At 37.6% G+C, this 72,089-nt stretch overlaps 3 protein-coding genes across 3 annotated transcripts; all 3 read left to right on the forward strand.

Moving 5' to 3' along the window:
- The first annotated feature begins 16,558 nt into the window (after positions 1-16,558).
- Positions 16,559-17,216, forward strand: LOC110875909. The gene is made up of 2 exons (XM_022124103.1): positions 16,559-17,020; positions 17,184-17,216. Exons 1-2 carry the CDS (start codon positions 16,559-16,561, stop codon positions 17,214-17,216), a joined length of 495 nt encoding a protein of 164 aa, XP_021979795.1.
- A 23,836-nt stretch (positions 17,217-41,052) lies between these two features.
- Positions 41,053-41,457, forward strand: LOC110875908. Its single transcript, XM_022124102.1, has one exon. The coding sequence runs from the start codon at positions 41,053-41,055 to the stop codon at positions 41,455-41,457; it is 405 nt and encodes a 134-aa protein (XP_021979794.1).
- A 7,387-nt stretch (positions 41,458-48,844) lies between these two features.
- Positions 48,845-49,777, forward strand: LOC110875907. Its single transcript, XM_022124100.1, has one exon. The coding sequence runs from the start codon at positions 48,845-48,847 to the stop codon at positions 49,775-49,777; it is 933 nt and encodes a 310-aa protein (XP_021979792.1).
- Positions 49,778-72,089: the final 22,312 nt, after the last annotated feature.

Consider the following 72,089-nt stretch of genomic DNA (forward strand, 5'->3'; position numbering starts at 1 on the left):
TTAAAAACAATGCTTTAAATGATTCTGTTCAATCCACTGTTGAAATCATTTCCACAAACAAGGATGGCCAAGAGGTTAAAATAACTAACAAACTTGGTAACAAGATCACTCTGGAAAGATCTGTGGGGTCCTCAACTTTTGAGGAAATTGAGAAATACAAATTTAAACCCACATGGTCCGATGAGTGTGACATCCTTGAAAATTTCAAACCAATGGACTTCACAACCACTGATGGTGTAAAAGCTCCTAAAGCAAAGGTCATTCCTCTTAAAGACATGCCAACAGTGGTTCAAAACTCTATTGCTAACGAGTCTGAGAAGAAGAAAAGGTTAAAAACCTGTTTTGTGATTTCTGTGAAAAGAAGAATCATCTAACAAAAGACTGTTTTCATCTAAAAGCATATGATATCAACAAAACAAGTGTCATTGCACCTGCTGAGAGCTGCACCATCTGTGGTAAATCAAACCACAAAACTCAGGAGTGTGTGTATCTCAAATCCTTTATTGTAAAAAGGAATGAGTACACTGCAAAAACATCCTTGAGTTCATCAACATCATCTGTCAAATTCACCAAAAATCAACCACTGTTTGTGCCAGTTCAAACAGCTGTTACAAAACAGCTAAACCAAACCTCTGTCAAAAGAGATGTTCAGGTGACTAATGCACCCCCTGCTAACCAATACCGAAGAGGTAAGGGTCAACCACCATACCAAAGGATTCCACATGTTTATGAGGTGTACAAAAAACCCTCCAAACCAAGAGTGAACAGGTATCCTTTTTGTTATCAGAAGGTGATTGGCAAGGCCCCCAACAGTGGTTAGAGAAAAACATTCCCAAAAATGTTCAAACCCCTGACCTAACCACTGTCCATCCACTTGAACTTAACACAGACACTGTTGAGACCCCATCCAAAGCCTTATTGGCTTTGGAGACCCTAATGAACTAATCCTTTTACTTCATGTGCAGGGAGCTTCTACATGCTTAGATAGTCTTTGGTATGTAGATAGTGGAGGCTCTAGGCACATGACTGGATGTAAAGCCCTACTCAAAGATTTCAAAATTCATCGAGGGGGTGATATATCCTTTGGCAATAATAGTAAAGGGAAGGCTCTGGGGTCTGGTACAATTCAATCTGGTAAAGTTAAGTTTGAAAATGTCAATCTAATAGACAATCTAAAATTCAACCTCCTGAGTGTCTCTCAAATGAGTGATAAGGGCTATGGCTCATTCTTCACAAAGGATTGTGGTAGGATTGTTGGACCAGAAATGGTTAAAAAGATTGAAAAAATAATAAAAAATGGAAAAACCCAACTTGTTGCTCAAAGAAGTGGAAATGTTTATGTAGTTGACATGTCAAAAGAGAGACCCGGGACTGATGCCTGTCTGTTCTCTGCTGCCTCTAACCAAGAGACAGAATTATGGCACAGGAGATTGGGGCACACAAATCTCAAGACAATCACTGTTATATCCAAACAGGGGTTAGTAAGAGGTTTACCTCAAAAACTGTTCATCTGTCCTGAGCATGGTGTTTCCTGCCTAAATGGAAAGCAACATAAAAGCTCATACAAATCAATTGAAGAGTCCAAAACAACCAAATGTTTGCAAATGCTTCATATGGATTTGTTTGGCCCAGTTAAAGTCATGAGTCTTAGGAAGAAAATATATTGTCTGGTTATTGTTGATGACTTTTCTAGGTTTACATGGACTTATTTCTTGCATTCCAGAGATGAGACTGCAGGCATCCTGCAAGACTTTGTTACATAGGTTGAAAAGCAGTTTGATCTTCCAGTGAAAATCTTTAGGAATGACAATGGCACAAAGTTCAGAAATAAGGAGTTAGATGATTTTTGTATGTCAAAAGGAATTTTAAGGCAGTACAGTATTCCAAGAACACCAGAGCAAAATGGGGTTGTTGAAAGAAAGAACAGGACTTTGATTGAGGCTGCCAGAACCATGCTTGCTGATTCAGGTTTGCCATTAACTTTCTGGGCAGAGGCAGTAAACACTGCTTGCTATGTCCAGAACAGAGTTTTAATCAACCCTAGACATCAAAAGACTCCTTATGAACTGATGTATGAAATAAAGCCATTGATTTCATATTTCAAAGTTTTTGGCTGCCCATGCTTTATTTTAAACTTAAAAGATTCTATCTCAAAGTTTGTAGCTAAAATTGATTGTGGTTATCACCTGGGATACTCAACCACTGCTAAGGCCTACAAAGTGTTTAACACAAGGACTAAGACAGTGGAAGAGACTTTGAATGTAAAGTTCAATTAACTTTCATCAATGAAAATCCCCGCAAACCCTGCAGAATTGTTTGATCTTGATAAATTCACTTTTGAAAATACTGCTGTCAAGACTAACAGTGCAGGTCCATCAGAAAATTCTCCATCAGACTTTGGATATGAGATCATCATTCCACAACAAAAGTCTGCATCAAATGGTAGAGCAGCGGATGTTCAAAACAGCTGTCAAATTTCAACCACTGCTACCTCAACAGTTGTTGACCAAAGTAGCCCATTAATCCCTGCTTCCACATCATCGAACACTGTTGATAAAAGTCCCCAAACAGTGGATAAAAGTCAGCATGTGTCCACACCACTTCCTCCTATTCCACCTCCATTTGAAGCCACTGCTGGACCATCAAAGTCACCAGTAGTGGTTAGCTCATATGATTCACATCTGCAGCCCTCACCATTAAATGCCATTGTTCCATACCAAGGAGATCTTATCTTCTTGAAATCTCATCCAACTGACCAAATCATTGGCAACATCAATGAAGGGGTGCTCACAAGAAGTCAATCCCAAAACATATTCCTCTATGGTAAGATTCAAGAAGAGGTTTATGTTTGTCAACCTCCAGGCTTTGAGGATCCATTCAATCCAAATCATGTCTACAAGCTAAATAAAGCTTTGTATGCCCTAAAACAAGCACCAAGGGTCTGGTATGAAACTCTTTCCACCTTTCTATTTTCCATTGGTTCCACAAGAGGTAAAATAGATAAAACATTGTTTTTAAAATGGAGAGGGAAAGATTTGATGATTGTCCAGATTTATGTGGATGACATCATTTTTGGAAGCACATGTAATAAAATGTGTGAAGAGTTTAGGCAACTCATGACAGCTGAGTTTGAGATGAGTGCAATGGGTGAACTCCAGTGTTTTCTTGGTCACCAAGTAAGACAACTGCAAAATGGCACTTTCATCCATCAAGGCAAATATGCCAAAGAACTTTTAAAGAAATTTGAAATGGATGATTGCAAACCATGCAGTACACCCATTGCAACAAATAAAATAGTCATGTCTGATGAAAAGGATGGTTTGGTTGATCAAACTTTATATAGAAGCATGATTGGGTCTTTATTGTACCTAACTGCATCTAGACCAGACATCATGTTTGCAACATGTGTTTGTGCAACATCCCAATCAGCCCCTAGAAAGTCAAACCTTATTGCTGTAAAAAGGATATTCAGATACCTAAAAGGTGCTCCCATACTTGGTATCTGGTATCTAGCTGATGGAAATATCAAACTTTCAGGTTTCTCAGATAGTGACTTTGCTGGATGTGACAAGACAAGGAAGTCCACTTCAGGTGGGTGCCAATTCCTAGGAAATTGCTTAGTGTCTTGGCAAAGCAAAAAGCAAGCAGTTGTTTCCACATCCACTACTGAGGCAGAATATATAGCTACTGCAAGCTGTACAACCCAACTGCTTTGGCTTCAAAATCAGTTGCTGGATTTTGGTATCACTGCCCTAAAGACACCACTCATGTTGGATAGCCAGGCAGCAGAAAATATCATCAAAAATCCAGTTTCCCATTCAACCACCAAGCACATTGATATCAGACATCACTTTGTGAGGGATTGCTATGAAAAAGGTTTGATTTCTCTGCACCATGTTCCAACTAAAGATCAGCTGGCAGATGTGCTAACCAAAGCATTAGACACATCCACCTTTGAAAGCTTGATCTCTAGGATTGGCATACTAAACATGGAATAATAGGCAAAATCCTGTTTTTCTATGAATAAAAGCATTAAAATGTTTTCAGAAAATCAAAAATTCATCCTTAAAAATAGCTAAAAATGAATTTTTCATTAAATCCTTAAAAGTCTGCCATAACCACTGTTTTGCTAAAACATCTGTTCTATTTATTGTTGTCCACTACTGAAAGTCAACCCTTGTTCTCTCATTTCCTTGGTAATCACTGTTGTTCAAAATCAGTGTTTTCAACCACTGATAAGCTATCCACTGATAGTTAAAATCACCCACTGTTTTCATTGTACCGTTACAACCACTGATATTACTCCATCAGTGGTTTCATAAAACAACTGTCTTCCATTACTCATCAGGGGTTGGCACGTGGACAGTACATAGTGGTCAGATCTTTTTGTAACCGCTGCCACGTCAGCATTCACTTTTTCCTGTATAAAAACCTGAGCAAAACCCCCAAACAGGGTTTTTACTGTCGAATCGAATTCATAAAAATTCCTTTCTCAAAGCAGTTATCATCCATTTCTCTTGAATCATTCATCATTCTTCTTCTTCTCCAAAATGACAAAATCAAAGTCTTCATCATCTGAATAACCCACTGAACAAGCCATTGACATTCCATACAAAGCTCCCCACAATTACTTGGGTCTACTCACAAAACCCACAAACACTAAAACCTTCGATTCCATCATAGACGCACTTTCGTCTACAAAGTACAAAACTTTGTTGACTGGTGATGCTCCGATTTACCTGAAAACCCAGCGAGAATTTTGGAAAAATGCCACACTTGAATCTCAAGGAGAGACAGTCATAGCCATCAATTCCTCAATACTGGGTAAAAAGGTCAAAATCACACCGCAATCCATTTCAAAAGTATTTGAACTCAATGATCAGCAAGGTAAAACTTCTTTTCCCAAAATTGAGTATCAAACTGATTTTATTGAGAGGGGGTATGCTGAGGAAATGAAAAAGGATACCTTACGAAAAGGTAACTTTCCTCCTGCACCAAGATTTTTATTCCATACCCTCTTGATGTGTGTTTCAAATAAAACAACTGCCTTTAATTAAATACCATTAAAGATCCAATACCTGGGATATGCTATTTTACATAATGAAATTTTAACTACTCCCAGGAGATCTTTGATGATTTAGTCAAAAATGTCACCAGCAAATCATTTTTATTATTTCCAAGGTTCCTAAGTTTCTACTTTCAAAAGAAAGTTGGAAAGGATGATGCTCATGTACTCATCCAAGGTGACTCTTTTCAAATAAATGGCTTAACACCTGAAACTTTTACACGATTATCAAAGCCTTCTAAAACAAAAGCAGAGGCTCCTGAGCAGAATTTAGCAGCTACCACTGCTCCTCAGGCACCTGCTGCTGAGCCCACTGCTCTAGGTGATCACAGCAGCAAAACAACTGCTGTGAAACCCACACCTAAAACCACCAGAAAACCAAGACAGAAGAAAACTCAAAAGCCCCCTAAACCTACAAAAAAGGCAACTCTGGAAGATGAGATCCTAGAGCAACTGCCAGTGACAACACAAAAGTCACAAGAAACCACTGCTGCTACTTCCTCACAGCAGATGGTAGAAAGATCTCAACCCATGCCTCAAACTCCTCCTGCTACTTCTAAAAAAGAATAGGTTGTAAGAACAGGGACACCACAATATGATGCTTTGGAATCACTTGCTTCCATCATCCACAGCCCACAGCCCGGGGTAAATTCTCTTTCTACACCCATACTCACAGCCACAATTCCCCCACAAAAAATAATATTGTTGGATGCTCTTGATTTGAATCAGGCACAAATCAGTCCTTCTCAATCACCTTTCAATGAGAACATACCTCTACAAGTGACTGGATCTGATATTCCAATCATTGCTAACCCACCAACAACACCTGAGGAGGTTACACCCCCTGAGTTACAAGTAACTCTTGGTGGTAGTTCAAGTGAAGCGGCCACTACAAGTGCTGAACCCACTGGTTTGCATTTGGATAGTGGTTACATCAATAGGACTTCCTTGAAGGCAATTTCTACTCTGGGAACCCTTGTGTATCTAGTATTCACTGGGTCACTAAAAAGTGTTTCTCAATTTGAAGGAAGAAGTCCCCAGTTCCAAGACAAAGGGGCATCAGTGGATGATTTTTGGAGTACACTCCCTGAATCAACCACTGTTACAACCACTACAAGTGGGAAATCAGATGATCCCATTAAATTGGGTAATGGTTTCATGTACCAAGAATTGACGGTCAGAGTTGACAAACTGGATACTTCTGTTGCAGAAATCAAAGAAATGCTGCAACAGTTGTTGAAAGTTCAAAAGGTACCACCTACTGCTGCACCAACTACAACAGTTGCTCCATCATCTGCTCCTACTACAGATGAGCTGTGTAGTTTGTTTCAACCACTGCTCCATCATCAAAGAGAATTAGCTGATCAGCAACATGAGATTCAGGTTCAAAAGATCAGAAATCTCATGGAGTCAAGGTTTAAAGATACTCAGGCAGATATCAAGGCAATCAAGGCCCATATACTGAACACCACTGGCACTGCTCCTCCCTCTGTTATCTTTGTGGATAACCCACCACCAGATAATGCCAAAAAGGGGGAGAAATTAAAGCAGACGAAAAAGATGGGATATGAAGATGGCCTGTATATTGAACCACAAAAAGATTGTATGCTTGCAGACATCCCTCTGCCAGATGGGTCCAAAAAGATTGATGTTACCACAAATGCCCTTGCTGAGGCAAAAGCAAGTGTAAAAAGGGATAGGGAGGCTAAGGATAAAGCTAGGTGGGAACAGGAGAAAAGAGCTTTTATGGAGCTGAATGAGCAGGGTATTTCTGAGCCAAAGGATGATAAAAATCCTGAGCCAAAAAGAAAGAATCCCACTAGAACAGTGAGGGAACCCAAACACACACCATCCAGACCTACAAAGCAAACCTCCAAACCTACCAAAAATCCCACACATCAATCTTCCACCCAAACAGCTGCTGCAACACCTGCTGTATCAACAACTGTTAGTACTTCAGTGGTTACAGCAGTTGTTAACCCAACAAACACCACTTCAAATACAACAACTGCTCCCATTTCAACCACTGCCCTACCAAAAATACCATCACCACCAAAAACAATCTCACCACCATCACCTCCTGCCAAAAAGCAGAAGACAGCTGATGACATCATCAGTTGTAATGACAACAGAGGTTGAAACACCAGTTGCTTCAACAGCTGTTAGTCAGCCACTTCCCACTTCAATCACCACCACTCAAATCACCACTTCACAACCATCCAAAACACCACTAGCCTCTCCTAAACCCAAAAGGAGAAGGATGATACTCAATGATGACCCTTCACCACCACAAACATCTTCACAACCTTTGTCACTTGTTACTATACCAAACCATGTTCCTCTCTCTTCAGCCCAGGTTCAAAAACCAATCACTGCCATTGTTTCAGCATCTGTTCAGTATCCTTTAGAGCTCATAGCAGTCAGAGAAGAGATCAAATCTTTTTATTCTGAAGATGATCCTGCTAAAAGAAACCTACCATCTGTCCAAGGATATCCAAGGCCAAATAATATTGAAGAATATTTGAAAATAAAGGCTCAACAGGCAGAGGATATTTCCAAAAGAAACTCACAAGGAAAATCTAACAAGGAAATTCAAAGACATTATCAATTCCTGCTTACTCAAGTCAGTGCCTTGGAAAGGTTTTCAAAGAATCTCTGTTAGGAACTATCAGAAAGAGCAGATGAATCCTTGAGAAAAGACTATCTTGATAACATAATGGCCTACAAGAAATACAAAGGAGAAAAATACATGTACAAAGAATGGACCATTAAAGAGCTTGAAAGTGAAGCAGCCAGGATTCAAGATATGATCAAAAACAAGGTTAAACATACTCCTCCAGATTGGGCAAAATACAAGAAGAATGTACCTGATAAGGTGCTAGAGCTGAAGAGGATGAAAGAGGAACTTATCACTGCTGATTTTGGGTCAAGAAATTAGGTGATAAGGTGGAAAGAAGATAAAGTCAGGGCAAGTTATCAAAGGCTGGAAAAACTAAGGAAGAAAAATCCTAACATTCCACAAAAGCCTGTTTACCCTGAAACAGTGTTTCCAGAAAAGCCACAAAAGCAACAATTCAAAAGATCCACTACTCCACCTGCTGCCTTCATTTACCAAAGAAGGAAACAATAGTAGATGGATAAAGAAACAGCAGCAAATAAAGAAGCAGGGGATTTTGTTGTGAAAGAAGGGCTTAAGCGGATGATTGAAGAAAGACTTGAGTCTGCACAAACTTCAAACACTGCTCAGCCATTTATTACAAGGCCACCATCTCCAAACTCCTCATCCAATAAAAATCTCCCAAGAAACCCACTGGACTCAAAATTACTAAAGTGGAAAACTGACAAACATACCCATGTATTGACACTGATCAAGTCCAGTGGAGAAGTGAAGAAAATATCAAGGGAACAAGCACTAGGCCTGAGTGTTGAAGATCTGCAAGATCTCCTTGATCTTACACTTTGCAGGGATGAAGATGATATAGATGCCTTAGACTTTGAGTTACAACTCAAAGGGCAAATAAGGGAACTGTTGATGAGGCAATAAAGATCTACAATAATGAAGGGTTTTGGCATTATCTGTTTCAGGGGAGATTGTTGGGATTGAACCCTATCAGAGGAACAGATAATTAAAGCCAAAACTAGATCAGAGCAGTGGATCTACAACAAGCAGTGGATGTATACAAGTCTCTCCCCTTGAAAGTGATTCTAACAACTGATGACCTCCATCCACTGATCTGTTACAACAACTGTTGACTTACAACTGCTAATCAAGTCAAAGACTGATGAAGACTAAAGCCCTGATTGATCAATCTACTGCTATGGGTCAAGCACTGCTGAAGATATCAAGTACTGTTGGAGTCACAACAATGGAAGGATAAAGTAGTAGTTTAGTCTTTCTTATGTAATGTATTGTAATCAGTAGTTAGCATAGCAGTGTTTGTATTAGATTAGTAGTTAGAGTTTGTTAGGAAGTTAGATGTCACTATCATGGTGACGTCAGCAAAGATGCCACAGTGGTTTGGGCGTGCCTATTAATAGAACAGTACCCTGTACTGTTCTATTAGCTCTTCATCACTTTTCTTCCTGTACGAACAAACACTGTGAGCTCAGGCCGAGGGGGAGTTTGTTACATGCATGCATTGTAATCGTAGCTTGAAATAAATTCAATCATTCGGTTCTATGTGAAAATGTGTGTGAAAAGCAATTCTCCTGTTTGATTATGTGCAAAGTTTATTTCCATCTTAATTCCGCTGCATTTACTTGTTCATCTTCTTAATTGTTAAACGAGAACACAATAAAAAAGAAACTCAGATCCTGACAAAAACACAAGGGAGTAAACAGAACCACATAACAAGTTAAGACATAACAAGTTAAACATAATAAATCAAGCATAGCAAGTTAGACATAACAAGGGCCACACTGGCCATCAAACATAAAACATTGTCCAAAGCCTTCAAGGCTTTAACCACCAACGGACCTAAAAGGTTCCCTTAAAATACAAAGATTTTCAAACATACAACCCATAATATTATTTGACATGCTAAGAAATCTACGAATTAAAGCTTCTTCTTCACTTGGCAGCAACAGAGATGGTACACTTTGCTGCATCATCCTTCATCAAACCTTCACCATCTTGAGTCTTCTTAGACTTCTTCTTCTTCCTCCCTGCTGCACCCGCTGCCTCAAAGGCTTCAAGGCTTGAACCCTTTGAGCCCTCGCCACTTTTAGAACACGTTTCCTCGCTATCTCTGGAACAAGGACGTTTCTTCGAGAGGGACTTCAGCACTTCACTACAAACAGCCTCATTGAGGCCTCGAGGTTTTAGCTCCTGCAAGACAGAGAGAGGTTTCCCAAAGCATTCAGAGACCTCACCCACATAAGGCTAGGTCAAATGTTCCATCTTTAGGACAGAATCCTTAAAAACTTCGAATGCTTTAGGCTGATAGAGGGAAGACTTATCTTTGGGAATCCCAGCTTCACAAGCTTCATAACCGGCAGTATAGCCTTGATGCCTCCCATGAACGAGGAGTATGGTGTAAATTACACATCACCTAAAGCCCTGTTGAACTCGGATGAGTGAAGAAGATAAGTGACCACTTGTTGAAAACCATGTTCAATAAGCCATTTGTTGTCTTTGGTCACTTGGGCTAAAGAAGCCTCCAACTCTTCCTTCTCCTTTGAAGAAGCTTTAACCTGTCTCTTCAACTCGTTCACTTCAACCTCATGCCTTTGGGTGAGCTCATGAACCTTCACAACCCAAGCCGTTTCCTTTTCACCAAACCCCTTATTTTCCTTCTTTAAGGCAGCCATGCTAGCCTTCATAGCATCTCTCTTCTTCGAAAAGGCCTCATATTCTTGCATTCTTTTTTGAAAACGGGAAATCCCCTTAGGAAGTAAGACAAAGAGGTTACAGGCACCCAAGATCATCTTACCAATCATTTGGTCATCGTCCATTGATGAGCAGGAATCCCGGACAAAATGAGTAAGTACGTCTTCACAAACAGACGGTTATTTGAAGCTATCAACAACGGTAACCTTCCAACCAGACACATAAATTTCCCCTGGGTCAACATTAGAAGAACCCTCAATAGCTTTGCCTGAAGGCTTCAACCCTCCAACCTTTTTGCCTACCGCCTTATTATCTTTACCCACCACCAGCGGTAACTCTCTTTTCTTCCCCTCAACTGGAACTTCTACATCTTCCGGAACCTCCACATCATCACTAAAATCAATAGTTTCGGAACTAGGAGGCTGACCAGCACCCTTACGACGAGTGGAGCGACGATTGGAAGCCTTTGAAACTGCAACCTAGACAAATCCCTTAACATTGGGAACATTCACATAAGCTAAACCTTCAAATCAATGCTCGGCACCACGAACAACAGCATCCTCACCTTTTGTGGCTGCAGCATCGGTAAACACAACATCGGACGTGTCATCGCTCTTGATGAAATCCAACGCAGACATGACTACCATCCAAACACAAAACCAAACATAAGCAAAGATATAGAAAAAATAATAAAGAAATCAACAAAATAAATGCATACCCTGACCATCCCTCTTGAGTACAGGATCTCGGTCTGGTTTATCCCGTAACTTGCTAATGGCCATTAAGACCAACAAGGGTTCAGGAAAAGGGTGAAGCCTAGAAGGGCATGCCCTGATTGATTTCAAAAACCAACAATCTAACTTGGATTCAGATGGTTCCAGTTCATTAAGAACGACATCTGGATGCCTCAAAACCATCTTGAACGGAACAATCGACTCAGAAACCCAAAAAAACCGGTATTCCCAACAACCTAGTGTAGTCACCATAGATGAAATTAAACATGTGTCAACCTGAGACGTCTCCAAAGTAAACCAATCACCGTTTTTAGCCAAACGAAAGAAACAGAGAAAGGATAACAAAGACGGATCATACCCCGTAGCCCGACAAACGATCTCAAAGTGTAAAGCCCTAGCAAGGCCTTGGGGTTGTAGTTAACCGAAAGAAACACGGTAGTACTCTGAAACATTAAGAACAAAAACAGAAAACGGGTGATGAAGGTTTGAAAATTCAAAATGCCGGCAATATAAAGCAATAGAACCAGCCGGGTATTGGTCGATAGATTTTCTAAACCTGGAGCCTCGGGATTAAACTTCGAATCGATTCCCCATTATAAACAAAATGCTCAACTTCTTCTTGGGTAAGACGAGAATAACTGATGGATTGATCCTTTCGGGCACCCATGAGCGATGATTGATGGAAAAAAGAAAAAGATAAAAAAGGACTAACCTGATGGAAGAAAATGTTTCATGAAACATTAAGGTGTTTGAGAAAAATGAGTAAAGTTTGTTTGTCTTAATAAAGGGGTAAATAAATAGGGACTGACGGTTAACATAATTACATAGAGGGCTAAAAAACCGTCACGTTAGTCAAATCAACTGTCTTTTCAAATTCAAAATCCAGTTTTTTCGTCGCCCAAAATATGAAGCCTTGACCCTTCCAAGCCTTGAAGCCTTTTAGCTACTAAAAATGTTGTGCAAAAGTCAGAAGCCTTTGAGCTTACACCACCTCTAACTTGGGGGGCTGATGACGTGGGTAGCTCAAGCTTAATAAACTGGCTGAAAGTGCAATATAGCTTAAAGGGTTGAAAGGTAAAAGGGTTCGGAAGTCGACCAGCTATAGTGAACAACAAAAAACATGAAACAGTGTCAAGTCACATCACACTTTACATGTGATCTCTCCCACTCAGCCGCAAAAGAGCAAGTGGGAAGTGACACTCTTTTACCCGCAGTTCCGAAGACTTCAACCTACCAAAAAGGGCAAGCCCCTAGAACTTGTCCATTCAGGTTTCCTTTCATGGCTAATTCCTTCCCTATAAATAACAACACTTGTCCATTCAATCAGCCATTCCAGAAATCTCACTCTCTCTCTAGAACTTGTGCTTCACTTGTTCTATTCTTCACTCACCCCAACACTATCACATTGCATGCAAACATTCTGGGTTGAATCTCCTTCAATCCAGAATTTAAAGCAATCCATAGTAAAGTGATCCGGCCTTACGTATTGCACACGTGGGGGACCCCGCAACCTGCGTTAAGCAAACCGAGACTCTTAAACCCTTTTGCCTAACCAGTCTAACCACTATCCTTGATCTTATATTTGTTGTAGCAACAATAGCCGATCTTTATTACGTTATTTGGATCTATTGTATAAGTTTAATTATATTAAAACCATAATTTGTTTATATATAAACAATAGTTTATGTATACTTTGAATATGAAAAACTAAAAGATACGAGCGACAATTAAAACACAAACTAAATCGAATACAAAATACATATCCAAAGACATGTATTTTAGCATAGAAACAAAAAAGTAAAATTTGCAAAGGAAAGAAGATACGCGGCAGTGAACTAGTGTATCCTCTGTATTTATGGGTTATGTATTTTTCTAAAATATATTTATAAAAAAAATAATACACCAGAAAAACAAACCACTTTGATGAGTTTATTCATAAAAATATATACCGGTCAGTAATTTTGTCCATTTTCAAAAGCAAAAAACAAACAATGCGAGTACAATTATTCTGATTTGACATTGCTTCACTTATTTATAGAGGCCAGGGACCGTCCTTTTAACTCCTGTGATTCATTTCCCAGATTTTCGAATTATTGAGTGTTTCTTTCATGCTTGAAAGTGAGTTTAAGATTTTCTTATTTCCTATTTATCTAGTTAAAAACTACAGTATTATTTAAGTACATATAATATAACGTTAAATATATATCACTAAAAGAATTAGAATCAAATACAAAGGCTTCTAAAAAAATCTAATGCAACTTGCTCCAAGTCAAAGCGACTCATAGCTCGACAATTTAGTTCATTTTCTCAAATTTTACAATCATTTATGTTTGTTATTGAAGTCTTAAACAAGTTAACATTAATTTTTTCATTATATATGATAACGAGTAATTTTCAACAAGTCAACAAATGAGTTACTTGAGTGCAATCAACTTGCGAACCAAATCCGCTCGTGAGCCAAATTAATTCATGTCAAAAACAAATAAAACAAATCAACTTAAAATCCACTGTTATGAAATATGACATCGGTTCGGTTCAATTATTGTGGTTGGTAGTTGTCTGAGTAGCCAAAACCAAAAACCAAAAACGAAACACGGATTAATCAAATCGTCAGTCATGGATGCAAGTTTATCTTGGTTTTGGTGATGAGGTCAGCCCAAATTAAAAAAAAAAAAAAAACTTTTATTTAAATATTGAGTGTAGAGAGTAGGTGATAGAGTGAAAATTTAAAAAAGTAGAAATGAGGTTTTTAAAGATTTGTAAAGATATAATGTGTCAAATAAATAACCTGACAGTTAAGGACACCCGTAACATTAGAGATAGTCTTTTCCTTAGGCCGGTGGGTGTGGCATGGCGCCACCCCGCCACATCATCGTTGATAGCGCCCCCGGGGCGCCACCATCTACACCGCACGAGTTAAAGGGGGCGTCATGGGTTGTTCGCCAGCACGTTAACGAGGGAGAATTGAGCTGATCGAGGGGTGTTTGGTCAAAGGGGGCGCTAGTGGGGCTTTATCCCACACCATCATTGTTAAAGGGGGCGTCATTTTCTACTCAAAATCTACGTGACGCTTACGTGACGTGATAAAGACCCTAGAGGCTTTAAACCACACCCACCAGCCTTACTATTATTTTGCCTAAAAGATTAATATTACAAATTGTGTATCTTGTCGGTATTCAACCGAGAAAAGTGATAATTGAAAATCAGGTAACCCCTCACTCCTGTATTATATATAACCCTCCATTTTAGTAACCGTTAAACTCCACCACCTCCATTACATTCTTCACACACTTCAATTGCTTGTGCATCAATGGCTGCTCTTACCACAACCGTAGATGCCCCAGCCGGTCCGCTTTCCGCTTGCCCAGATGATAACCGGAGGCTGTCGAAAAAAGGAAGCATCTCCAGAAGCCATTCATCTTCCTCAACACCGTCGAAATCCACCCACCGTCGGAACACCTTCACTAGAAAATGCGCTCGCCTCGTCAAAGAACAGCGCGCTAGATTCTACATTATGCGACGGTGCGTTAGCATGCTCGTGTGTTGGCACGATTACGGTGATTCTTAAATCGCAGTCAGTGGCGGACCCAAGAATTATTTTACAAGGTGCGAACGAGAGGTTTAATAAAACTTTTAAGGGGTGCGATCGGGATTTTAACCTATAAAATACACTAAAAAACCTTTTTCAAGGGGTGCGCCCACCCAAGCTATCACCTAGGTCCGCCCCTGATTGTTGTCCGTAACTCTCTTTCCCTCTCCGAGACTCGCTCTCCAACATATTTTGGACTGCTGTGGCGCGGTCCGAGAAGGAAGAGAACTGCTTCAACAATCGTACTTAGTAAGATCTCACTTGAATAGCAGGGTATGGGAGAGAACTGCTATAATATGAACATAATTACGTATTGTAGATTTTTGGAGTGCAGTTTAGTTTTGATTTTTGGCACAATATAGGATCATTTAATGAAAATGAGCAAATTTTGATAATGACTAGACTGAATTTGTATGATTGGATTTGATGATTGTTATCTTTTCTTTCTGAAACTGATGATTGACATGAGATGGTTATTAACTCTAATGTTCTCCTCGAGATCTATCTTTTCCTATTTTTTTAGAGAGAGGAAGAGAGAGACTGTGTATGTATGTGTGAGAGAGAATATATTAAACTATTGCTGTAGCCCACTGTGGATCCAGTGTGTTTGGCTGACACGAGTTTTGTATTTAATTATATATCAGTCAAAATTTCAGTCTCTCCTTCACTTTGGATTAAGATTTGGAATATGTGACTGGAATGAAAGTCATTAGAGTTCTAGACTTAAAATTTGGGATTAGACCACCCAAAATTAGGGTTTCATATCACACTTCTAACTGGACATTCTATTCTATTCTCTTGAACACAAGACAAGTAATCTTTAAACCAGCTGTTTAGGTAAACGTTAAGCACTACTTCCTTTATTTTTAAGTTATTAAGTTATTTCGATTCGAGAAAATCTAGCAATCATACACATAACGGAACCAATGGAGTGGTGGTCCATTGGTAAAGGCAAAGCCTTTAAAAACACCTAGGTTGAGAAGGGAAATGTCTTGGGTTCAAGTCCTACAGACGATAGTGGATTAAAAAAATTAGACGTTAAAAAAAATACACAGAACGGAAACAAGGGCTTGATTCATGATTTTCTTAAATCACACTCGTCTTTTTGTTTTGTTTTTTTTACTTACAAGGATTTCACTCTACCACCCATTTTATTTCGTTAGGCACATGTCACCATCTGTTTTGATGGTTCCTTGATTTCATGTGTTGTTTATACGTTTATTAGATTATGGGGTATGGTTTTCACTTTCTCCTCTTCTCTCAGGTTCACTTCAGCGTCACGTCATCTTCCCCTTCCATCTCACCATCTACCCCAACTATAGGGTGTGGTTCCCCTTCCTCCTTCCATTTTTATATATTTTTTTAATTTAATTTATAAATAACTTCTTATTAGGTTTTTTTATTAAAATAAAAATAACTAAACATAATTTTAAATTAAATTAAACTTTAAAACATTAACATATATAACTAAAAACAAATTCAAGGGGTCTTTATAAAAATAAAACCAAATTTAAGGGGTTGGAAAGTTAAAAAAACAAACTTAGGGGTAAAACTTGCAACACACAAAAAAATATCCTTCTTCCTCTTTAGGCTGGAGGGTATGGGGCGCCACCCTTGCCATCTCAGCCTCCATGGCGCCTGGATAGTGGCGCCATCCCACACCATGGGTTTTACGGTGGGGCGCTATAGGGTGCTTGCCAACATGTTAACGTTTTGAAATTGGGACGATCGAGGTAGTTGGTCAACATATCCGTTGCCAATGTTCATTTAAAAAAAAAAAATTTATTCAAATATAAATACAACCTATTACAACTAAAACACACACCAATCATAACTAAAAAATGCCATCCGATTCTTCGAGCTCTTCATCCGACGGTGTTCTTAACGATATGGTTATCGCAATTACACAGGAGGCGATTAATTATTTGCGAGAAGAAGCCAAATCCTCTACATCACGTACCAGACAACCGGCTCTTGAACGAGATCGGTTAGGTGCTCATGAACGTCTAGTGCAAGATTATTTTTGTGAAAATCCGTTGTACGATGATATTCAGTTTAAGCGTAGGTTTCGTATGAGTTGTCGTCTTTTCATTAAAATTTCTAAAGATCTTGCGGGCGAATTCCCTTTTTTCACGCAAAGAGAAAGTGCTAGTCACAAAATTGGTTTCTCTGGAATACAAAAGTGTACAACAGCAATTAGGCAACTAGCGTACGGCACAGCGAGTGATGCGTGGGATGAATATTTAAGGATGTCGTTAAGAATGTGTCGTGATTCTCTGATTCTCTTGAAAATTTCTGTGAAGGTAATTTTTATTCTTTATTCTTATTGTTATTGTTATTATTTTTTAAATTTGCAATGTTATTATTTTTTAAATTTCCATTGTTATTATTTTTAATTTACATTGTTATTATTTTTTAAATTTCCAATGTTATTATTTTTAATTTACATTGTTATTATTTTATTAGGTGTTATCTCTCTGTACGGGAGACGATATTTGAGTGGACGACGTTGGTAAAAACTCTTTCGTGCCCAGGTGACGAAAAAAGATTGTATTTCAAGAAAAAACAAGAGTCAGCAAAAAAAGATATCGAGCGGGATTTCGGTGTGTTAAAAAAAATGGTCTATCATCGCCCAGCCGTCGAGGATACTTGAAAAAAGTAAAATGAGAAACATCATGTATACGTGCATCATTTTGCATAACATGATATTGGAGGACTCGGGTAGAGCGTTTTGTGGAGAAAGTTATAATGAAAGTAACCAACCGACGAACCCAATACTAACATACGCTGAAAAAGAAGCTATCTGATCGAATGTACGTGACAGGAACACACACCATAACCTTCGAGCTGATCTGACCGAGCACCTATGGTTTTATCGTGAACAAGGAGGAGACGATGAAGACGACGAGTGACTTTGTATTTTTTTTATTTTAATTATGACATTGTATGTTTTTTTATTTAAATTATGGCATTTTATTTATATTGTTTCAATTATGGCATTTTATTTTTATTATTTAAATTATGAGTTATAAATTAATAGGGAAATTGGCCTGTAATAATCTCACCTATACCTTATTGGCCATTAATAATCCCACCTCATAATATTCCCCCCACCAATCCCGCTTTTCACCTATTTTTCCTACAATGGTCCCTCGTTAAAAAAACTTAACAGAGTTAATCTTTCTTCCAAATTATAAACAGATTTTTTAGGGCTTTTGATCAGAACGATGATACGGGTCCATTGATGTAAAACTTACTTCGAAATGGTGCTCCAAGTGACTTGATTTTAGTTAATTGGAAATTTAAACACCTGAATTGAAGCGTCGTTTTCATTGTTTGGAGCACCGTTTCGAGGCAAGTTTAAAATCAATGGACTCGTATCGCCGTGCTAATCAAAAGCCTTAAGACATCTGTTTGTAATTTGGAAAAAAAGCTTAACTCCGTTAAGTTTTTTTAACGGGGGACCATTGTAGGAAAAATAGGTGAAAGGTGGGACTGGTGGGGGGAATATTCTGATGTGGGATTATTAATGGCCAATAAGGTTTAGGTGGGATTATTACAGGCCAATTTCCCTAAATTAATATATTAAAATTAAATAATTTTTAAATCTAAATAAAATTAATAATTAGGTAATGATGACGGGGCTTTATCACACACCCAGCAAGTTAAAGGAGGGCGTTATAAAGCCCCCTAGCTGACGTGGATCCTAGGTGACGCTGACATGTCCTGATAAGGGCTTTATCCCATACCCTATAGCCTTATAAATGAAGGTCAAGCTCATTGGTTGTTGTAAAGATGGTTCAATTTAACTCAATGTATATGATTTGTAGATACTCCTTGTATCAACTAGAGTGTACATAGTAACAGAAAGACCATATGGCTCTCTTGGAGAATATTAAGTGGTTATACTTCAAAGTTTATTTATACAAAGTACATATTTTTCTTGGACGTACCATATAATTACATTGAGTAATCAATGTGATTTCTTCAATTTTATAATTATATTTGTGTTTATGAGACAGTTTGAAGCTAAAAAGGAGAATTCATTATTCTAATACCTTACTCATTCACAAGCCATATGACTGTTTTGAATTAATTTGGAAACCTTAAACTATACTAGGACTGGACTCATAAGCATAGTGATTTAACATAGCAAATGTTAGTTGTTAAACCGTTAATCTATACATTATACAAATATATAATTATGTAACTAACAATTTTTCGACATTAATAGATGTATTCATCAATTCTTTGATTTGTTAGAACAACAACAATATAATTGTGAAGAAAAAAAACAAGTAGAAGCATTAAATTTAAAAATTATAAGGGGAGAGGGGTGGTCACTAGTGATAAAATTTCATCACTCACAATATCCAATCATGTTCCGTCATGTCAGCAACCATTTTTCCATCACTCACAACCTTTTTTAATGTGGGTGATCATCACTCCACCACCACACCCAACAATTTCCCCCCAACCAACAACTACCCTCACAAAACAAAAGAATAACGCGTGAAGAAAATAACGAAAATCGATTCCCGTGGTGCTATAACGCGTTATAGCAAGAGGTGGGGGTGGGACTTTGCATTGTTCCATGCGTTGAATATTGTATCACGCGTTATATATTGGACCGCCCCCTGTGGCCTAAGGATAATGAGACAATTAGGTTGAATATCGTTAATACAAAGTTTTTTAAATACGGCATGTTTAACAAAAGATTTATGACATTAGATGTACTTTTTATTGCTACAAAAATAACAGTGTGTTATGAAAATCATTAGCCGCTAGTTGGCGGTGAAGTACCGTCTAAGAATTAATCGGATTTGAATTTTTATGTGTAGTTTTTTAAATTTATACATAAATAATGTTAATTTATACTTTTTATATATAAATTTACAATTTTAGGGAACAAATATAAACTATTAAAGATGGAAGGGGTTAAATGTTAAAATACCCAAACTTAAATAAACATAATCACCCCGTCGTTCACATTTCACAATACGCGTTTTCCTCTCCTCCTCTCTTCTTTTATAAGACGCATCACGCATGGAATTTCATTTGATTTTGGTTTGAAATCATGAGTAGCATTCGATTTTGAGGTAAGAACTTGGTTTACTTGACCATTTTGGTTATTTTGGTTGAAACAAATAGAGTCGACTTATATCTAAGATAAAAAAAAACTGTGTTATCTTTCTAAAGGAAGAATATTATTTAAAAAAACACATCTAGCAAAGCGCTAGAGCAAATAAATTTAAAAATTACATGTACAATTTTATACTTTTAAAGCACTTGATTCGAGAAATTTTATAATTCCGGTTCCTACCATTGTGCCATATGAATGAAAAATGAACACTGTTATCAAATAGCGTTTGCTGTAACGATTCTTCATGACAACCAAGTCTTCTTTTTTGGATCTTCATAACATCCACCAAGTGACAAACATAAACAACCTAATCAGGCTTCTTTTTGTGGTTTTGAACATTTAATGCTTTTAGCTATTCCAGCATTTTGGACGGGCTATATGATGTCAGCAGTAGAAGGCCAGGCCACAACACAATAAGACTCCAAATCCCAGTTGCAACCTAACATGCCCCAAAACATGCTCATTAGTCTCTACAAAGTCATTACAAAACAGACATAACACATTCGGGACATCGATACCTTTTTCCTCCAAATTCACTCTGGTTGGAAACCTGTCGATCAACACCCACCACCCACAAATATTTACTTTCCTAGAAATACATTTAAACCAAATAGTCTTCTGAATCCCCTTCAGAAGAAGATAATCATTAATAACCTTCACAATACCTTTAAACAAGAATTCCGTCATATCTCCAAACTTCTAAACATACCTATGAGACAAAAAAGATATTTTAAGTTAAATACAACTTGTTTTTAATAAAAATTATATACAAATAGAAACAAAAAAAAAATATATAAACTTTAAAATGTATGAATAAAATTTTACAATAACATTTAAACCAAATAGTCTTCTGAATCCCCTTCAGAAGAAGATAATCATTAATAACCTTCACAATACCTTTAACCAAGAATTCCATCATATCTCCAAACTTCCAAACGTACATATGAGACAAAAAAGATATTTTAAGTTGAATTTACAACTTGTTTTTAAAATGTTAAGCATTTACAATAACAATCCTTTATATATACGAGGACGTTCAATACAAAACCAATTTTAACAAACTATATAAGTAAAATTCATTTGTTTAACCACCCATATATATATATATATATATATATATATATATAGGGAGCCGCTAGAATGAGAACCACCTCGAGTTGTAAGAACCGCGAGAACTACACCCCACGGAGCGCCGTTCGCCATGATTTTTTTTTTACAAGTAGATGTGTATATTATAAACACAGCCGTAAAAAATCACGGCGAACGGCGCTCCGTGGGGTGTAGTTTTTTACACCACAAGTTTGGTGAAAAAAAAAGAAAAAAGAAAAAAAATTAAAAAAACCAAACTTGTGGTGTAAAAAACTACACCCCACGGAGCGCCGTTCGCCATGATTTTTTACGGCTGTGTTTATAATACACACATCTACTTGTAAAAAAAAAATCATGGCGAACGGCGCTCCGTGGGTGTAGTTCTCGCGGTTCTTACAACTCGGGGTGGTTCTCATTCTAGCAGCCCCCTATATATATATATATATATATATATATATATATATATATATATGTATAGGTAGAGGATCCTATAAAAAGTGTTCAAAGTGTGAGAAGTGTGAGAAGTGTATTATAACACTATATATAATACTATATAACACCATATAAACACCGTATAATAATATGTACCACCATATAATACCATATAACACTTTGTAACACTATATATCATTATATAACAAATATAACACTATAGGTTGTCTGATAGCATGTCTATGATAGATGTATAGTGTTATATTTGTTATATAATGATATATAGTGTTACATAGTGTTATATGGTATTATATGGTGTTACATATTGTTATACAGTGTTTACATGGTGTTATATAGTATTATATATAGTGTTATAATACACTTCTCACACATCTTACACTTTAGGCCCTTTTTACACTATCCTTACCCTGTATGTATATATATATATATTATTGGCATTTAACTTGGATTATATAACGCCTTATGATTTAGAATATACAATAGATGCCCAAAATAAATAGCTAATTAAACCACGGACCAAAGTTAATCAATTGAAAACTAGATTGATTAAAATGCAGAATTTTATAAAATTACACACACATATGTGTATATCGATCCAGAGAGAGAGAAGGGTGAAGAACCCTCTTACACACAAACAAACATAAAAATTTGCAAATCGAAAGGGAAATCAAGGTGATTCCCTTGCATGTTGGAGGATTTTAATTATCTAATGCCAAGTAAACCTAAGGTAAGTTGTAATTTCACTTTTGATGGGATTTTCTAGTTTAAAGGATCCATGAATTAAGGGATTTAGTGATTTAATTTACTATAAGAAGATGTTAATGCTTGTTTGGATATTGTGATCATCATACTTATTGAATATGTGAAGTTGGATGATCATCTATGTATGTGAGAAGCGGGTTTTAACCTAAGTCTGACAAAACCCCAACTTCATGTGGCCTTGATAAACTGAAAATTACATATCTTAATTTCAATGAAAGTGTGAACTCGTTGAATTGAAATAATATGGTGAAGGATGGTCAAATCTAGCTAAATAGAATGACTTAAATGTTGGACCGTTCTTTGACCCGAAAAGTCAGTCAGAGTAGCTCATCTTCATGTATGAAGGCGGAATCAACATATATGAAGTTACAACAGCTTATCCTTTCAATCCTGATCTTTTTATTGCTTTCTGATGAAATTTTGACAGAGTTTCGGCTCCCAAGCACACACACATCTATGTTCAACTATGAACCGCTCACCCCTATATATAGTATTCCTGGTCCGCTCATAAGACATACCGAATAAGCGATCCAGATCCCTTACCCTATAAGCGATCCACACACTGACAAATAAGCGGTCCAAGATGTCATATGAGCGGTCCACATCATTACAATGACACATAAGCGATCCTAAACCTATTTCACACAACATTTACATTTTGACCCCCTATTGACCAATATTGACTTCAGACTTTTTGTAGACGCAGTCAACAGACATTCCGTGCATCAACAGATCGTTTAAGTATTTTAAGAACTTAGATCAATTCATGTGTCCCACTCTTGAATATACTCCCGTATCCAGAATCCCAATATTCAGTCTTACAGGCAAGAATACTACAATGATGTCTGTACATAAATTAGGGGTTAAATGCGAAAACTGAGGGATCTCAGGTCAGAACTTCCGTTCAGCAGAGAGATATCAGCTTCGACTTAGCAGTGTGTCCCCTTTAGAGGATCTTTTCAGCTACAACAACTGATTATCAATTTTATTGTCTAATCAGCTGAGGGCTTCATGCTATATTTCAAGCATTTTGGATAAAGTATTAGCCAAGGACTAGGTCAGAACTACCGTTCAGCAGAAGTCCCGGAATAATACCCCAGACATCATAGAGTATAACCACCTAGTATATCGGAATACGAGACCTTTCAAACGAGATTTCAGGGGTTACCTATATATCCAAGTAGTGTTCCCCACGAATTTCACTAGTTTGAAATTTTAGATTTATATCCCGAATAAATCTACTAAATGTACGAAAACCTATCGACACATCGTTAGTGAGACTGTTTAACTCATTTTGTCTTTCCAAATCTTTAGCATACTGTAATTGTCTAGCTGATGTACTATCATTTTCCCTATATACACAAGCTCTTTTTCAATTTTATCATGTTTTTGTGTTTTTGCAATTTTTTACTGTTTTTGTATTTCTCTGAAAATAAACTATGTACAACTAACTATCTCCCCCTAAATACCAAAACACGTAAAAAATCGACAAACCATCGCAGATTGTTTCTCATCTTCATCCGCAACAGTACTCTCATCAACGCTCACAACCCCATCCGACACCGAAAGCAATTTCATACCATTAAGTTTTAACAAATATTGAAACCGATTTTTATCAAAAGCTTTGGTATGTAAATCAGCTTTTTGTTCGTCAGTGTGGATTTTCTCAATTCGTATAAACTTTTTCTCGAAGCAATCGCGAATAAAGTGATGACGAATCTCGATATGTTTAGTTTTAGCATGATGTACTGGATTTTTAGTTATATTAATTGCGGCCTCATTATCAACAAACAGAGGTGTGTTAAGAAACTGCAAACCATAGTCGCGCATCTGTTGCTGAATCCACAGGAGCTGAGAGCAGCAACTGCTAGTAGAAACATACTCCGCTTCACATGTAGATAGCGCCACAGATGTTTGTTTCTTACACTGCCAAGTAACCAATCTCGGACCAAAGAACTGGCATCCTGCAGTTGTTGATTTCGCGTTGACTTTACAGCATCCGAAATCTGAATCGGAATACCCTTCGAGCGTAAAATCGCCTTTTCGAGGATACCACAACCCCAATGTGGGTGTGCCTTTCAAGTATCGTAAAATCCTCTTGACAATAATCATGTGCGATGCTCTCGGGTTAGATTGATATCTTGCTGCGAGGCACGTTGGGTACATGATGTCAGGACGTGAAGCAGTTAGGTACATCAAAGAACCTATCATGGATCGATAAAGCGTCTCATCAACCCTGTCTCCGGTGAGATCTGGGTGAATCCCATGATTAGTCGCAAGTGGGGTAGTAGCTGGAGTAGAACTTAACATTCCAAATTTCTCCAGAATATCATGCACGTACTTCGTTTGATGAATGAAAATTCCTTCAGGAAGTTGTTCAACTTGTAATCCCAGAAAGAATTTCATCTCCCCCATTGATGACATTTCGAATTTCTGCTTCATCACCTGTTCGAAATCTTTGCATAATTTCTCATTTGTTGACCCAAAAATTATATCATCCACATAAATTTGCACTATCAGAAGATGACCATCAACGACTTTAGTGAAGAGAGTGGCATCCACTTTTCCACGTATGAACTGGTTAGCGAGTAGGTGTTGAGACAAAGTCTCGTACCAGGCTCTCGGCGCCTGATGTAGACCATACAACGCTTTGTCCAGCAAATAAACTTTGTTCTTGTGGATTGGGTCAGTAAAGCCCGGCGGCTGACCAACATAAACCTCCTCTTTGACCTTCCCATAAAGAAACGCTGATTTAACATCTAACTGAAATACTTTGAAATTCTTCCAAGACGCAAATGCTAGGAAAATTCTGATAGCCTCTAGTCGTGCGACAGGAGCATAGACTTCGGTAAAATCAATCCCCTCCTGTTGACTAAAGCCCTGAACAACGAGTCGAGCTTTGTTCCTTACAACCACTCCTCTATCGTCCCTCTTACATTTGAAAACCCATTTTGTATTGATTTTCCTTTGATCATCCGGCAAATCAACTAACTTCCACACCCCCAACTTTTCAAACTGACTTAACTCTTCTTGCATCGCTATGACCCAAGAGTCTTCAGTAAGCGCCTCTTTGTAAGTTCTCGGTTCGACCTGCGAAATAAAACAACTTAATGAAAATTCAGTTTGTAAAGGTGCTACTGTAGAATAAAAACATGTTAAGCCCTGGTCAATTTGACGTCTCGTCCGAACGCCCGATTGCAGTTCTCCTATTATCAACTCCTCTGGATGATAAGAAAGAGTTCGCGGCATCACTTCGCTTGGAACTTCTACATTTCCTTCCAGATTAGTAACATTCTGCTCTGCATCTTGTTCACCAACTTGGTTTGTTTGACTTGACAACTGGATCTGCTCCCCCTCAAGATCTGAATCACCATGGTCAAAAACTGGCATATTTTCAGCTTCTTGATCATCATTCACCTCCGACTGATTACCAGGAGCAACTTCATCATTATTTTCACCAGCATTGCTAGGACCTGCTTCATCATCATTTGAAGTCTCCCGAGGTCTTCTAGAATACTCCGCTGGGAACCTGAGCGTCGATTCATACTCTCGTAAAATATCCAGCTCATCAAAGAAATCTTCCTCTTCCTCTGATTCTTCTCTCATGTCAAACGACTCCCAAAGTTTGTCATAATGATAACGCCATGAATCACCAGGATTCTGTGGCGGCATAGTGTACCCCTGACATTCAACATTCGCTGCTTCAATAATACGCTTTTCACTTGGAACAAAGACACGCCGTGTAGGACCTGAATATCCAACAAATATTCCTTCAAAGCTCTTTGAACCAAACTTGCCATTAGGCTCTATCACCGTACAGGGTGACCCAAACGGTTCTAGATACTTCAAATTCGGCTTGCGTTTATTGATTAGCTCAAAACACGTCTTGTTGAACTTCTTCACAGTAAGAACTCTATTGAGAGTATAACATGCAGCAGAAACAGCTTCAGCCCAGAAATTTATTGGTAACTTAGAATCTGCAAGCATCGTTCTGGCTGTCTCTATTAGCGTCCGGTTCTTGCGTTCTGCAACTCCATTTTGCTGAGGAGTGTATGGAGCACTAAACTCATGCAGTATACCTCTTTCATCACAATATTCCTCCATCTTACTGTTTTTGAACTCAGTACCATTGTCACTCCGAATTCTACAAATTGGTCTCTGGTACAAATTCTCAATTTTCTTAAACAATACCATCAAACTATCAAAGGTTTCGTCTTTCGATTTCAAAAACGTAACCCACAAAAATCTGGAGTAGTCATCAGTCACGACCAGACAATAGGAATCTCCTGTTATACTTTTGACGTTCACTGGACCAAATAAATTCATATGAAGTCGTTCCAATGGTCTTGAGACTGAATTAACTTGCTTTGTAGGGTGTGACTTTTTCTTCTGTTTGCCTTTGACACAACTTATGCACTCCCCTTCCAGATGAAAACCTTTAATATTCACTCCTGTCACTAGATCGTTATGCACCAAATGATTCATTTTCCTTAAGTGAATATGCCCCATCTTTCGGTGCCATAACCTTGACTCTTTCTCCGTTGCTCTGGACACAAAACAATGAGCCTGACCTGTGGTTGTAGTAGCAACGCTCATGTCCAACACGTACAGATCGTTGACTCTTGGTGCCCTCATGATGATCCACTCTTCAGGTATCACAAATCCCGGTTTCAAGATCAAACATTCTTTGTCGGTGAAATGAGTAGTATACATCCTGTCACAGATCTGGGAGATACTTAGCAGGTTGTTCTCCAGCTCAGCGATGTAGTTAACTCTTTCAAACGTTATAATGCCATTTGACAATGTTCCTTCACCTATGATCCTTCCTCCTTGATTACCCGTAAAACCCACATAACCACCATTAATGTTATTCACATCATACAGCAATGCGGTCTTCCCTGTCATATGCCTTGACGCTCCACTATCCATTATCCACCTGGATACAAGTTTTGGAAGATCCTGCACATAACAAATCATCATTTACAACAACTTCAAGAAAGATGCCGATTCATGCTTCGCAAACTAGGAAGCTCCGGCAGTTCAAACTGTTTAGTCAAACATTGAGTCCACCCAGGCCTCATCAGCCTTAGGTGCAACCTTGACTCTCGCAATTTGAATTTTGAAATTTTCAGCCTTAAGAGGCGGAAAATTTGCATCATAATCAACAATAATTGGCTCTTCAGCCTTTTTCACTTCAGAATTTGAAACTTTCTTCTCAACCTTTGATTTAATTTTTGGTTTCCACACCTGTTGAGTTTCTGCAACCCTTTTATAAAATTTATCATTTTGAGTTACCAATTTCTTTACAGGTTCAGTTTTCACTTTCAAGTTGTCAATTTTAACATTTTTCTTCTCAACAACTTTTCTCTCAACATACATCGGTGCTTTACCCTTCTCATCATTTTTCTTTTGTTGAACCTTCACAGCTTCAGTCTTAGGCTTCACATATGTACACTTTCGTGCAATATGACCAACCTGTTCACATCTAAAACAAGTACGAGTATCAGCTACCCGACTCGTGCCTTCAGATTGAGCCTGCGAAGCTCTCTTCTCAAAAAATTCTTTGTTTGATTTTGAAAAAATTACTTTTTCTTCATCAGCAAGTGAACTTGAACTGTTCACAAACTTTTTCTTTTCGACAAACCTCTTGCTTGGAACATTTCTTTTCTGAAATGGTTTACCCCCCTGATAACCACCTGACCAGTTGTTTCTATTGTTATTGTAAAAACGTGGTGGATAGACAGTTTTCTTGTTGTAAACCCTCTCTTTCTTTCGACTCAGATCGTTCACTGCTGACAACTCGACTTCAACAAGTTTGAAAACATTTGTCAATTTGTTCATATTAACATTCTCAATCGGAAACTCTGAATCCGAAAACAACTTATCCGAACCCATCATCTTGTACATGACAAGGTTTGATTCTTCATCTAAGTTGTTCTTGGACTTTTGTTTCGGAATGTATTTGTCTAGAAAACACCCATCCTCCTCAGAAGTGTCACCATCCGGTTTAAGCACTTTGTCTACCACACTTTTCACCACATCACTTTGGACACCCTCGTCATAGGAAGACGTGAACGTGACATCAATGTTTTCAGGAAGTGTAACATCACTTTCTTCCTCAAGTTCAACCAACCCAGATTCCTTTTTAGTGTAATTGTGCAAAATTGGCGGTGGAACTTTGTGAAACCCTACACCAGTACCATCTGAAAACACATCCTCGCCAGCTTTGTTTTTTCCTATAGGTTTAGGAACAATATGCTGCAACACAAAGCTTGCAGAGTTATAACTGTTAAGTTTCAACTGAATTCGCTCATTCTCTATTTCTGCTTCTTGAACTTTAAGTTTCAATTTAGCGATCTCATCCAGTTGTTTATTAATTGATTCTTCTTTTATTCTCACCACAGCTCGCAAATGTTCATTTTCTTTAAACGTTTTACCATTTCGTTCATCACTTTCTTTAACTGTGGTTTTGAGCTTTTCAAATTTTTCAGAAATTTTACGATTTTCAAGAATTAACTTTTCATTTTCAGTTTTAACCTTTTCATGATCAATTTTATCTTTTTCCATTTGAGAAGTTAACTCTTTGATTCGTTCAGTTGAAGCTCTCACAGTTTTGTCACGACCGAGTATTTGATCCTCAACACTGCTGACCTTAGCTGTCAGGTTTTTAATTTTCTCATTGTTGAGGTACGTGACAGTACTACAGAAATTGCATTCTTTTGTGCAATTTTTGCAGTCAATGTTTCCATCAATCTTCTTACCTGACGCATTAGCTGACACATTTTGACTGACCTGATCCTTAGACTCAGAAACAGAATTAGGATCTACCCCAAGTGCTTTTGCAGCTAGCACTTTGTCAGCCATCTTTCCCAGATTTTCAGCTGTCAATTCCTGCGTAACATCGATCAAACCCGTATCAATCTTTTTCACTTCATTTATCTCTTCTTCTTTCTTTTCTTTCTCCTCTTTTTCTTTCTCTTTTTCTTCTTCAATCATCTTTGATGTTGGTGTTCCCCACCACTTGTGCTGCCAATATTCATCTTCTTCTTTATACTCCTTGATGATGGCCTCGATATCAAGCGTTTTGTCATCAATTGCAATGTTGGCATACTTATCAAGGTAGCACTCTCTGTCTGGATCCCATCTATTCGCTCTTTTTGCCTCTAGATATACACCAGAAAGTCTGATAATCTTGGTTTTAGCAACCATCTTCCGGTATTTATACTTCTGTTCCTCTGTTCGATTATCTTTCCATGGAATAGGCTCATTCTTCGCCATAAAAGCATAACCAACAGCATCATCTTCCGGTAAAACCTCTTTGCTCCAGTCGTAACCCTCATCATCATAAATTACAGCTAAAGCCCTCGATTTGTCTCTGTTCTCTTCCTGCTGCTTCAATCTGGGCGGCTCGGATTTATTCTGATGGTAGATTGCCTTCTTGTAATAATCATCTCGAAACGGATTCTCCGATTCATCTGTATATGCATTCCTGCATTCCCTCTTGAAATGACCCTTCTGCTTACATTTAAAGCACGTCACCTTCGATTTATCAAACCCCAACCTTGTAGACGGACCACCAATCGTTTTTCTCCCAGTAATCTCCATGAAGCGTTGTGCACGTCGAACTGCACTTGCCATTGCCCAACGGATGTCGATCAGCTCCATTTCTTCGGGGTCTATCTGATCGTAGTCTTCTTTCGTCAGATTTGTATTTCCGATCTTTCTGGCCACCAAACCTTCATAGGACTCCAACACAGACGCCAGAAAAACCATTTGTTGCTTGGCCGACTCTTCATCAAAATTCTGTGCGTTCTTCAGATCTATCGCGATGTTGCACGAAAACTTTGCATCAGAACGTTTGTCAGAAGATGAAGATCCACCGTGATAACCACTGTGGCTTCCACTGTTTGAACTGCTTTGACTTTCTCTGTTTGCTGAAGAAACATTCTCAGCAGAAAATGCAGTTTTCGGAGAAGTAGCTTTCGGCATCAAGCTTTTCGGATAATAAAGATCCAAGTTTTGCTGATAGGATGAGTGATTGACTTTATAAGTTTTCTTCAATTCAAGCTCATGACTTTCAAGTTTCTCAATCACCAAATCTAGAGTCAACTTTTCAGGAGAAATAGTGTTCTTCAACATTAATGCGTAATATCTCCAATCCACTTCATTTGGTAAGGAATCGAACAATTTGTCAACAAGTTCTTCCGGAGAATACGTAATATTATGTCGTGCAAGTTCCAGCTTTAGATGACCGAACCTTTCAATCATTTTACAAACCGATTCATTTTTAAGACAACTAAACATATCAAATTCTTTTCTAAGCAGTTTCGTTTTACTTTTTACAATCTCTTTACTTCCAAGACACTTTGTTTCGAGCTTTTTCCACAAATCTTTAGCATTTGTGTAATCTATCAGCGAAATGATATCTTCTCGCACCGATTGAAACAATAATGCCACACACTTTTGCTCTGCCACAAAGGATTCAATTTCGTCAGCTGATGATAAAGTTTCTCCATTTTTGTCTCCATGATCATATCCATTTTTCAAACTCTTCCAACTTGCATACGCGAAAGCCATCAACCAATCCTCAAATTTTCTCGACCAACGACTATATTCATCGATTGCCATAAGCTTTGGGGGTTTGTTGAATGTACCGAATGAACTCTCAGACTCCCAAGCTTCCTTCTTTTTCTCCTTTGATTGATTCTCGTTCGTATTGTTCAATGTCGTATCGTTGTTTCCCGAACTACCCGTGAATGCATACATATCGCTGAACGGATTCATGAAAATATCGTCCATCGTGAACGTACCTGCAAAATCAGACAACACTTAGAAAAATTTTGATTTTGAAAAATAACAGAACCACAAAAGCGATCCTGTATGTACAGCTTGACAGTAAAGCGAACTGATTTGGTTCAAATAAGCGAACCAGAAATGTCCAAATATGCGGACCAGACAATAACCAACTATGTCCTCTCGAGCGGTCCACTAAATGTCAGAAAAGCGATCCAAATGTGTCCGTTCGAGCGGTTTCAGACAAATTATGACTGTTCGAGCGAGTCAAGAATGTCCGAATGAGCGATTCAAAGTATGATCGTTCGAGCGGGCCAAGTAATGTCCGTTCGAGCGATCCAAACAGATTTTTCGAGCGATCCTAGCACTAAATTTTGAGCGATCCAAACAGATTATGTCCAGATAAGCGATCCTGAATGTTCGAGAACGCGATCCATAGTTTTTAGTCTGTTTTACCTATTTTTAGTCCGAATTTCACTCTGAAACTTTCTAGGGTTTGTTATTAGTGTGTTTTATACAATATACTCAAATTTCAGACAATTTTGACCGTTGGAACCACTAGAACTGAAAAAGTATGAGAGAAAGTGAGTAGAAAAGAGAGATTTCTGCAGATCTATGCTGTAGTAGTATGAACTCCTCGTCCTGAGCTCTGATACCACTTGTTGGACCGTTCTTTGACCCGAAAAGTCAGTCAGAGTAGCTCATCTTCATGTATGAAGGCGGAATCAACATATATGAAGTTACAACAGCTTATCCTTTCAATCCTGATCTTTTTATTGCTTTCTGATGAAATTTTGACAGAGTTTCGGCTCCCAAGCACACACACATCTATGTTCAACTATGAACCGCTCACCCCTATATATAGTATTCCTGGTCCGCTCATAAGACATACCGAATAAGCGATCCAGATCCCTTACCCTATAAGCGATCCACACACTGACAAATAAGCGATCCAAGATGTCATATGAGCGGTCCACATCATTACAATGACACATAAGCGATCCTAAACCTATTTCACACAACATTTACATTTTGACCCCCTATTGACCAATATTGACTTCAGACTTTTTGTAGACGCAGTCAACAGACATTCCGTGCATCAACATTAAATACAATACCCACTAGGTGTTTGATAAAATGCCTAAGTAAAAAACCTAACTTGTTATTTAGTTTTGAAAATTGGTGAAAATGACATGAAGAAATACTAATGAGCCTTTCATTGAAAAAGATATGAATGACATGTATGCTAATGACAACTTGGGTTAAATCCATAAGCAATTCAAATGAGGCTTCGGGAGGCCAAGCCGTGACAGATACCCATTTAAAGGGAAAGTTTTGAGGTACGTATCTATGATGCTGCGTTATTATTATTTCTATTATTAGTTAAGATAAGTCGAAACCAAGTGATTCTATCTTGTCTATTTGTTTATTTCATTATTTAGTTTCTTTCTTAATTTTTAATTACTAAACATCTTTTATCAAATTTGGCTAGATTAGACGTTGACGATATTCCGGTATTAAAAGCTTTTGTGTCCTTGTACGACCTCGGTATCTTACCATCATTATGCTACGCCAACGATGGGTGCACTTGCCCTAACGTGTTGTAGAGAGTGATAATGTTATATCGTGTTTTATAAATTTAAAGCTTGAAAAACGAGTAAAAGTGCTTAAAATTATATTAAAAATCGTACACCCTTCACTCACGTCACGTTAATTTATTGAACATATAAATAATTAAAAAGAAAAAAAGAAGGATATATATTATGTTTTATTAAATAACAAAAGATAATTGATAAATTTATATATCACGTATTTATCTTTTGTTACGTTTTAATAATTTGGATAATAATAATAATAATAATAATAATAATAATAATAATAATAATAATAATAATAATAATAATAATAATAATAATAAAGAAGAGAGTGCCATGCAACATTAATTGAGTTCCTTTATTTTAATTTAGATTATACTCCTAAAATTCTTGTTACGTGTGATTTTAGATATCGGATCCAGTAACCTGATCCAGTAACCTGATAAAATGAAAGATAAGGGTGATCCATCACTTTGTGATGAGCCCATGTAAGTGGCCTCGTCACCGATGGGCCATCACCTCACTGAAGTGAGGGGCCTGGGTTGTGGGTGATAAACCTCCCTTTTTTTTGTTAATTAATATAAACATATATAAAAGTAAAATTAAGTTAAATACTAAAATTAATAATATAACTTACATTACATTAAAAAAATCTAAACTTAGAAAAAACTTAACTTAAAAAATTATAAAAGATTGCTTAAAATTAAAAAAAATGTAAAAAATTTACTAAATATTTAAAAACTAGGAACTCCATTTTTATCATTGTCAAATGGGACGTTGCTCCACATGAATTTCATTTATATCATCGTCAAATTCTAGCTCGTCGTTGATATTTATTTGACAACGGCCGTCTGAACCTCCCACGCTGTAACTTCCAGACTCAGAAGTTTTAGACCGTTTAGCGGTTGCAACCTCGCTTGGAATTGGCGCCCACTTGCTAGATTTCCTCAAAACATTCCACGCCTGGACGTGTGGGAAAGGATGCTTATACTAATCTTCGTGTCTATGCATCGCCTAATTTCATCGTCTTTCCACCCACTTGGACTATGTATATACAAATTCTTAAAAAACCCAAAAAAGTTTTGGACCGTAGTATTCATCCTCCGAAACTTGTAGGAAATAGACTCGACCTCTCGATACAGACCTTGCTCCATCATCGAATGGAATTTTGCTACTACTTCCTTCAAAAAAACTATCTCTGGTTTGGTTCTGACCTACACCTACATTTTATAAATGTAATAAATATTAGAAATAAGAATATATGTGTATATATATGATAGGGTTCTAGATGGAACACTAGTGTATTTGTGAACTGAGTGAACAAATCGTGGCCATTGATTTACATCATCAAATCGTAAAATACACTAGTGTATTTTCATCATTAAATCATGGCCATTGATTTACACTTGTGTATTAATAATCAAGGGTTAGGATTAGTTCACTAGTGTTCACAATCAAGTGGTTTGTTCACAAATGAACTGTATATTGTTAATATTTACTAACTATTGGGCATTTTGATGTAGCCAACTAAGTTGCTTCTGTTTGGCGCCTTGCTCAACACGTTCACGTACCCGTTGCTTATTTTTTTTTTGTTTGGAAGTTTGGGGTTGCGTTTCGGGCATGAATTCTTCAACCTCATATTCTACAGGCTGAGACAGTCCTACCAGTGGTGGTGGTGATTGTCATGGTGGTTGAAATGACATGTTAAACGGGTTTCGCATTGCGTTTGCATTTGGTTCAATTGGGTGAAAGCATTGGGGGATTATTGGTAACTCGAAAAAGAAAATTGAGATGAGGACCAATTCGGATCGATTGTTGGTAGGCCTGTAAATGAACCGAACAAACACGAACATAGGCATGTTCGTGTTCGTTCATTTAACTTTAACGAACATGAACACGAACACATAATCGAACACATTTTTTTGTTCGTGTTCGTTCATTAAGAAATCGGACATGTTCGTGTTCGTTTATGTTCGTTCGTTTAAAGCTTAAACGAATAGTTCACGAACATTAACGAACACAAACGAACATAAACAAAAAAAAAATTAAGTGAACATATTTGAATAAACATAAAACATAAATTAACATGATTGAACAAACAAGTCTAATATATTACAGTTCATTCGAAAACACATCTAAATTAGGGTTCATAGATATACTAATTTGTTATATTTGTATAAGTAGTTAGAAAACCTAATATTTATATAAATATAACTATTTATGTAGTTACTAAAAATTAAACGAACATAAACAAACATAAATTAAGCAAACGTTCACGAACATAAATGAACGAACATAAACGAATGTTCATGAACATGAACATAAATGAACGAACACAAGGCGTGTTCATGTTCGTTCATTTAATTAAACGAACAATTTTATTTTTGTTCGTGTTTGTTCATTTATTAAATAAACGAACATAAACGAACTTCCTGCCGAACAAGTTCATGAACATTCGGTTCGTTTACAGGCCTGATTATTGGACTATAGCCGGGTGACGAGAACATGTTTTGATCCAGGCTTGGATTCGGGTTTGGATTTGGATTTTGGTTGTTTGGGTTGTGTAATACCCCGAACCTTAATGTGCTGGTTATAAACGTGTGAAATATGTAATTTATATTTCATATATTGTTAAACGAGTAAGATGATTGTGTGAAAGGTGAAATATCTTAACAAACCTTGGCTAATATAGGAGACCGTTAATATTAATAATTAAATATATTTTTTTTACCTTACTCCGTTTTTAATGAAAATTAGGTTAAAACGTAGATAAAAATATGCTCGTTCTAATGACATTTACGTCGTTTTATAAAACGTCATATTTTAAAAGTTATACAAGAAAAACGAGTGAAGCAGCTGAATTAAGATAACTAAGCTAGCTAGCTAGCACGTCAATTGTCCCACATCGCCCAGAAAGCCATTGAGGTGCTTGCTTGCTTCACATATATATAGGAGTTAAATTGTAGGATTTTAGATACACCAAAATTTTAACGGGAACGCTCTAGTGTTGAGAATCCCGAGTATACGATACCTCGTTGGGTGTTGTTAGTAGTCGTTTTTGGAGCACGAGTAGGAGCAGGAGTAGGGAAACTCTACATCAACGTGCCGTAGATAGTTTTGAGGTATACTCTCGTTTAAGTTTATGTTTAGTTATTTATTATTTATTTTTACTAGTTAATATTAGTTTTATTATTAGTAATAATATATTAGTAGTATTAGTGTTAGTATTATTCTTAGGTACTAGGGTTATTGTCAGGGGCGGGTATTGGGTAGCCTAGCCTTAGTTAGGCATGGACTGATCACCCATGCTTAAACAAGGTAGGGTTAACTAATATCCAACCATGATAATGACTAGTTAGGTGTACCATTACCTAACCTAGGATTATGTAATTGTGTCAGGACCTTGAGACATAACCCAGTCATACAAGCGGCAGTTAAGCAATTGCTAATCAGGTGAGTCATCATACTTGTCTTTTAAACTGTGATAGTATACTCGTCCATAACTGGTAATAATGAGAATGTTGCAGTATGCATGTGTCAGTAGGGGTATATGGGATCCTATTATGCTTAATGAGGTGTATCACTCTAGGAAGGGTAATAAGGTGTTGTACCCACAGGCACTTCGTGCTTATAAGGTCCAGCGACACACACTCATACCTATGTGACGGCCGTAGGGGGACACAACTGGAGGACTAGTATGTCTCTTGTACGGTGGTTTGTGATAAGTCAAATGTGACCTATAAGGTTCAATGCGGCCCAACCTGACTATAATGTGGTCACATGCCCATATTGTGTATGCATATAATGTAAACTGTGGTCTGTCTTTATAAAAATTGTATAGTATGAGCTCACCAGTATATATCTGACGTTGTTTTGAGTATACTTATCTCAGGTGAGTCATGAGGAAAGCTATAGGAAATACTTGACAGTTGTGGAGTTTTAGAAGATCAAGGAGTTCTTAGTTGCCAAAAGATTGTAAATAAATAAAGTGTTGTACTCAGACTATTATAAGTTTTAATGAAAGTTTAGTTTGTTTTCGCTGTAAGTGTATCAATTGTGCATAATCACCCGGGTTACGGGGTGGGTGTTACAGTTGGTATCAGAGCCCAAGGTTTTAGCGAATTAGGTATTGCAGGAATGCCTAAGATTTAACCAGTAGTTCTCTAAAGATTAAATAGCACACTCAGACTAGGCCAAATAACATGTTCTTAGAAAAAGTACTTGCATAGTCAGTTGAGTGACGCTAGAAGAAGTAAACTATGTTGTGCCTTTCTATGTGCTATATATATACACGTATATATATATATATATCTATGTGATGTATATAGTTGTTATATTATAATGATGTATCATACATACTAGTAACTCTTTATACTCATATTCCTATAAGAAGGAGACAATGTCTGAACATAGAGATGAACAAGGGTCTAGAAATAATCAGAATAACAGAAGGAGAGAGGAAGATTCTTATAGGACTCGAACTCCCTCTCATAGTGTCAGGTCCCGGTCTAGTACAAGCATGCGTCTAAATACTGAGGATATCCACAATATAGCTGTGGATGTGGCTAAGGTAATGAAGAATGCACAAACCGGTAATGTTAACCAATCTGGAGAACAACATGAAGAAAGCTCAGCAGCCTCCACGCCAGTACAAAGGGAAGGAATGGGCGAAAGGAAAAACACTATTGCAACCATGCCACTAGAAGGAAAAGGTGAATATTCCAAATCAAAGGAATGTACTTATAAGCACTTCATGTCCTGTAAACCTCAGTCCTTTGACGGAAGAAAGGGAGCACTAGAAGCTCAAGACTGGCTCAACAGAATGGAGTCAGTATTAGACATATGTGAGTGTGATGACCGCAACAAAGTACAGTTCGTCGTACATATGTTTGAAGCTGAAGCCCTTCACTGGTGGAACATTGTGGTCCAAACAGAGGGAAAAGAAAAGGTTAAGGAGATGAAGTGGGAGGAGTTTATTCATAAGTTTCTTGCTAAGTATTGTCCTCCTAGTGAGACTGAGCAACTGGAAGTGGAATTCTTTCAGTTAAAAATGGGAAATAAAACCTATCGAGAGTGTGTTTCTCGTTTCAATGACATATCTCGACTGGTTTCTTATTTAGCGTTGACTGAGGAATAACTGATCAATAGGTTTATTTGGGGTCTACCCTCTGAAATGACGGTGTTTATCAAATCCAAATCCCCCAAGACTTTTGCAGAAACTGTTGAGGCTGGCGCCGTCATGGCTGTCGAGATGATTCTGCGGCAGGCTGAATCTCCCGCACCAAAAAGGAAGTGGGAAGAAAGAAAGGGGGACACCCGGAATAACAACTTTAAAAGGCCTAAAACATTTCCTCAATGACAAAATTGCAAACGCTTTCATACGGGGGAATGTCGTTTTCCTTGTCCAAGTTGTAAAAAGACGGGTCATGCTCTTTAAGAATGCAAGGAAAAGAAGAAGTGTTTCAAATGTAGAGACCCTAACCACATGAGATCTGAATGTCCCGAACTCAAAAGAAATGATAGGACACAACCAAATCAGCCAAAAGGGCGGGCATTTGTACTCACCACGGAAGAAGCCAAGACCAATACAGACGTTATCACGGGTACGTATCTCGTAAATGATGTATATGCGCGTGTGTTATTTGATACTGGTGCAAATAGAAGTCTAGTGTCGACTACCTTTAGAACTTACTTGAACCAGGCTTCCCAAAACCTAGACCATGCCTTTACAGTAGAAATGGTTGATGGAAGTCAAAGAGAGATAGTTGACATTGTTAAGAATTGTAAAATAAGCTTAAAAAAACCATGTTATCCCTATAGACCTAATGCCTATGGAACTTGGAGAACTCGACATAGTCATTGGAATGGACTGGTTGACACCATATCATGCGGAAGTTATATGTGACAAAAGGATCGTCCGACTCCGATTACCCAACGGCAAACAACTAACTATATCGGGAGACCGCACTGACAAGACTAAGAACCTCATCACGATAGCCCAAGCACATAAATGCCTAAGGAAAGGGTATGTTGCCTTTTTAGCATATGTCGTAAACACTACAGAAAAGTAGAAGGTCGAGGAAGTTCCAGTAGTACGAGAATACCCCGAAGTGTTTCCCGACTAACTCCCGGGACTACCATCGGATAGACAGGTTGAGTTTCGCATTGACCTCGTCCCCGGTACATCACCGATTGCTAAGTCGCCGTACAGACTAGCCCTGACAGAAATGCAAGAACTCAAGAAGCAACTACAAGAGTTGCTTGACAAGGGGTTTATCCAACCTAGTTCGTCGCTATGGGGGCACCCATCTTGTTTGTCAAGAAGAAAGATAGGACGATGCGCATGTGCATCGATTATAGAGACTTGCATAAAGCCACTATAAAGAATAAATACCCTTTACCCAGGATCGACGACTTGTTTGATCAATTACAAGGGGCAAGCTATTTCTCTAAAATAGACTTGAGGTCTGGATACCAACAAGTGAAAGTTGCACTAGAAGACATATTTAAGACTGCCTTCAGGATTAGGTATGGTTATTATGAATTTTTGGTAATGCCATTTGGATTAACCAACGCACCTGCAGTGTTCATGGACCTCATAAACAGGGTTTGTAAACCTTACCTCGATAAGTTTGTGATCGTTTTTATTGACGATATCCTTATCTACTCTAAGAATGAGGCAGAACATGAACAACACCTGAGAGCAGTCCTTGAATTGCTCAAGAAAGAAAAACTCTATGCAAAGTTCTCTAAGTGTGAATTTTGGATACGTGAGGTGCAATTCCTAGGCCACGTGATAAATGAATGTGGAATACAAGTTGACCCTGCAAAGATCGAGGCCATCAAGAAATGGGAAGTACCGAAGAATCCCACTGAAATCAGAAGATTTGTGGGGTTAGCATGATACTATAGAAGGTTTATTCAAGACTTCTCAAAGATTGCAACACCATTAACCACACTAACCCAGAAAGCCTCTAAGTTTAATTGGGGACCTAAACAAGAAGAAGCCTTTAACACGTTAAAGTATAAGTTATGTAGCGCCCCAATATTGTCACTTCCTGAGGGAACGAAAGATTTTGCCGTCTACTGTGATGCATCTCACTATGGTATGGGATGTGTACTTATGCAAAGAGGCAAAGTGATCGCCTACGCCTCTAGACAGTTGAAGATTCATGAACGGAACTACACAACCCATGATTTAGAACTTGGTGCCATAGTGTTCGCGTTGATAATTTGGAGGCACTACCTTTACGGTACAAAGTGCACTATCTATAGTGACCATAAAAGTTTAAAACATATATTTGAGCAGAAGGAGCTCAATATGCGTCAGAGACGATAGATGGAGTTATTAAGTGATTACGACTATGAGATCCAATACCATCCAGGTAAGGCAAACGTAGTAGCAGATGCTCTAAGTAGAAAAGAGAAACCTCAACTAATAAGAATTCGTGCAACCAGAATAGAGGTTAAAACTAGTCTCTTAGATCAAGTTAAGAATATAAAACAAGAAGCCTTAAAAGATAATCATATTGTAAAAGAAAGAATGATTGGGAGACTGAAGCAATTGGCAATGGGAAATGATAATATCCTTAGGTTCAACAATAGGATATGGGTTCCTAATTTTGGAGGACTGCGGGATACAATCTTAGAGGAAGCTCATAAGTCTAAGTATTCCATTCACCCTGACAGTGACAAGATGTATAAGGATTTAAGGAGAGATTATTGGTGGCCAGGAATGAAGCGATCTGTTGCCCATTATGTTGAAAAATGCCTTACATGCCTTAAGGTGAAGGCAGAACATCAAAAACCCTCTGGATACTTGCAACAAACAGAGATCCTAGAATGGAAATGGGAGAAAATCACCATGGATTTTATCACGAAGCTCCCAAGGTCAAGTCACGGTTATGATACTATTTGGGTAATAGTGGACAGACTGACCAAGTCTGCACACTTCGTGCCAATTCGTGAGGACTATAAGATGAACAAGCTAGCTCAAATTTACATCAAAGAAATAGTCTCACGACATGGGGTGCCTGTATCGATCATATCAAACAGAGATAGTCGTTTCACATCTAAATTCTGGCAAAGTTTCCAACAAGAGTTGGGAACCAAGCTTAATCTAAGCACTGCATATCATCCTCAGACGGATGGGTAGAGTGAATGGACTATTCAGACATTAGAAGATATGCTTCGGGCTTGTGTAATTGATTTTGGTGGAAGTTGGGGCACTCATCTACCACTCATCGAATTCGCCTACAATAATAGCTATCACGCCAGCATCAAAGCTGCACCTTATGAAGCTTTATACGGAAGAAAGTGCCGAACTTCTATCTGTTGGACGGAAGTAGGGGAAAGTCAACTATCAGGACCAGAAATCATTGTGGAGACCACAGAAAAGATCCAGCAAATAAAAGAAAGGATGAAAAGTGCTCAAGATCGACAAAAGAGTTATGCAGATCAGAGGCGTAAACCCCTAGAGTTCCAACTAGGGGATAAAGTAATGCTTAAGGTATCACCTCTGAAAGGAGTGATTCGGTTTGGAAAGAAGGGAAAGTTGAAACCCCGATACATTGGGCCGTTTGAAGTAACAAGCAAAGTAGGACCAGTGGCTTATCGGCTAAAACTTCCTGAACAGCTGGCAGGAATACATAATACTTTTCATGTATCAAATTTAAGGAAGTGCCTAGTGGACGAAGCCCAACAAATACCCCTGGAAGACGTACAGGTTGACGACAAACTCAACTTCATTGAAGAACCACTACAAATCGAAGATAGGAAGGTTAAAAAGTTACGCAAGAAGGAAATCCCGTTAGTCAAAGTCAAGTGGAACGCACGTCATGGACCCAACTTTACATGGGAACTAGAAAACATAATGAAAGATAAGTACCCTCATCTTTTTAAGTAATGACAAATTTCGAGGACGAAATTTTTGTAAGGAGGGAAGGATGTAATACCCCGAACCTTAATGTGCTGGTTATAAACGTGTGAAATATGTAATTTATATTTCATATATTGTTAAACGAGTAAGATGATTGTGTGAAAGGTGAAATATCTTGACAAACCTTGGCTAATATAGGAGACTGTTAATATTAATAATTAAATATATTTTTTTACCTTACTCCGTTTTTAATGAAACTTACGTTAAAACGTAGATAAAAATATGCTCGTTCTAATGACATATTCGTCGTTTTATAAAACGTCATATTTTAAAAGTTATACAAGAAAAACGAGTGAAGCAGCTGAATTAATATAACTAAGCTAGCTAGCACGTCAAGCTAGCTAGCTAGCACGTCAATTGTCCCACGTCGCCCGGAAAGCCATTAAGGTGCTTGCTTGCGTCACATATATATAGGAGTTAAATTGTAGGATTTTAGATACACCAAAATTTTAACGGGAACGCTCTAGTATTGAGAATCCCGAGTATACAATACCCCGTTGGGTGTTATTAGTAGTCGTTTTTGGAGCACGAGTAGGAGCAGGAGTAGGGAAACTCTACATCAACGTGTCGTAGATAGTTTTGAGGTATACTCTCGTTTAAGTTTATGTTTAGTTATTTATTATTTATTTTTAGTAGTTAATATTAGTTTTATTATTAGTAATACTATATTAGTAGTAGTAGTGTTAGTATTATTTTTAGGTACTAGGGTTATTGTCAGGGGCGGGTATTGGGTAGCCTAGCCTTAGTTAAGCATGGACTGATCACCCATGCTTAAACAAGGTAGGGTTAACCAATATCCAACCATGATAATGACTAGTTAGGTGTGCCATTACCTAACCTAGGATTATGTAATTGTGTCAGGACCTTGAGACATAACCCAGTCGTACTAGCGGCAGTTAAGCAATTGCTAATCAGGTGAGTCATCATACTTGTCTTTTAAACTGTGATAGTATACTCGTCCATAACTGGTAATAATGAGAATGTTGCAATATGCATGTGTCAGTAGGGGTATATGGGATCCTATTATGCTTAATGAGGTGTGTCACTCTGGGAAGGGTAATAAGGTGTTGTACCCACAGGCACTTTGTGCTTATAAGGTCCAGCGACACACACTCATACCTATGTGACGGCCGTAGGGGGACACAGCTGGAGGACCAGTATGTCTCTTGTACGGTGGTTTGTGACAAGTCAAATGTGACCTATAAGGTTCAATGAGGCCCAACCTAACTATAATGTGGTCACATGCCCATATTGTGTATGCATATAATGTAAACTGTGGTCTGTCTTTATAAAAATTGTATAGTATGAACTCACCAGTATATATCTGACATCGTTTTGAGTATACTTATCTCAGGTGAGTCATGAGGAAAGCTATAGGAAATACTTGACAGTTGTGGAGTTCTAGAAGATCAAGGAGTTCTTAGTTGCCAAAAGATTGTAAATACATATAGTGTTGTACTCAGACTATTATAAGTTTTAATGAAAGTTTAGTTTGTTTCCGCTGTAAGTGTATCAATTGTACATAATCACCCGGGTTACGGGGTGAGTGTTACAGGTTGTATGGATCCATGGTTTTTTTAAACGTTGGAGAGTATTTTTAAGAAATTGAGAGAATTTGGATGAGTTGGTGTAAAAAAATGCGTATGAAATAATGTGTATATAGTGTTTTAATTTATTTTATTTTTTTTATAAAAAAGTAGCCGTTACCAACCAACGGCTTTATTTTTGAAATTGGCCTTGTCGCTTGCATTGGTGAGACGACGAAAGTGATGCGATGGACCAGTTGGGGGCAATGGTGCCGTGCCTCGACGGCCAAGGGATGCACCCCACACCCACCAGCATAAAGTAAAGAAAAACAAAAATATCAAAATGTTATCAAATATAATGTCACTAGGTTAGAACCCCGTGTATTACACGGGTTGATTAAATATATTTTTATATAATAAAAAAGTTACATCTTTGATTAACCGTGTATAACATGTGTTGAATAAGCACGTGTACTAACACGACTTGAATAAATATAATGTAATCAGTTAACACACACAGTCGTCAAAATATGTTTTTGGTAAAAAGAACTTTGATATACTATTTACATATTAGAACATTTTACTCTGTTTTTTTTTTATTTTTCTATTATTAGGTTATAAACTTGTGTATTACAAAAGTCCATTAAATTCACTTATTTCTTCTTTCCCCATTCATGACACATTGCTTTGTACCTAAATATTAGTTTTTATTCTTCCCTGCTAAATACATGTTATCTCAATCAAGTAATCAAAACTAAAAAGGAAAACAACTACAAAAAATGATATGTACTTTTCAATTTGAATTCACATACAGAACTAACATGAGGCTATCAACCTGCAAATATGGCTTTTTTGGCATTTAGTTAGCGAAACGCGGGCTGGATCTCTCCTCGAGTGGATTTGATAGCTCGGAATGAAAAGGGGCTTGCTCCATGTGAATGGCCCCATAAATTTAAGAGATCCAATTGTGTTTGGACTACATCTCCGGTGAAAACATAGGCAATTTTGCTTGGGTTTCAGACAGTTTTGCATTTGCACCACATCCCTATTCCATTTTGCGAGTCAATTGATGTCAGTCATCAAACGATAGTGGGATCCTCACATGTTAGGCATGTGAGGGAAATAAACTGAGATAATTAACTTGGTTAGTCATAAAGGATTAAACCAGCAACAAAAATAAACTTAAAGGATGTTTTTAGCAAGTTTTAAACATTAAGGCTGGAACCTGCAAGAATGAGTAATAAAGGAAGTTTTGTGCAATTTACTTGCAAAATAATAAACTAAAGATAAGTATAAATATTATATTAGAAGATAAATATAAATATAGAGATATAGTTATAGATAAACGTCGACTTAAAATATGGGATAACTTGATAAATTATTTTAAAATTTGTAATTTTTAAGATAAAAATAATTATAAATATATGGCAAGAAAACTAAAAAATAGATGTCTCTCGTATCGATACGTGTCCATTAAATAGTTTCTTTTATTATATGTATAGATATTTATAAATATCTTTATCTCATAGTTCAACAATTTTCGTAATAGATTTGTTATGTTACGAATCTATACTATATAATAAAAGAAACCTCTTTTGGGACACTTGTCATTCTCTCATTTAATTGATTAAAATTATTAATAATACTAATAATAATAATATTTAATTTAAATTAATACAAATTCTTATTATTAATAATATTTAATCAAATCTAAAATCTAATATAATACAAATTTTTATTATCAATAATATTTAATCAAATCTAATACATAATAAGAATTTGTATTAATTTAGATTAAATATTAATATTATTGATAATAAAAATTTATATTAGATTAGATTTTAGATTTGATTAAATATTATTGATAATAAAAATTTGTATTAGATTAGATTAAATATTTTAATCCAAAATCAAACAATTAATATAAATTGGTTTAACGTAAATCTTAATTACCTGATCTATAAAGTGATGTAATTTATGTTGAATAAACATATATATCTATATCTATACTATATAATAAAAGAAACCTCTTTTGGGACACTTGTCATTCTCTCATTTAATTGATTAAAATTATTAATAATACTAATAATAATAATATTTAATTTAAATTAATACAAATTCTTATTATTAATAATATTTAATCAAATCTAAAATATAATCTAATACAAATTTTTATTATCAATAATATTAATATTTAATCTAATCTAATACAAATTTTTATTATCAATAATATTTAATCAAATCTAAAATCTAATCTAATACAAATTTTTATTATCAATAATATTAATATTTAATCTAAATTAATACAAATTCTTATTATGTATTAGATTTGATTAAATATTATTGATAATAAAAATTTGTATTAGATTAGATTTTAGATTTGATTAAATATTATTAATAATAAGAATTTGTATTAATTTAAATTAAATATTATTATTATTATTATTAGTATTATTAATAATTTTAATCAATTAAATGAGAGAATGACAAGTGTCCCAAAAGAGGTTTCTTTTATTATATAGTATAGATTCAACTTCTTTCAACATATATATATATATATATATGATAAGGTTATTAGATTCTTACTCTACATCTTCTTTATGTACAATTTTCATGTTTTTAGCAACTGATTCTATTGTAGACAGTAATATAATAAATCAACAACTCACAACTCACGACCCTTTAATTGTCTGCAACCGCAATGTGAATTTACAAACCATCACATCGGTACATTTTGTGATTTTGTAGTGCGAAATATGTGGATTATTGTTAGGTTTAAATTGGAGGAATTAGTGATTGTTTTGTGTGGATCGTTGTTTTGAATGCTGATGAGTTTTGATTTTTTTTTTTATTTTGTGCAACTATAAGTTTTTTATTTGTGTGTGGGGGTTTTTAAAAATGTAACTTTTTTTTATTATTTGGTAAACAATATTACATTTATTCAACCCGTGTAATACAATGGTTTTAAAGATGTAATTTTTTTATTATTTGGTATATAATATTACATTTATTCAACCCGTACAATACATATGGTTCTTATAGATATAACTTATTTTATTATTTAATATGTAAAATTACATTTCTTCAACCCGTGCAATAAAGGAGGCTTTTAAAAAAATATAACTTTTTATTATGTAGTATATAAAATTAGATTTATTCAATCCATATAATACATAGGGTTTATAAAGATATAACTTTTTATTGTTTGGTATATAAAATTACATGTGCTAAACCCGTATAATACATGAGATCCTTAAAAATGTAACTTTTTTCAGTATTTAATATATCAAAATTAAATTAACTCAACCCGTACAATACACGGGGTTCTTAAAAATATAACTTTTTTATTATTTAATAAATAAAATTACATTTATTCAACCCATGTAATAAACAAGATTTTAAATATATATTGTTTTATTATTTGGTATATAATATTACATTTATTCAACCCGTCTAATAAACGAGATTTTTAAAGATATATATTTTTTATTATTTGGCATATAAAGTTTCATTTATTCAACCCGTGTAATACACGGGTTCTAACCTAGTACTTATACATTTTAAATTCGATCCAATCATTTCTGCACCAAAGATTTATGCACATTTGTTCAAATCCTTCCCCACTTCTAAAATTGTTATCTTACCTGCATTATTTTATCTTTTCTACAATAAATACACTGTATCTTTTAAAAAATATTAAGCGAACTACTATTTTATATCAACAAATATTCGGCTAAAAACTTTACACGTACCTTTGGTTAGAGTAGGTCCCTTAGGTGCCAACATATATACTACTATTACACACTTTCTATTCTATTTTTATAAAAACAGAAGTTTTTATAACCACTCAAGAATAATATACATAGAATTTGAAGTCCACTCAAGTAAGAAAAAAAATTTAATAAAATGATGGATAATTTAGTGGAAGCAATAGGCATGCCATTGCTTTGGCATATAAAGTGCATAGCATGCTTAGTAATAGTAATCTTTGATTATGCTTTCTAATTGAATAATTAGTAAAAGACAAGATTTTGTTTTCCTTTTTGACCGTCTTTTAATCATTTTTCTCATCATCAAATCCTCTTTACAATTTAAAAATAAAAATATGGATCTTAAGATGAGGTTAAACATGATTAGATGTAAAGGGATTTTTTATATTTTCCAATCCTGATTTCTTTTGTCACAGTTGGGTGTTATTATAACCTTTTGGGGATAATAATCAATTATGAAAATGCAAACAAAAAGGGTGTTGTGATAAATATGGTTTTTAGGGTAAATTCCTATTTCTCACTATCTTCAATTGTAATCACATTGTTGTGGCTCACTTTTAAAATACTGATAGGGTACGATCCAAAATGGCGCGCAAGGTCATGCGCATACATGACCATACCTATATTTAGTTAATGAACACTCAGCTAGCCCAGAGTTTTCCCTGCATGAATGTTGTTGCGCATGGGTACCATGATAACTCACGTAGAACAATTAGTACACATGACAGCAACATGCAATCAATCAGGTTGCAGCAGGTTCTCGAAATATAACCCCCACGATGGATGGATCATGCAGGGGACAACAAGTACGAAAGGACAGTGATGTGGCACCAATCAGTTGTTGCCTTTCGCTGCTCCACTAATGGTTGATGATAGATTCGATAAAAGGACAATTGGACGATGACGTGTAACCAATCACGTTGCGCCATGACGCCTCCACCTCTGCAGACACTAACGGTCGTATCAGAGGGGACCAAGTGGATATTCTTTGAAAGCGACGTTTGGCCCATGGCTCATCATCCCATTTTATTCTCCTTATCCTTCGGCTATAAATACAACACTCTTCCAAAGGTTTAAGGATCCGAATTCTCTCACTCTCACTCTTGACACATACTTGCTTTAATAATCTTAAAGCCATACTTATTCTCACGCTGAAAGGTTGTTCCGAGAAGAACCTCCACCTCTCTTTCTCGTAACGAGCTAACGGTATTGTTGTTTAGCAGATTAGCTCTCAAGACACTCTCATGCGTTGATCTAGAAATGATTAAGGAATAACCCAGTGTTGAGACTACTATCTTAGGTTCTATCCTTTACGGATTGAACTGGTGTTTCCTCATTGGCGCCATCCATTTTCTTGAACAATTTTTCATCTTTTTTCTCTTCTTTTCGATCACATCGCTGATCAAGCTCTGCTAGTCCCACCATTCGGTTCAAACTCTAAGTCTGCGGTAGTAGAGACCACCTCGCACGCTCTTGAAACCCATGCCAACGAGTATGAACACGTGGAGTACAACACTGACACCTTTCACCAAAACACTACGCGGGAAAACTAGACCCCATCCCTGAACATTCAACACTTGGATGTTGCCGCATAGCTCTCAGCATTATTCCCAGAGGGGGAAACCCCTGCATCTTGTCTTATGACGCAAGCTCCACTCACTGCTGTGTACATGGAGATGTGGGCTCACACACCACAACTGGAACACATAAATGTGCGTACATTGAGCTACGGCTCTCCACCTTGTACTCGCGCACCATCACACGTGTCAGTCGGTCGGTCATCTGAGTAGAAGTCAATGAGAAAAAAGAAACAATTATGTTCGCCACAACGGTGGTATTACGCACAACACAAATGCAAGGACACATTTCCATGGGCGCCTCAAGCCACGAACAATATTCGATGACTGGGATACGTGCACATAGGAGATCGATGCTACATACTACCCCACATACGAACACACTTATGATGAGGCTGACAATACTAGCGTCTACAACACTAGAGTGTTAGGCAGCCATGCTACTTAGAAACCACATGTCCAACAAACACATAACCCAAACATGGAAGAAGATTACACGATGCTTTACAGGCCGGTAGCAGCTGCTGAAAATTCAAAATTTTGCCAAAAGATTGACTTAGACCCACTCAAGAAGCCGAAGCTCCCACACACTGTTGAAGAGCTTACTGTTGAAGACCCTTCAGTACAAAATGAAGAGCTTATTGTTGAAGACCCAAAGAATCCTGATTCACAACAAGTAAAGCGAAGAAGAAGGGATCCGCGACCTGGAGTATTTATTGAACAAAGTAAAGATCAACCTGTGATTGCTGATGAAGATGAAGATGGTTTGTATGAGTTTGATTTTGAGACTGCTAAGGAGACGACTGAAACTCCATTTGATTTTGAGACGACTGCCACTACCACTGCTACAGAAACAGGATTTGATTTTGAAGCTAATGAAACAAGAATGGATGTGGATACAAATCCTATAGAGATTCCTGTTACTGCTACTGTTTCTGCTCCATCTGTAACACCAGTCACCGAGTCAACACCTTTAGTTAGTTCTACAATTGGAAGTTCTTCTGGAGCTACACATGATGAACCATGCAGTTCTAAAGGGAAACAACCCGAAGAAGCATTGAGAATGCCGATTGTTGACGATTCAAGTGTTGATGATGAATTTATCAATGTTAGAGAACTGAAAAGGAGAATTGTTATACTTGAACAAGATTCGATCCACAAAGATGCAAAGATTATTCAGCTTGAAGACACGATTGTACAAAAGAATCAACAAATTGATCAGCTGCAAGGTGATGTTGGTTTGTTATTCAACATGGTGTATGATCTCCGTGGAAAACTAGAAAAGAAGTTTGGTGATGAGTTTATTGATCCTACTGACACGGAGAGAAGAGGAAAAGCTAAAGAGGATCGAGCAAGGGCTTTGCGAAGGATGACGCTTATAGAGCTGCAGCTATGGATCATTACTTTACAATAGTAACTGACAAAGAAGCTGACAAAGCAAAGGTGACGAGGTTAAAGTAGAAAAGAGAGTATGTGATTCTGAAGAATAAAAATCTCAATCCTACTGATCCAGATGTTCAAGTGACTCATCATATAATGGATGTCGGTGAAAATTATTATGATAAGGGTAGGAATCGTTCAGGCATTATAACTTGGGGTTTTGATCACGATCGTCGTAGGTGGTGGATCAAAAGGAAGGTTAGACCTGTTGAATGGTACAAGAACCCAGCTCAATTTCAGACATTCACTAAAGTGGATTTGACTATACTGGCAAATTCACCATATGTGGATGATAAGCCTGGTGGACGTGGATACATGTTTTTCGAGAGACTTCAGAGAGAGGTTGCCCATGGATTTCCTTCCATGCATACTGCTGAATCCATTATGACACCTACTACGGGTATTAGAGATCCGCGTACGAACAAAAGAATGAAGATTGTCTCATGGCCGCCAACTGATAAAGAGAAGACAATTCCGCTGGTCAAGAAGATTCCAAATGGTATTCTGAAGACTATGCATTTCTGGGCATATGATGAAACATTGGGACGGGCTGTAATAGTTTGTGATGGTGATGTGAACTACCGTGTAACTAATCCTATAGATCTGCTGAATTTGGATCAAGAGAATTTGGAAGCACTTGTCCAAAGTCAGATCAAATCTACGGAAAAATATGAAGAAGTGGCTAAAAGTTGGACTGCAGCTATTGCTGAAGTTCTTCACGTTCGTAAGAAGGGATTTGGTGGTTACAGAGACAACATGGATGACAGTGGAGGCAGTTAAAGATTGAAGAACCTCTATGCTATAAACCTAGGGGAGATTGTTGGAACCTAAAGATTTATACATAGAGGTTACTAATAAATCAGGGTTGATTATGTAAAACTTCGTTTTGTTTATATTTTGGGTTGATAGATTGGTTAATGGGTCAAAGGGTTTCGGCTGGGCTTCTAGGGGTTTCGGCCCACTTGTGTTAGTATATAAGTAAACCTCATTAAGTTGTTTGAGGTTGATCAGCTCCTGTTTTGCTAGAGCCAGCTGAAACTAAGAATGTGTCTTGTACCACTCTTCGTTAATCGTTGAATGCAAGATTCTGGTTTGTGTTTAATTATATCTTGTTTTGGTTATTCTTATTCTTGAATCATCTTGTGTTTGTTTTCCGCACTCACACAAGATCAGGATTGATATCATTGAAAGATCCTTACGGGACTTACAGTCTTCACTAAGTGATGTAAAAGATTAGCCAAGCATGGCCATAGTTTGACAAAAGCTCTTACTATCAATCTTGGATCCCGAGACTACTACCCACTCTAACTCTAATGATTGTGGTGGAAGATGATGGTGTTGTGATGGTGGAAGTGAGAAAAATGGTTTGACAAGGGATGAGTTGCAAGTGAACCAAGCACCTCTATTTATAGCTTGAAAACAGAAGGTTTACACGACCCTGTGCCATTCTCTTTCTCTGTCTTCATTTAATGAGCTTGTCAGTCCAGACGCTCACACGGCCCCGTGTGTCAATGGCACGGCCCCGTGTGTCAATGGCACGGCCCCGTGGCCATTGTACTTGTTGTGCGATACAAGATTTGCAAATTTGAGAGTTGACCACGGCACATGTCCATGAGACATGGCCCTGTGTCCCTTGTCTGCCTATGTTTGTCTTCTTCTTCATGCAATCTTTGGTGGGGCACGGCCCCATGCCCAGCAGGCATGGCCCGTGCTAGGCTTCTCGTTTGTTGTTCTTGGTCTTGGGGTGAAGCTCCGAGGGTTGATATATTGTATCAATTTCCTTCTTTCGTATTTATGTTGTTTTTTGCCGTTAATTTTTTCCTTTTGTACTTTTAAGCTCTTTTAATCTTGAAAATCAAAAGTATACAAATAAACGTACTTTTTCCAACATTAGTACTAAAAAGGGTTGTTTTATACCTTATTTGATATTATTTATATGTAGCATTTGGTGCATATCAAGCACAAACAAATATTTTTGATAAATGAAGAAGGCCGAATTCAAAAGTGGTCAGGCACATTAAGATTGCCATTAAGTTAAACATGTTTTTTGTATATCTTTGAGCTTGAGAAATCGAATGATTGACCTACTTGTTTACCGTGCATATTTATCCAATTCGCCTGTTTCCGTGAGTTATTTTTGAGCCTTATAGCTATAGATTACTTTTGCTCATGTCGTTGTGGGCAAAAATTGAGTGAGTCGGATTACTCTTGCGATTTTGAACTTGTGTTTGGTATACATTTCGAGGCCACAAAGCAAACTCGTAGCATGAAAATGATTGAGGCATTAGGATGACCTTTTTTCAGCCATTTATTTTTCATATCCATACCCGAAAATCATACACCTAGTTAACCAAATTTGAGTCTTTTATCGTTCATTTCTTGTAAACCACCAAACTTTAGCTAATTATCCAAATTTGCCTTTTGTATTTTAACCCATTTTGTTTGGTTGAAAATCAGGTTCGGTTAGTGACTAATATCTAGTTTATTGTGTAGTTTTTTCTTATTTCATTCATTTTAATATGATGATTAGGAGTTTTTATCTAAGTAGATGAACTTAGTTCCCTCTAAAGCATGTGAAAAATATCCGAAAATAGTTTGTTTTATAGTTCGAAAGTCCTTATCAAATGGCTTCGTTAGAGCAGTTTTGTGGAAATGTAAAGCTAAATGTGTTAGTTAGCTCTCGGTTAGTTACTATTAGATTGTATACTATTTGTGTCTTTTGTATCGAGTAATTCTAATCGTCGGATTTCAACCGTTTTAGCCACTTTTAAATTCCAATTCCACACTTTTAACCCTAGCCAAACTACAACCCAAACAAGACATCATGATTTATGTTATGTTTTTGTCAAGTGATCAGGTCTGATCCTTTCACAAGCTTATGATATTGCATGGTCATTATCATGGCATCGAATGTTCTAAATATAGTTCATATATTGTATGTACATATATTTAGCCGAGTGGGTGTGAACATTGCAAGGATGTAAGGTGAGCTTGTAGGGATTTCTTAGATTGGTCATTGCTTATTAACTTGTTATACATACTTTTTGGCTACTCTTCTTGTCGAGTGTTCCTTGATTGTTATGACCAGATATATTTATTTGTGCTTATAAATTGCTAATTGATACAGTTTCAATTGAGAGAGTTTTCGTTTATTTTGATATGCTTGAGGACAAGCAAAGTTCAAGTGTAGTGATGTTTGATGTATAAGAATTTAGACATTTTTTAACGTCAAATTAATCCCCATTTATGCGAAAACTCTTTGTATTTTCATTGATTTTGGTACACATTTGAGTTATTTGTGAAAATACGGGTCCAAGCTTCATTTCCGGTGGTAAAACGAAGGCTTTTGGAGCAAAATGGAGAAAAACGGATAATTCCCGCAAATTTCCAAATATGGCATGATCATGCCAACCCCAGGCCCAATCATGCCCGATCATCCGAGCACCAACACCATCATGCCAAATGCCAACACCAACCAAAATGGACAAGGCTTCCGTCTGGAACGACCATACCAACCCCAAGCACGATTGTGCCTGTCCAAAACTACCTAAGCATAATCAGTTCACATGTACGCCATCGTCGATTACCATTGAAAACTGACCAACACGATATGCCAAAGCCTAACATGATTGTGCTCACCTCGGGACCTTTTGTGCGGGATTTTGCCAAAATGGGTAGCAAACAAGAACGACAGATGGAAAGTAAACCTAACACCAACCAAGCACGATCATGCTAGAGGTCGACACGATCATGCCAAACGACCAGTAGCCTAAGTACGTATTTAAGTTCATTTGCAAAGGAGTTAGGTCTTGAAGGCAAGTTTTTCTCCCAAAATTCTACACTTGGAAGGAACTTGGAACCATAGAGGAGTTATGGAGAAGGCTTAAACACTTCAAGACTTGATCATCCGCCCTTTAACTCTTGCTTTTTACATGGTTAGAACTTTTAATCCCATGTCAAACTTTGTAATCTTTAAAGAATTTGTGATAGTTGTGATGAGCCTTAGAGGCTAACCATTGTAGTTTCTTAAACCACGTTGCCACTTTTGTTAATGTGATGATTTGGAAGATTTGTGATGACAAGTTTATGTTAATTTTCATGATAATGTTCTAGTGATGTCCTTGGATTTCATATGCATGCTTAAAGTTGTAGTTCATGAATGTTTGATTGTTGTTTACCCATGACATATTGGAAAGCCCATGTGTAGATTATGATTATTACAACTTGTTACTTGTTAATTTGATTCAAGATATGAGACTAGGGATGGTACTTGTTAACAGAATTAGATGACGATTTGAGTATGTATATGTAATCTTGCACTTGGATTTGGAAAGATCATGATAGTGTTAATGTGAATTCTAGAGTATGTTAATTGTGTAAGAATGATGATTTAGGCCAAAATTGTTATCTAGCATGATCATGTTCATGGTTCATATCAAGGGCAACATTAGGATCATATCTAATTAAAAGCAATTTTGGGTGATTAGTATGTTTTTCATATTACTATTTTGTTACTTGCATGATAATTTAGAAAACCAACTTTTCTATTTGAAAAGGCTTTAGAGTAACAAAAGTTAAGTATTGAGAAACCGCCTCCACTTATTGATATCTGGTTCTTACCTAAAAGTTATATTACTATTTGATGGGTACTCCTGCCTTTCATGTGTGTAGTTTGGTTTTAGAGTAAAAACTTTTTTAAAACTAAACTTGTGTGAAAGAATACTTTCATAAAAATATATCTAATTCACGCACATCACATTACAAATTGACTCCATATGCGAGTCCGGAGTTTCAAACGGTTATGGGTTTTTTTTGGTATAACCACTCAACTAGTGGGAGAGAAGTTTCATATCAAAATGTGTACCCTGAGTTAGTTTCCAACTGGAGAAACCGATTTCTGGAATTTGTTGTCCAAAGTTAAATCCAGAAGTAACCTAATCCCGGAAAAAGCTTTAATCCGGACAAGTCTGTAATTCTTCATCAAAGCTGAGTTAAGAACCTTCCGAACTTACGGAAGGGAAACCCAGTTTCTCTGAAATACAAACAAAACCATAACCAATAAACCTTTTACAAAACAGATCAAAAAGGTAATATTTCAAAAAGTTACTTTCTTCTTCACAAAGTTTTCTCAAAACACCAAATTTCAAAAGTTTTCTCATGAACATCAAACAAACAAGATATCACAACCAACCAAACATATAGAACCCAATTCGCTTTTATCACAACATAATCGATCCAAAACTACAACTTAAACATTGATAGATAAGCAATTTCATCAACATTTTAAACCCAAAACCCATGGTTAAACCCTTGAAAAACCCCCAAACAATGAACATACTGATCAACATCTAGAGATGATGATTAAAAGGTTCAAGAAAACATACATGTGATCTTGTTATGCTAAGATGAAATAAACACTTCAAATAATCTCACTACGATCAGCATAACAGTTGCACTATTCATAGGTTTTGAGTGGGTTTTTAGAGAGAAGATGAGAGGGAAATGGAGAGAATGAAAAAGATTGAATGGTTTGAGGTTATATAAGTATTAGTAATTCGGAGAAACCCAAGGTAAATCCAGATACCTAACCCTATGATAAGCTGGAGAATATATATAAGCTCCGGAGATCAATCAGCGAAGAGATAACTTATAAATCCGGACGATAACTCCGCAACCAACACAGAGAGTATAGAATCAAAGAAATACTATCCTAACATAACCCTGGAGGAGAATTGATCCCTAACTCGGAGCCAGTATCTGAACAATGTTAAACAACAAACCTAACCTTAACCCCGGAGAGGCTAATCCCAAACCTAGATCCATTATCTCATCTCTTAAATAAGCCCAAAAACCCAGAGCCCAAACCCAAAGTCTAAAGCCTTTGAAAATAAAAACATTTTAGAAAAAAATTATTAACTTTCAAAACACATGTTCTCTCAGAACTTATACTTTGGAAAATTTTCACAACTATTTCTTGGATCAAATTTACCAAACTTTTCAACAAATCGAAATTTCCCACACACTTAGATTGATTCTGCATGATCGATTTTTATTGAAGAAGGCTTATTTTAGGATTACCTCACTAGAAGTTTATAACTCGGAATGTTCACAAGCCATTTAAGTATTGTTAGAAAGATAAACTCGCGCATAGAAACAAGAATGTAAAATCTTTTTGTTGTTTTCCAATTTAGACAAATTAAAGGAACTAAAGCTAACAACGTATTTACATGAATTATATTTTTGTGAAATCGGTGCAAAGGGATCATATCAGTTTTTCGGTCAAAATCCAGCACAAGATATAGTTTTCTAGTTAAGCACTTAGAATGACATTAACAGATCAAGACATTCAACGGTATTGTGATCCACTTAAGTTTTAGCACGCTTCCGAACACTGTTTTTGAGATACGCCATTAAGTGTATTAATTATTAATAACTGATTGTAACTATGTTTCCCCGCCACATAATATACTCCCGTATCAAGACTACCAAACATTACAGCTTACAGGTGAGTATATTTGAGAAATCTCTGTATTCGGCAAAACGTGAGGCCTTGAGAGCTCAGGTTAGTGCCACTGCACAGACAAAGAGATGAAGGCTCGACTTAAAAAGGTGGTGTACCAACGTTTTGGTATCTTTTTCTGCAAAAATTAGGCAATTTTACATTATGTACCCGGTGGTATCATAGAAATGTAATTTGTACATCCAGTGATGACAATTTAAGCAAATCATCTGGTGATGATTGTTGTGGCAAAAAAGAAATCCACCAAGGGGTGCATCCTTCTAGGCCATAGGTATGATTGATCTTCAGTTGCCTTTGAGAGTAAACATGTCACTGGAGCAGAGGACTTAACCAATGGGCGCATGTCCATGACATATGTGTTGTTCACCCGTGGAGCCCTCATTACAATCCAATCCTCGGGAATTACAAATCCCGGAATCAATACAAAGCAAACCTTATCAGTAAACAACATCGTGTGCTTGTTATCGCAGATCTGAGAAACCGACATCAAGTTATGCTTCAGTTCTTCAACATAGTTCACTTTGTATAGCGTGATTTTTCCATTTGTCACTGAACCTTCTCTGGTGATGTAACCACCTTTCTCACCAGCAAAATTAACATAACTACCACGAATTTGTTTTAAATTATTCAGTAACTCCTTATTCCATTTCATGTGTCTATAACAGCCACTATTGATATACCAAATATAGATAGCCCTCTTCAGCTGCTCCTACACCCACCAACATGGAATTTAGTTAGAACGTGGGACATAAGCTATGATGGTCTTGGGTCATCCCGATTCATCTACATAAGAAAACTCCTTGAAATAACCATCTTCACCATAGTGTCCAACATTTCCACTTCGGAAGTTGTTGGAGTGGTTTCCCGCAAATCGAGGATTATACGGAGTTGACGAACAGTTGTTATAACCAGAGTTTCCAAAACCTCGGCTTCCAAAGTTTTGGTATCCGAAATTTTGATTCCTTGGTGATTCAAAATTCCTACCAAATCTTGGAGCATCACTGTTTCTTGAGAATGGTCGTGATTGATTTTCCAAATGCTGTCTTTGATTTTGAAATCAAGGGGGTGACGCATTTTGGTCATCCACAAAATGGTTCTGAGCATGAGGTCTAACATAGTTGTTATTAGATCCTCCAAAGCATTGAACATTCTCTTGTGATTGGAAAGTAACATGATTTTGGTGTCAGTGAGGTGTTTTCTCATGAGCATCATGTTTTTCTGATAAACTTTCCGATCCAGGACCAGGACATATATCCAATGATTCTTCCCTATGATCCTGGCTATATTGTGATTTTCCTTTTGATTTAACAGCAGTTTTCGTTTCTTCTTTAATCACTTTAGCCTTTTCAACCCTTTGATTTTGATTTTACTGTTTTTCTTTTCAACATTTTTTTGTGACGTTTTGTGGTTTATCTACAAAAGGTTTCCTTTGATCAGGGATCAACGAGGGATTTACCATTGTCATTTGGACAGCTTGCTGCCATGTGTCCCTTTTCGCGACACTTATAGCATCGTCGAACTTTTGCAACATTATTCGGACGTTCCTCTTGAATGTTCGAAGATGATGAAGCTTTAGTGAGATTTTTCAAAATTTGAGTAACAAACTGAGAGTTTGACCCATTTTCATTTTTCTCGACCTCTTGATTAAAGTCATGTCCTTTAACAAATTCAGTTTTTGGGACATTCTTAAAATTCTTTTAAGGTTTCGCACGAGGTTTTGGTTTGACATTCGTATTTTGAACTTGATTAAAACTTTCTAAATTTTTATCGTTTATCAAATTATCAATGCTTTCAAAATTAGCTCACTTTTCTTAGTACTTCACTCATCTTTTACTGTTCCGAGTCCGATGCATCTTCGGACTCAAATTCCGACTCACTCACCGGATTAACATTTAGAGGGGTCATTGGCACAAAGTTTGCCAATTCGGGATCAATGCTTGCCATCGATTTATAGTTATGGTTATTCGGTGGATGCACATTCCTATAACCAATGCCAAACATTCCATCCTCAGTTTCTTTGAGACGTTGGCTGTTAATGCAGAAATTCATCACTTCGGATGAATTCCTAAACTTTTCAATTTTTTCTTTGCAACTCTAAAATCAGATTAATGTTGCAACTCTAAAATACAATTTTGGTTCAATTCAAGTTCAGATTTTAACTCTTGATTTTTAACAGTTTCCTGATCCACACGTCTTTCAAATTCAGAGATATCATTTTTCAGTGTTTTGATCTTAATTCGGTGTTCCTTATCCGAACAAGACAAAACAGCAATGAGTTCTCTGGATTTTTCTAGATCAGCAATCCAATTGGTATTATGAAGTGTATATCTATCAATTTTAGCTACAAATTCTACGCATCTAGCGCAACGCTTATATACGGAAGTCGATTTTACCTCAATTCCATCCATGGATGCACAAGCTTCCTTTTCCACAAAATTTTCTTCCAACTTTTGAGCTTCTGCACCGGCAAATTCCTGCATTTCAGCAGTGGAGATCTTGAACTTGAAACATTAATTCTTTTCTCCATTTTCTGTTCTTTTCGACCTTCCTATGGCTTCCTCATTCAAGTTTTCTTCATTCTCAGCAGCTTTACCTACTTCCATTTCTTTACCCATAACCTCAGCTACAACATCGAGTTCTACTATATCAGCTTCTTCGATAACCTCTTCATACACTCCTTCTTTGACAATTTCAGCCATAAAGGCTTGCGAAACTATAGCTCCCGAAATATTTTCCAAGGCACATCCCCAGTCCTAAGGCTCAGTGATTTCCTGTAACACCTCGAAAATTTATGTCCAATAATGTATTGACACGTGTCATGAACTTAAAACGTGTAAAGAAATACTTTAGAGGGACTAAAGTTGACTGATGTGTGTCGGTGTGTATTATATTTTAGATGTATAATTAAGCCCTTTTTACACTTTTAGCCAAGTTTTAAATTTATAAAACACGATATTTACTAACACTAAACACACATATGGGCAAGTGCACCCATCGTGGACGTAGCATAGTGTTGGTAAGATACCGAGGTCGTCCAAGGACACAAGAGCTTTTAATACCGGTTTATCCTCAACGTCTAATCAAATCAAAAGGTTAGAAAAATGATTTAAACTAAGAAAAATAAAAACTAACTAAATGCTGAAAAATAAAATAAAATAAAAACAGATAGACAAGATGAATCACTTGGATCCGACGCGTGTATTAGTATAACCTTTGATTATTTTCGCACTTTTGCACTTGTTTAAGAGATTATCTTAGTTATTGTAGTAGGCCCCTCTTTTGAAGGCGACGTTACCCTCAACCCAGTAGTTTGAGTCAGCAAGGATACAATCCTAAAGGGTCAGATTATTGAAAGATAATGAATTAAGTTATTAATGCAAATTGTGGTAGGCCCCGCTTTTGGCGGTGACGTTACCCTCGGCTAAGTAGTCTGAGTCAGCAGGGATACAGTCCTAAATAGCCGGGTTATAGTATTAATAGTAGTTAACTTATGAGGGGGTCAAAGAGTTTGGATCCCCGCCATCCAATACCTATGGGCATTGAAGGAGATCCTACTAAATTTGACCCAGGTCCCAAGCAGGACCTCTAAACGCTGAACAAGGGCAAGACCTTTACCAAACCGTTCCCTTAACCCCCGACCAGGTAGCCAACATACCTCCATATAGACCGTGGAGGTATGAATGGTGAAAATCTTTTATTTTATATAGACAGTAAAATAACGCCAAGACACCACGGACAAACGATAAGGAAAGATCACCTTCAACATAAGTAACTAGTTATTAAAGTCATTAATACAAAACCAAATAAAAAGTGCAAAAGATTAAAAATAAAAAGTATTATACTAAACACTTGTCTTCACCAAGTGATGTAAGAGACTTAGGCAAACATGGCCTTGATTGTCAAGAACTCTTACGATCAATCTTGGATCCCGAGACGACTCACACACTCTACGATGGACAATGGATGATGGTGGTGGATGATGGTGTTATGGTGGTGGTGGGTGGTGGATGAAGTGTGAGAGAGGTGGTGTGCCAAGGGATGAGTTGAAATGAAGCCAAGCACTCCTATTTATAGGCTGAACAGAAGCCTGGGCACGGCCCCGTGTCCGCTGGACACGGCCCCGTGCCCGTCTGACACTCTCTCTCTTCATTAATTGTAATTCGCAATTACAATAAATGCACCTGCAGCACTCTGACCACGCCCCCGTGTCCGCTGGGCACGACCCCGTGGTGGGCAATAGAAGCTTCTACCACTTTGTCTTTTGTGCCAGGGCTGACCATCCTGGACACTGCCCCGTGCTCGCTGAGCACGGCCCCGTGTTGAGCTGGACACGCCCCGTGTCCGCTGGACACAGCCCCGTGTTCAGCTGGGCACAGCCCCATGCTCAGCTGGGCACAGCCCCATGCTCAGCTTTCTTCTTGTTTTTGCTTTGGGAGATGCTGTCGAGGAGTCAGGCATGCCACGTTTCTTCCTTTTCTTTGTATTTATGTTGGATTTGGCTGCATTTTTGCTTCTTTTGTTCATTTAAGCTCTTTTAACCCTGAAAATACAAAAGGAAGACAAAAGCACACTTTTTCCAACATTAGTACTTAAAAAGCGTTAGTTTTATGCCTCATTTGATGTAATTTATATGTTGCATTTTACACACATCAAATACCCCCACACTTGAATCTTTGCTTGTCCTCAAGCAAAACTCTTTAATATGTGGCTTACACTCCCAAATGGAATGGGTAGAAGAGAAGGTTTTAGGCTTGTCTTGAGTGTCGGGAATCCAAGATCTTTATTGGGTTTTATTTTTATACTATTTACAATCCTATTCGTTGTGATTTATTTAGAATGTTTCATAAGAGAAATTACTTATTTGGGCATAACATGCCTTTTTAAAATTTCATTTATATACAAGTTCACATACCTCACGGGGGATCACTCAACACTCGGCCGAAGGTGTATTTTTAGTGAATCACTCGAGAGCGGCATGGAACTTATTCCTACCATAAGCTTGCCAAGCAATCAATCCTCCTCCTTTTTAACTTTATACCTTTGTAAATATCAAGAGGACTTTTTGGGTGAAGGGTTAGGCTTGGGCTAAAGGTGGGTGGTTGGGTTAGTGGTTAGTAAAAGGGCGAAAAGCGTAAAAAGCGTCGGTTTTCGTAAAACACTTTGTTTTTTTTTCTTCTTTTTTTTTCTTCACTTTTTTTTATGAAGCATTTTTCAAACAAGGTTTCTTTTGATGAGCTTGTTTGTTTATTGCTAACTTCATCTCTTTTTTTTTTTTTTTTTTTTGTGTCACAAGAAAACCGAGCTTTGTTACTAAAATAAAGGGTTTAAAATGAAAAAGGTTTGGTGGGTAAAGGGTGTTTGTTTTGGGGAAAGAAACGAAAAGGTTTAGGCTCAAAGGGGTTAACTAGGGGGATTTTTGGGTAGGTGGTAAAAAAAAAAGAAAATTAATGGTGTAGAAATAAAAAGGGGTTAGTCCTAATGCCTCCATCATTTACTTACTCGGGTTTAAGTTGGTAAGGACCGGGAATGTATCGTCGTGGCAAGTTCTAGAGTCGTAAGAACCAAGCGGCTATTCACACAAGAAACGAAAAATGAGCATTTAGTTTAAAGATGTATATTTGTATGCTCAATAAAGGCTCAAAACTCACTTTTGTGGGAATGGGTTTTTATGTGATCAAGTATATATAATCAAATTTTAACTAAGATTGTCATGCCGTTTCATAATCTTCTTATTTGGTTCTTTTTATCACGACGCTATCGGTTGTAAATTTATAAAAATATAACCTTTTTAGAACTTGTTATTCCCAAATTAAACCAAGACAAGTAAAAAAAAATGAAAAGTTTTTGAAAAAATTTGGGGTGATTAGCGGTTCCAATAGAGTTTTGTGTAAGGCTTGTTATTAGGACTTGCAAAATTCAAGGTTTTAGCATCCCCCCACACTTAAATTACACATTGTCCTCAATGTGTCCCAAAAATAAGTTTTTCGGTTGATTAATATGTGTAAAAGTGGGTTAAAAACAAGATTTTATGGTACTGGGTAGCTGAACACGGGGTGGTGTTGGCTGAACACGGCCCCATGTCCAGACTGCCAGTACCAAAAGTAAACAGAAGGCTGGGCACGGGGGCGTGTTCAGTGAGCACGACCCCGTGTCCAGGTACCTGAACTGGGCATTTTGATGCGTGTTAGTGTATATATGTTTTTAGATGTTTATTTAAGCCCTTTTTACACTTTTAGCCAAGTTTTAAATTTATAAAACACGATATTTACTAACACTAAGCACACATATGGGCAAGTGCACCCATCGTGGACGTAGTATAGTGTTGGTAAGATACCGAGGTCGTCCAAGGACACAAGAGCTTTTAATACCGGTTTATCCTCAACGTCTAATCAAATCAAAAAGTTAGAAAAATGTTTTAAACTAAGAAAAATAAAAACTAACTAAATGCTGAAAAATAAAAATAAATAAAAACAGATAGACAAGATGAATCACTTGGATCCGACACGTGTATTAGTATAACCTTTGATTATTTTCGCACTTTTGCACTTGTTTAAGAGATTATCTTAGTTATTGTAGTAGGCCCCTCTTTTGAAGGCGACGTTACCCTCAACCCAGTAGTTTGAGTCAGCAAGGATACAATCCTAAAGGGTCGGATTATTGAAAGATAATGAATTAAGTTATTAATGCAAATTATGGTAGGCCCCGCTTTTGGCGGTGACGTTACCCTCGGCTAAGTAGTCTGAGTCAGCAGGGATACAGTCCTAAATAGCCGGGTTATAGTATTAATAGTAGTTAGCTTATGAGGGGGTCAAAGAGTTTGGATCCCCACCATCCAATACCTATGGGCATTGAAGGAGATCCTACTAAATTTGACCCAGGTCCCAAGCAGGACCTCTAAACGCTGAACAAGGGCAAGACCTTTACCAAACCATTCCCTTAACCCCCGACCAGGTAGCCAACATACCTCCATATAGACCGTGGAGATATGAATGGTGAAAATCTTTTATTTTATATAGACAGTAAAATAATGCCAAGACACCACGGACAAACGATAAGGAAAGATCACCTTCAACATAAGTAACTAGTTATTAAAGTCATTAATACAAAACCAAATAAAAAGTGCAAAAGATTAAAAATAAAAAGTATTATACTAAACACTTGTCTTCACCAAGTGATGTAAGAGACTTAGGCAAACATGGCCTTGATTGTCAAGAACTCTTACGATCAATCTTGGATCCCGAGACGACTCACACACTCTATGATGGACAATGGATGATGGTGGTGGATGATGGTGTTATGGTGATGATGGGTGGTGGATGAAGTGTGAGAGAGGTGGTGTGCCAAGGGATGAGAGAGAATGAAACCAAGCTCCTCTATTTATAGGCTGAACAGAACGCTGGACACGGCCCCGTGTCCGCTGGACACGGCCCCGTGCCCGTCTGACATTCTCTCTCTTCATTAATTGTAATTGCGAATTACAATTAATGCGCCTGCTGTACTTTCAACACGCCCCCGTGTCCGCTGGGCACGGCCCCGTGGTGAGCAATGGAAGCTTCTACTGGTTTGTCTTTTCTGCTGCTTCCTGGGCACGCCCCCGTGTTCACTGGACACGGGGCGTGTTCAGACTTCTGTTCTCTTCTCTTTGTCTTGGGAGGTGCCGTTGAGGGTCCGGGCAGTTTACTTTTGTTCCTTTTCTTGTATTTATGGTAGAATTAGTGGTCTTTTTGCTTCTTTTGTGATTTTGAGCTCATTTCATCCTGAAAATACAAAAGGAAGACAAAAACACTCTTTTTCCAACATTAGTACTTAAAAAGGGTTAGTTTTATGCCTTAATTGATGTGTTTTATATGTTGCATTTTACACACATCAAATACCCCCACACTTGAACTTTTGCTTGTCCTCAAGCAAAACTCTTTTAATGTGGCTTACACTCCCAAATGGAATAGGTAGAAGAGAAGTTTTTTAACTTGTCCTAGAGTGTCGGGAATCCAAGGTTTGTATAGGTTCTATTTTTATTTTATTTACAATCTTATTCGTCATGGTTTATTTTGAACTTTTCATAAGATAAACTACTTATTTGGGCATAGCATGCCTTATTAAAATTCCATTTATATACAAGTTCACATACCTCACGGGAGATCACTCAATCACTCGGCCGAAGGTGTATATTTAAGTGAATCGCTCGAGAGCGGCACGGATTTACATTCTCCATATGCTTGCCAAGCGATCAATCCTCCTCCTTTTTAACTTTTTACCTTTGTAAATATCAAGGGGTCTTTTGGGGTGAAGGCTTGGGTTTAAAGGTGGGTGGTTGGTTAGTGGTTAGTAAAAAGGGCGAAAATCGTAACAAGTGTCGGTTTTCGTGAAATACCTTATTTTTGGTGACATTTATTTTTGAAGTATTTCTCTAAACAAGCTTTTTGTAGCTTATGTTTGTTTTTGACTTTATTCATCATTTTTTTTTCGTCACGTAAAGGGTATGTTTATGAAAAACCGAGTTTGTTACTAAAATAAAGGTGAAAAAAATGAAAAAGGTTTTTGGTGGGTAAAAAAAATTGTTTTGGGGGTAATGAAATGAAAAGTTTAGGCTCAAAGGGGTTTTCTAGGGGGTTTTGGGTAGGTAAAAAAATTGAAAAATAATGGTTTTGAAAGAAAATAGTTAGTCCTAATGCCTCCATCATTTACTTACTTGGGTTTAAGTTGGTAAGGACCGGGAATGTATCGTCGTGGCAAGTTCTAGATTTGTAAAGACCGAGCGGCTATTCACACAAGAAACGAAAAATGAGCATTTAATCTAAATATGTGTATTTTTATGCTCAATAAAGGCTCAAAACTCACTTTTTGTGGGAATGGGTTTTTAATGTGACCAAGCATATATAATCGAATTTTAGCTAGACTTGTTATACCGTTTCATAATTTTTTTATGTTAGTTCTTTTTATCACGACGCTATCGGTTGTAAGTTTGTAAAAATATAACCCTTTTATAACTTGTTATTCCCAACTTAAACTAAGACAAGTAAAAAAAAAATGAAAAAGTTTTTGAAAAAAATTTGGGGTGTTTAGCGGTTCCAATAGAGTTTTGTGTAAGGCTTGTTTTAGGATTTTGCAAAATTCCAAGGTTTTAGCATCCCCCCCACACTTAAATTACACATTGTCCTCAATGTGTCCAAAAATAAAGTTTTTGGTTGATTAGAATATGTAAAAGTGTGTTTAAAAACAAAGATTTGTGTTACTGGCGCTCTGGACACGGCCCCGTGTTGACCGGGCACGGCCCCGTGGTCAAGTGCCAGTAACAAAAATTATAGAAGTGAAACAGAAGCCTGGACACGGGGGCGTGTTCGCTGAACACGGCCCGTGTCCAGTTACCTGAACTGGGTGATTTCCTGCAGGGGGCTCAGCACGGGGCCGTGTTGGTTGGGCACGGCCCGTGTGGAGCCTTCTGTTATGGAGATTTTTGTCGGTTTGTTCTGTTCTTCTGCATGGTTCCATTTTTTCTCGTTCCCTTTTTCATCCATTACCACCACGAGTCCATAAATCATAAAAACCATCATAACATTGCTAATAGAGAGATTACATAAATATAGTTAATTAACTAAGGGGTACATAAGGTTATCATAAAGGTTCTACTTATTTATGAAAATTTCGGGAATAGCTTCCCGATGTAGAAACATTCTTCAGCCCATGGCTCCTAGGTTTTCACTCAAAGCCATTCTTCTATCTCCCTTGGGAGGTAGAAGGTAGCCTCATTCTCGTCGGTATCTTGAGGAGGAGCGCTTACCGGGATTCCTTGCACTACCCTTGGTTGCGGTACTTGGTGCAAGGCGTGCCATTCTGCTGGGATGATAACTTCGGGTACCACATTCCACGCCCTGTGTGTAATCACCGGAACCAAAGGCGGGGAAGCAAGAAGGTTTAACCTTTGGTGCAGAAGGTTTACTTCTTGCAGGCAGCCCTCCAAACCTATCGTCAGATGATTAACGCGGTCCACTAAAGCTTCTTCTACACTTGTCAATTCGTCCACGGCTTCCCTTAAAGCGTAAACGTAGTTTACTAGGGAATCCTCTGCGGTGGACGATCTCCTTCCATTTCGGTTATTCCTTGAAGATGCTCCGCTGTTTCGGCTGGCCATTTTCTGCGAAATAAGCCGAGGATAACTAAATTTTTGCAAAACAGTACCTCGAACACGGCCCCGTGCTCAGTGAGCACGGCCCCGTGTTCAACTGTCTGCAGGAATTTTTGTCTAATGGTTCTAGGTTTTTAAATTATTTCTATATACTTTCGTCGTGTTATGAGCTTAGATAATTTAAAAACAAAGTTATAGAACTAACTTTAGACAAGAATCCATAGCGAAAATTCCTACAAACCTTGCATAGAAGGTTGGAATCATGGGTTTCCAAGCTTCCATGGAGGTAGGGTTTGAAAAAATTTTTGGAAGAAGAGGAAATGAACAAAAGTGGAAAAGACAAGATGGTCCTTAGGAACCTTCTTTTGGTACTTACCTAGGATGGTATATGTGAAGATTCCAGGGATCTCTGCTTTGTGGAGTGGTCAAAAATGAGCAGGATTCAGGCTGCATTTAAAGAAAACGACAGCACACTGAACACGGCCCCGTGTCCGCCGGACACGGCCCCGTGTGCAGAAAAAATCCTGACACATTTTGTCCGTATTCTGATAGAATCAGCAGAAAATCTTCTGAGCGAACACGGGGTCGTGGTGACTGAACACGGCCCCGTGTCGGAGGGCTGTCTTATGGAGTTTTGTCTTTTCTAAGGAGCTAACTTGTATCGGGTGGCTCCTGACTTGTTGGAACAACCCCAAAGTGCCTAAGATACCTTAATTGTCCTATACTAAGGCGAGAACGCAAGAGGTTGTCGGTGAGGGTAATTCCTATTTTCATTCTAGGTGGACAAGTCCAACCCTTTCCCGGGCTCTCGTTAAAGAAGGTGTATGCCGAATCGCTCAGGTCTATGTATGCACCGAATGAGGTCGATGGGGAGTCCTTCATGGCACAATCGGCACAGGGACGACTATCGTCCACGTCTTGTCTAGGAAGAAAGGTATTTTTGGGAGCAACGAGGTTGTCAGAATGCGGTTCCAACATTTCCTCATGGTCATCATCCTGGGATGGATCTAAGAAATCCTTCCTAAGTTCTTTTGACCAATTTAGAAGTAGTTCTTCTAGTTGAAATAGCTCGTCAAGGAGCATATCTCCTAGAATATCCGGTTGGGCGCATTCGAGGGAGAAATAATGTTTATTTTTACTTTCGCCCCTCTTAAGGCTACAAGGAATTGGTGGGTCTATTTAGTGTGGCCTATAAGTGAGGAAGAAACATTTTAATTCCTCGTGTTCGCCTCCACATATTTGACACCACAAACCATAAGAGTGCCGAAAGTAAAAAGAATCACTATTACTCATGTTTGTATCAGAAGTTACCAACCGCCGGGATCAAACGGTTCTGTTTTCAGTAACTGAATCTTGGGCACGGGGGCGTGTTGAGTGGACACGGCCCCGTGTTCAGCCTACTGTCTGATATAAAACAGGATTGCCAGTTCCAATGATTGGGCACGGGGGCGTGTTCAGCGGGCACGTCCCCGTGCTGAGCTCTGCAGAAGCTGAAAAATCTAAAAAAAAATCCTAAAAATTAAAGAAAAGTAAAAAGATGATTAGGCCGTTGATTCCTAACTTTCTTAAAATCCTTGTGTCCCCGGCAGCGGCGCCAAAAACTTGATGCGTGTTAGTGTATATATGTTTTTAGATGTTTATTTAAGCCCTTTTTACACTTTTAGCCAAGTTTTAAATTTATAAAACACGATATTTACTAACACTAAGCACACATATGGGCAAGTGCACCCATCGTGGACGTAGTATAGTGTTGGTAAGATACCGAGGCCGTCCAAGGACACAAGAGCTTTTAATACCGGTTTATCCTCAACGTCTAATCAAATCAAAAAGTTAGAAAAATGTTTTAAACTAAGAAAAATAAAAACTAACTAAATGCTGAAAAATAAAAATAAATAAAAACAGATAGACAAGATGAATCACTTGGATCCGACACGTGTATTAGTATAACCTTTGATTATTTTCGCACTTTTGCACTTGTTTAAGAGATTATCTTAGTTATTGTAGTAGGCCCCTCTTTTGAAGGCGACGTTACCCTCAACCCAGTAGTTTGAGTCAGCAAGGATACAATCCTAAAGGGTCAGATTATTGAAAGATAATGAATTAAGTTATTAATGCAAATTATGGTAGGCCCCGCTTTTGGCGGTGACGTTACCCTCGGCTAAGTAGTCTGAGTCAGCAGGGATACAGTCCTAAATAGCCGGGTTATAGTATTAATAGTAGTTAGCTTATGAGGGGGTCAAAGAGTTTGGATCCCCACCATCCAATACCTATGGGCATTGAAGGAGATCCTACTAAATTTGACCCAGGTCCCAAGCAGGACCTCTAAACGCTGAACAAGGGCAAGACCTTTACCAAACCATTCCCTTAACCCCCGACCAGGTAGCCAACATACCTCCATATAGACCGTGGAGATATGAATGGTGAAAATCTTTTATTTTATATAGACAGTAAAATAATGCCAAGACACCACGGACAAACGATAAGGAAAGATCACCTTCAACATAAGTAACTAGTTATTAAAGTCATTAATACAAAACCAAATAAAAAGTGCAAAAGATTAAAAATAAAAAGTATTATACTAAACACTTGTCTTCACCAAGTGATGTAAGAGACTTAGGCAAACATGGCCTTGATTGTCAAGAACTCTTACGATCAATCTTGGATCCCGAGACGACTCACACACTCTATGATGGACAATGGATGATGGTGGTGGATGATGGTGTTATGGTGATGATGGGTGGTGGATGAAGTGTGAGAGAGGTGGTGTGCCAAGGGATGAGAGAGAATGAAACCAAGCTCCTCTATTTATAGGCTGAACAGAACGCTGGACACGGCCCCGTGTCCGCTGGACACGGCCCCGTGCCCGTCTGACATTCTCTCTCTTCATTAATTGTAATTGCGAATTACAATTAATGCGCCTGCTGTACTTTCAACACGCCCCCGTGTCCGCTGGGCACGGCCCCGTGGTGAGCAATGGAAGCTTCTACTGGTTTGTCTTTTCTGCTGCTTCCTGGGCACGCCCCCGTGTTCACTGGACACGGGGCGTGTTCAGACTTCTGTTCTCTTCTCTTTGTCTTGGGAGGTGCCGTTGAGGGTCCGAGCAGTTTACTTTTGTTCCTTTTCTTGTATTTATGGTAGAATTAGTGGTCTTTTTGCTTCTTTTGTGATTTTGAGCTCATTTCATCCTGAAAATACAAAAGGAAGACAAAAACACTCTTTTTCCAACATTAGTACTTAAAAAGGGTTAGTTTTATGCCTTAATTGATGTGTTTTATATGTTGCATTTTACACACATCACATTTCTCCAGATTTTTGGGCACGGGGGCGTATTGGGTGAGCACGACCCCGTGCTGAACTTGCAGTAATGAAGAAAAATTGTCGAGAGGCTCTGTTTTTGCGCATGGGGTGTTGGTTCAAGCTTCCCTTAGTATCCTTCACCATCCCGAGTGTGTTTTATTCCTGCAAATTAAAACTAAACTAGAAAGCATAAAAGTTAAACTAATCTAAAACTAAGGATAGTTCCGCGGAATGCCTCCGTGGTGCGCCACGTTTATAAGGGTCCTTGGCTAGACCCTCCTTATCGGGTGGTTCAGGCTCATCTTCAATTAGGGGGTCATTATTGCCAAAAGGATATTTCATTGAGCGCTCAAGATCTATGCTCCTTTTGAATGCCCCTAATTGAAGAGGTAAATTGTTGTACTTCCGGTTTTTCAAAGCTTCATGAGTTTTTACAAAAGGTCGTCCCAACACTAGAGGAGCGTCATCGAGGATGACAAAGTCGGTTGGAATAACCATTTGATTTGTTTGAACCAAGAAATCCTCAACTACACCGATTGATTTTATTACTTTCCGATCGGATAGAAAAATGGGTATTTGAAGTGGAGAAAAATCACTAATACTTAATTTTTCGAAAATGTAGTTAGGCATTATGTTAACACAAAGATCTTTATCAATGGTGATATTACTAATAAAGGAATTTTGAAAGAAACATGGAACCGGTGTGATGTTAATTTCAAAAGGATCTTCTTTTATTAGCGAGGTTTGATCATTAGTTAACTTAACACTTACCATTTCTTTGATTTTAGCACTAGTGTTTAGCTCTTTTAAAAACTTAGCATGAGGGGTTACTAAACAATGATTTTCGAAAGAAGGTGACAAGAGATTAATTTCTTCTAAATTAGACTCTTCTTGAATTTTAACATTATCGGACTCACCTTTTTCGTTGTTTAACTCATGTGTCGGTTTTTCACTTTCTTGTTCTTCCATTTTTACACTTTCAACTATCTCTACGTTATTATTACAATTTAATTCTTCTCTTGCGCGGGACTCCTCTTCCCTTGCGCGAGATTCTTTCATGTAACGTTCGATAGTTTTAATGTGTTCTAATATCCTATTGGTCACTTCGGTGAGAGAAAAAGAATTTGGATCCTCAAAGCTTGAATCCGGTTGTTCGATCCTTGGTTCCTCATAATACTCATATGAAGTAGATGGTTCACACCATTGTTCTTCATTGTAAGTATATGATGGATAAGGGTCGAAACTTTGTTCTTCATAGTACTCATATGAGGTGGGTTGTTCACGCCATGGTTCCTCATAATAAGCATATGAAGGTGGTGGTTCATATCTTGAGTCTTCAAAGTATGAGTATGAAGGCTCATACCTTGGTTCATCAAAATATGAGTATGAGGGAGGAGGTTCATACCTTTGGTCTTCATAGGATGTGTATGAAGTTGATGGCTCGTACCTGGGCTCCTCATAGTAGTTGTATGAATTGGATGGCTGATATGAGCTATTATATTGAACCGAGCGTGCGTTACGACAATTAGTGCAATAATTACCCCTATAATCATCCTCATCATAGGTGTAGTTGTAACCTCTTGAGTATTGATCCATAAGAATCACTCAACAGACCACAACTGAGTCTCGGGACCAGAAAACACAAATAAGACAGAAACAGAAGCTGGACACGGCCCCGTGTTGGGTGAACACGGCCCCGTGTTCAGGGACTGTATCTGGGCGTTTTAATTAAAGTTACTGGTCACGTTGAGCACGGGGGCGTGTTCAGTGAGCACGGCCCCGTGTTCAGACTCTGTATCTGGGTATCTAACTAAAAATATGCAGCACGGGGGCGTGTTCAGTGAGCACGGCCCCGTGTTCAGGCTACTGTAAATGCAAAACTAAACTAAAATGCAGAAAAATGCGCGCGTTTTAAAAAGGTTTTAAAAAGAACTGATTAGGCCGTCGATTTTAAGCTTTCTTAAAATCCTTGTGTCCCCGGCAACGGCGCCAAAAACTTGATGTGTGTCGGTGTGTATTATATTTTAGATGTATAATTAAGCCCTTTTTACACTTTTAGCCAAGTTTTAAATTTATAAAACACGATATTTACTAACACTAAACACACATATGGGCAAGTGCACCCATCGTGGACGTAGCATAGTGTTGGTAAGATACCGAGGTCGTCCAAGGACACAAGAGCTTTTAATACCGGTTTATCCTCAACGTCTAATCAAATCAAAAGGTTAGAAAAATGATTTAAACTAAGAAAAATAAAAACTAACTAAATGCTGAAAAATAAAATAAAATAAAAACAAATAGACAAGATGAATCACTTGGATCCGACGCGTGTATTAGTATAACCTT

This window comes from Helianthus annuus, chromosome 9, assembly GCF_002127325.2.
Source record: "Helianthus annuus cultivar XRQ/B chromosome 9, HanXRQr2.0-SUNRISE, whole genome shotgun sequence".
NCBI lineage: Eukaryota > Viridiplantae > Streptophyta > Magnoliopsida > Asterales > Asteraceae > Helianthus > Helianthus annuus.

Coding starts and splice junctions, on each gene's coding strand:
- LOC110875907 (XM_022124100.1), top strand. CDS start 48,845: ATGGAAGAAGATTACACGATGCTTTACAGGCCGGTAGCAGCTGCTGAA.
- LOC110875909 (XM_022124103.1), top strand. CDS start 16,559: ATGCCATCCGATTCTTCGAGCTCTTCATCCGACGGTGTTCTTAACGAT. Junction 17,021..17,183: donor TCTTGAAAATTTCTGTGAAG/GTAATTTTTATT, acceptor TTATTTTATTAG/GTGTTATCTCTCTGTACGGG.
- LOC110875908 (XM_022124102.1), top strand. CDS start 41,053: ATGCTTAAGGTATCACCTCTGAAAGGAGTGATTCGGTTTGGAAAGAAG.